This window comes from Staurois parvus, unplaced genomic scaffold (assembly GCF_062004578.1).
Source record: "Staurois parvus isolate SC_StPar_1 unplaced genomic scaffold, SC_StPar_1.0 ptg000025l, whole genome shotgun sequence".
NCBI classification, from domain to species: domain Eukaryota; kingdom Metazoa; phylum Chordata; class Amphibia; order Anura; family Ranidae; genus Staurois; species Staurois parvus.
The window spans coordinates 3,099,268-3,171,356 of NW_028317821.1; the positions used below are offsets into that span (position 1 = coordinate 3,099,268).

Genomic DNA, 72,089 nt, shown 5'->3' on the forward strand with positions numbered 1-72,089 from the left:
ATATATAACAGAGCGATTCATTTATATGAATAATGGGGAAAATTCCGCAATATACTATTTACGACACATAATATATCTTTCTTATTCAAAAGATATACACTTAAAAAGTATCCTTAATTTATCAGCAGTTTTACCCAGTGGAACCTATTTTCCACTATCCTTGATGGGTATATAGTAGCTGTTGAACTGTCTCATTCATTAACCTGTGTTAACTGCCAATAAAATGGCGCTGCTGCGCGTGCATATCCGCCAAGGCTACAGGGACATGAAATATTTATGGTCAGTGTTTTTACCTTTTATACACCTGTTTCTGTGGAAATAAAAGTCATCCCTTTATGACTCCTTGTGAGCGCCGTCATTTGCAGAGCCCATCTTAGAGGTGACCCAATGCGGTGATACACACTAAGGGACCCCAGAGAGTCTTACACAGACATGACCAGATGGTGTGACACCTGCCTAAGGACCCATTGGTGTATAGGAACCTGGTCAAACCTGGTAACAGATGACCTGATTATATCTGATGAGACAGGATTAATCTCAAATGTGTGTTTATAGCGCACTTCTGGTGAGTGTGCAATTTGCTTATTCAGTCACTTCATCTGTCACCCTTGGATCAGTTACCCATACACGCTGATTGTGATCTTGAAGGGATCCTCACGTCTATATTTTGGGACAATTTATCACCATTATTATCACCTTGCGGTGATATACTTTGCACTTTATATTTATTTATATATTTATTTAGGTACAGTTGTGACCAAAATTATTCAACCCCCAATGCTGTAAAGGGGTTTAGGGACTATAGTGTACATTTGGAATTGTATTCAGAATCAAATCCTACAAGGACGTTGTAACTACCCAAATGCAACTAAAATGACATCAATTGTTTATGTAATACAGTAGTAAATGGTTCTTATGTGGTTTCTTCATTGCCACAATTATTCAACCCCTTAAAGACTACCACTCTGAAGAACAGAGGTTCATACAGGTGCTTTCCATCAGGTATTGAAAACACCTGTGGATGTCACCGAGCAGCAATCAAGCATAATAAGCACCAATTAGGCAGCTTTAAAATGACTGTGATACTCAGCTCCTTCTAGACATTTACTGGTGTGGTTACAAACATGGTGAAGGCAAGAGAATGGTCCAGGAAGACAAGAGAAGAGGTGATTTCTCTTCACAGGAAGGGCAATGGCTATAAGAAGATTGCAAAGATGTTAAACATACCAAGAGACACCTTAGGAAGCATCATTCGCAAATTCAAGGCAAAGGGCACTGTTGAAACGCTACCTGGTCGTGGCAGAAAGAAGATGCTGACTTCGACTGCTGTGCGCTACCTGAAGCGTAGAGTGGAGAGAAGTCCCCGTGTGACTGCTGAGGAACTGAGAAAAGATTTGTCAGATGTGGGTACAGAAGTTTCAGCCCAGACAATAAGACGCACACTGCGTAATGAAGGCCTCCGTGCCAGAACTCCCAGGCGTACCCCCTTGCTGTCTCCAAAGAATAAGAAGAGTCGACTGCAGTATGCCAAAAGCCATGTGGACAAACCACAAAAGTTGTGGGATAGTGTTCTGTGGACTGATGAAACAAAATTAGAACTGTTTGGGCCCATGGATCAACGCTATGTTTGGAGGAGGAAGAACAAGGCCTATGATGAAAAGAACACCTTGCCTACTGTGAAGCATGGTGGAGGGTCAATCATGCTTTGGGGCTGTTTTGCTTCTGCAGGTACAGGGAAGCTTCAGCGTGTGCAAGGTACCATGAATTCTCTTCAGTACCAGGAGATATTGGATGGAAACGTGATGCAGTCCGTCACACACCTGAGGCTTGGGAGACGTTGGACCTTTCAACAGGACAATGATCCCAAGCATACCTCCAAGTCCACTAGAGCATGGTTGCAGAGGAAAGGCTGGAACATTTTGGAGTGGCCATCGCAGTCACCAGACTTAAATCCGATTGAGAACCTCTGGTGGGACTTAAAGAAAGCAGTTGCAGTGCGCAAGCCTAAGAATGTGACTGAACTGGAGGCCTTTGCCCATGAAGAATGGGCGAAGATACCCGTAGATCGCTGCAAGACACTTGTGTCAAGCTATGCTTCACGTTTAAAAGCTGTTATAACTGTAAAAGGATGCTGTACTAAGTACTAAGATTGAATGTCACTTGGGGGTTGAATAAAACTGATAATGCTGTGAGCACAGAAAAGACATTTGTGGTTATTTCATTATAACTGTTATGTTATATTTGTCTGACCTACAAGTGCCTCTTTAATGTAAATGTAAGCAAGATGACTGAATGATCAAAAGCAATGTCAAACTGGCCAAAACACTCAATTTCAGTGGGGGTTGAATAATTTTGGTCACAACTGTATTTATTTAGGTGGTTATTATAATATTGATGATCACTCTGAACTTTATTATGCATATTATCTTGTTTTAGCGATGCACCTTTTTTTCTGTTATTAACAATAGAGTATGTTTTTTTTCATTCAACTTTTTCATTAAAAAAGAAAAACTGACCCGATTCCCCCATCCACGCATTTGAGGTAGATGAGGGAATCTTCCCGACTGTGTCATTGTATTCTGACAGCAGGGAGAATACACAAATCAGCCCTGCAGTGCTGTTCGAATGCAGATTTTCCAACAGGGTGGTTGAACAGAAATCGATTGGTAGACCACAGTAGCCATACATGGATCAGAATTCATCCGGTCTCTACTGAATTGGCCGAATTTCCTTCCATATTTGGCCAACTTTAGAAAACAATGCACATGCAGAGAAGACTTCATTAGCATTCCTTCAAATGACAATGTATGAACACCATCCAATGCCCAAAGAATCCATCAAGCTTGGCGCAAATTACAATGAAACCCACAACAACAAGCAAACCTGGTTTAAATTTGTAAAGAATAACCACTTGAAACCTTGCAACCTCCAGACAAATTTTACTTCCTACTTCCTAAACTCAGTGATATTACACATCACCTCCCACCCATTTGTAGAACGTATTCATCAACCCAATGATAGATCCAGCATTCTGCAACCTAATACAGCTTACAAATAACGATTCCCAGGAAGTTTCCAAAGGCCACCTCACCAGGAAGAATCCTCTTGGATGCCAGAAGCAGACAGACCACCTTTTCAGAATCATGTTAAAGTATACAGATCCTTCCAGCTAGAACTGAACAATTGTATGTAGAGTTTCCCTAACCTGCAGCAAATTTCCCCCAAAAATGTAGTGATATACAAAGTTATTACAGTATATCAAAGCAATTCCCCAAGGCTCCATTCACACTTGTGTGACTTCAATGCGACTTTGGAGGGTTTATATTGAAGTCTAAGGCCGTCAAGTCGCAAAAACGTTGGACCAAAGTAGTGCAGGAACTACTTTCAAGTCGCTGCAACTTGAAGTTGCACAGATTTGAACGGTACTCATTGGGAGGTGTGACTTGTCATGGGACTTTGGACCCCAAAGTCGCATGACAAATTGCACAAGTGTGAATGGGCTCTAAGGCAGGGCTGGACAAATCTCAGGAGCCAAGTAGCGAACGTCTAAAGGTTACTCTAGGTGTCAATGCAGCTGGCTGGCTGAAAAAATATTAAATTTATCCACCCCTGTCCTAAGACCACTCAGTCTTGTTGGCAAACACCAAGAGAAATGCCATTTGAAGCAGACTGCAGCCTCTCTTAAAGTAGTTATAAATCTCTGACATGAAATGAAACTGATTTATGAATAAAGCATATCCCTCTTTTGTGTGTACTTGTCTCAGTCTCGAACACTAACATCCTTATTACACCAATCCGACTTGAGGTGTGACTTGCAAGATATCTGCGGCTTGCAAGACACAGATGTCTATGCAAGTGTCACCTAAAGTAGTGCATGCACTACTTTAGAAATCGGTGCGGCTCTGACCAAGTTGGAATCGCACCAGTATGACCAATGTAATTGCGGATAATAGGATGCGACTTGCCATGCGATTTGCATAGCTGCATAGCATGGCAAATCGCATGGTAAGTCGCACCCGGTGTGACCGGGGTTTAAGTGTAATTTTCTGTCTCATTCCTCTGATATCTGTACGAGTCTCTTCTGCCACGTTTTCCTGACAACAAGAGGTAAAAAGGTGACTGGGGAGGGAGTTACAGCACACAGCCTGTGATTGGCAGCCTCAGCTCTGTTTCTGTGTGCTGTATAATCAGGGGTGTCCTTTCCCTCCATTCATCTCTCCTTGCTGAGCTCTGCAGACTGTAATTTCAGATCCTCACCCTCTGCTTTCTGATAGTTCATACAAGCTGTATAAAGTCTGCATTTTGAATGGCTGTAGAAAAGAGGGGGCTGCAGATAAATACAGGTACAGTTTATGTAGGAGGATTTGTTTCATCTCTGTATCACCTGAGGATAGCCATTTCACTGGGTATATGTAATGGTTTACAGTCACTTTAAAGGATAAGTTCACCTTTACAAAATAATAAATACACATCTTTTTGCAGGGAAAAAAATGTGCATTAATTTATTATTTTTATTAGGAGTCAGTAAAGAATTGCAACCACAGATTGTGAGTGCAATCATGGCTCCTGCAGACTGTCAGTGTAGCTGTCTGCCGTGCCTCGTACAGGCAGGCAGTTGCTGAATGACAGGGTGAATCATTGAACTATGTAGAGAGCTCATCAGCGCCCTGTTGTTCATTGAGAACTACAAGCTGGCAGCCACAATGGCTGAAAGTAGTTGCTCTTCCATTCACAAAACTCTGAATGAATGATGTGGCTGGGTGGGTGGAGCTCATTTAGCAACATGTTACACCCTGGAGATGGGTATAATATGTAACATGTTATAAAAGGTGAACTAAGCCTTTAGGTTACTCATCAAGCTGCAGAGATCCTCCAAACTCCAGCTGCCCAAAGCCACTCCATATCAGATGACATCTGCTGCCAACTGCAGACAGACCACATCCTGAGCATCCTAGGACATAGACCCTACAAAGATATCCCCCAAAACATTATGTCCTACAACCTACAAATGAGGAGTGTTAAGCAGAATAGAGGGCATCCTACATAGGGTTCTTCTAGAGCAGAGTGCATGCTACGTAGGGTCCTCCTAAAGCAGAGTGCACCTTACAAAGGGTTCCTCTAAAACAGAGTACACCCTACAAAGGGTCCTCCTAGAATAGAATGCACCCTACAAATCATTCCCCTAGAACAGATTGCAACCTGCAAAGAATCTCCTAGAATAGAGTGTGCCCTACAAAGAGTTCCTCTAGAATAAAGTGGCAATAACTTACAGTCCTCCTAGAATATAGTGTTCACTTCAATCCAGCCTTTTTATTACTAAGATGCTTATTAAGAGCCCCCTCTTTGGAATATATGTGCCTTGACCTCCATGGTGTCTTTATGATAATTTACTTACTGTACATTGGTCGGAATGGTTCCCCATTGGGAAATTGGTCCTTCGATTTTAAGATTATGTGTACAAGACAATTGGCTATTTACTGAATGTACCTGAATTTCCCACCCAAGAGGCAGTGGCTTCACCTTGGTTTACTCATTTGCACCTCTATGGGCAACATACACATGCTATGAATTCCAGTCTACCCTACTGGGTGACTCTATTAAAGATTAGTAATGGGTTCCAGTGTACCAATTCTGTCACATGTGCTCCTGAAGAAGGATTCCCAAAAAGCGTTGAGTCCAAATGTGAGCTGTAATCAGAATTTCTGTATGTTGTGAACCCCTATTATGGAGAGCAATTTTAAAGTCCATGACTACATATTCTGTTCATAGTTGTACATGATTTGCTGGGATGCAGGGGCGGACTGACAACTCATGAGGCCCCCGGGCAATAGAGGATCATGGGGCTCCTGTGTCCTTGCCCAAACTAAAAAAAGCCTATGAAAAAGGTACCAGGGGCATCTCATGGGGCCCCCTACTGACCCCGGGCCCTCTGGCAATGCCGGAGTTTCCAAATGGTCAGTCCGCCGCTCTTGGGATGTGGACATATAGCACACACAGTCTGGTTTTCTATCCAGTTATAGACACGTACTGGTTTGACTAGTGGTCAGAGGCGCTAGATGGCTGCACTGGTATGATAACACTTTACTGGTGTGACTAGTGATCAGAGACACTGTCTGGCTGCACTGGCATGGTGAGACTGTACCTGGGATGGTTAGTGATCAGGGATACTGGTTGGTGACACTGTACTGTGTAAAAAAAAATTAATTGCTGGCAATCCCATTCAGAGAACACCGTTTCCTCTCACTACTACACCCTGTTCCAAATTATTAGGCAAATGATATTTTTCTCATTTACCTAAATAATTGATGTAAATAACAGTCAGCATAATTCTCATGTTATCAACTATTTAGAGTACAATTCACATTTTATTGAACAAACCTCCTAATGATAACAGTATTTTTTTTAAACATAATAAACTTCCAATGCACTGTTCCAAATTATTACGCACAGTAAGTTTCAAAACACTTTATAGGTTGTAAAGAACTGAAAATTGTCATTTGTTGTGTTTGCAGCATATTTACTGAAATCAAAAGATATTTCAATCAAACTTTTAACAACATTTTAACTTTTAAAACATTTTAATAGGTCACGTTACATTGTAACATAGGACCCCTTATTTGATAGCAGATTCACAAGTCTTGCATCCATTGAACTTGTGAGTTTTTGGACAGTTTCTGCTTGAATTTGTTTGCAAGATGTCAGAATAGCCTCCCAGAGATGCTGTTTGGATGTAAACTGCCTCCCACCCTCATAGATCTTTTGCTTGAGGATGCTCCAAAGGTTCCCAATAGGATTGAGGTCAGGGGAGGATGGAGGCCACACCATGACTTTCTCTTCTTTTATCCCCATAGCAGCCATTGATGCAGAGGTATTCTTTGCAGCATGAGATGGTGCATTGTCATGCATGAAGATGATTTTATTATGGAAAGAATAGTTCTTCCTTCTGTACCAGGGAAGAAAGTGGTCAGTCATAAACTCCACATACTTTGCAGAGGTCACCTTTACACCTTCGGTGACCCTAAAGGGGCCGACCAGCTCTGTTCCCATGATTCCGGCCCAAAACATGACTCCACTACCGCCTTGCTGACGTCGTAGCCTTGTTGGAACAGGGTGGTCATCCACCAACCATCCACTACTCCATCCATCTGGACCATCCAGGGTTGCACGGCACTCATCAGTGAACAGGACTGTTTGAAAATTAGTCCATATATTTTTATGCCCGATGCAGCCGTTTCTGCTTGTGAGCATTGGTTAGTGGTGGGCGAATAGAAGGTTTATGCACAGTTGCAAGACTCTGGAGGACTCTACACCTTGATGTCCGTGGGACTCCAGAGGCACCAGCAGCTTTAAATATCTGTTTGCTGCTATGTAATGGTATTTTAGCAGCTGCTCTCTTGATCCGATGCATGGATCTGGCAGAAATCTTCCTCAATGTGCCTTTATCTGCACGAACCCGTCTGTGCTCTGAATTAGCCACAAATCTCTTAACAGTGCGATGATCACGCTTAAGTTTTCGTGAAATATCTAATGTTTTCATACCTCATCCAAGGCATTGAACTATTTCACTCTTTTCGGCAGCAGAGAGATCCTTTTTCTTCCCCATATTGCTTGAAAATGGTGCTCTGCTTAATAATGTGGAACACCCTCCTTTAGTAGTTTTTCCTTAAATTGGGCTCACCTGCCAATCTAATTATCACAGGTGTCCGAGATTGTTTTCAGTGATCAAAAGAGCCCTGAGACACAATGCCATCCGTGAGTTAAACTTAAAAACAAAATATTTAATCTTTGTGACACTTAAATAGAATTTGCATAATAATTTGGAACAGGGTGTAATTGTCATAAGAGGAAACAGAATGCTGGCTATAACATGCAACTTTTGTTTACAGATGTGATCACTATGATTTGTCAGAGTGATCACATAATATAGAGTCAATTTAATTGGCCCTGTACCCCGCTCTGATTTGCTGTGTCCTGTTGACACAAGAATCACAGCACTCACTGCTGCATGCACTAGAGGGAGAACAAAAGCAGCACAAACGGGGGAACAAAATAAACCCCTAGGAGACAAGCAGTTAAAGAACTCCTTTCCTCATCTAATAATAGTGTACAATTACTTGTGAGCCAGTGGAAGGTGCTCACATATATACCTCTATATACAATATAATATAATAGATCGCCGGCTTCCTTGCTCACCCTCACTCAGTGTGCATCAAAAAACAAACAGTGAATTCATGTGATGCCGCGCTCTATCAATCATGCAACATCAGAAACATAAACTAATCTATAAAAACAGTTGTGCACCATATGTGTGTATATATATATCCCTTATATCAATCATTACAATGCATTAAATCTAGACACTATTACACAGTAGGTTCTTTAGTTAATAATCCTGGGGTGATCTTAAACTTTATAGGAGAAGTCCTATATGCAATGTATTGTCAATCTCCCAATAAATGCAATACACCATTGAGTTCAGTATACTCTCCTCTGTTGGTAGTTAAAGTATGATAGATGTGGTGTGCAATAGAAGCTGCACCGTAGGTCAGTGTAATAAACAGAATCCTTTCCTTCCTCAGCAGGCTGCTTGATCACATCCTCCTCGAATGGAATATATGTAAAAGAAAAGACGTTGCATAGTGTCTTATCTGGGGTGTAAGACTTTAATGTGCATTGGTAATACACTCACATGTAAAAAGACAAAGATGCGCTTTGTATATGTATATAAATCCGCAGACTGCGGTGAGGTCAGCCTCGTTGGTGTGCCTGCGCACACTGTCAATACTCGCCGTGTCTCAGTGTGGATGCGTGGTGATGTCACTGCCCCTCCTCTACGCCTTACGCCACAGGGACTCGTGGCTTCCTCTTTACATCCCCCAGAGGAAGCCACGAGTCCCTAAGCGTAACGCGTAGGTGAGGAGCAGTGATGTCACCACGCATCCACACTGAGACACGGCGAGTATTGACAGTGTGCGGTGTAGATGGAGAAGAGAAGGGGTCCAAGGACAGAACCTTGAGGGACCCCTACAGCAAGAGGGAGTGAAGAGGAGGCAGCGTTATAGATAACGCTGAAGGAGTGCTGCGATAGGTAGGAGAACCAGGAGAGAGCAGAGTCTCTGAGGCCAAGAGAGTGGAGTTTTTTGAGGAGGAGGGGATGGTCAACCGTATAAAAAGCTGCATAGAGGTCAAGTAGTAAGAGTATGGAGTAGTGGCCATTGGTTTTAGCAGTCAGTAGATCATTAGTGAGTTTTAGTAGGGCAGTTTCAGTGGAGTGGAGTGAGCGAAAGCCAGACTGTAAAGGGTCAAGGAGGTTGTTGTCGGTGAGGTGGGAGCTCAGGCAATTGTAGACTAAGCGTTCTAGGAGTTTAGAGGTAAATGGTAGCAGGGAGATGGGTCTTAAGTTGTTCAGGTTGGTGGGGTCCAGTGAGGGCTTTTTAAGTATGGGAGTGATGTGCACATGCTTTAGAGGGGAGGGGAAGGCACCAGTAGAGAGGGAAAGATTGAAGATGAGAGTGAGGGCGTATTGGATGGAAGAAGAGGGTGACCTTGTAGTTGTGAGGGGACAGGATCCAGGGGGCAGGTAGTGAGATGGGCTTCTGAGAAAACCTTAGTGACCTCTGCGGTAGTAGCAAGGTCAAAAGAGGAAAGTGTTGAGGGAGGTTTAGTATAAGGTATGCTAAGTGGGATGGATGTCTGTGCAGCGGCGATGCCCCTACGAATTGCGTCAATCTTGGGTGGAGGTGGAGAAAGTAGAGAGTTAAAAGTAGAGAAGAGACGACGAGGACTGGATGACAAGGTATTAATAAGAGTGACAAAGTAGGCTTGTTTGGCAGCATGAAGGGAGGAATTGTTTGTTAAGAAAGCAGATTTATATAGGGCGAATGTTTGTTGAGATTTGGTTTTACACCACAATGGCTCCAGCGCACGACTATGTCGTTTAAGATTTCTGGTGTCATCAGTCTGCCAAGGTTGTAATGGTCGGGGCCTGATGCTTCTTGTTGCTAGAGGAGCAAGTGAGTCTAATGTGGATGAAAGCAAACTGTTGTAAACAGCAGTGGCCAGGTCAGGGCAGGACAAGGGTAGAGATTCTGTCATAGAGTTGGTCAGTTGCAGAGTGGAAAGGAGCAGGGTTCAAGTTGTGAAGGTTTATGCAGGTAATTGTGCTTGGAGGGATAGGTGTTTGAAGACGAGGACACTGTGAAGGTGATGAGATTGTGATCGGACAGAGGAAAGGGGGTGTTTGTGAGGTTGTAGCGAGTGCAAAGATGGGAGAAAACAAGGTCTAATGTATTCCCATCAGAGTGAGTGGAGGACTATATACATTGTGCTAATGCAAAAGATGAGGTTAGGTTGAAGAATTGGGATGTAGCCGGGTTGTTGACATTAATAGGGATGTTAAAATCTCCGAGAATGATAGTGGGTAGTTCAGAAGAGAGAAAGTAGGGTAGCCAGGTGGAGAAATCATCAAGAAAGAGGGACACCGGTCCAGGAGGCCAAGATCACTGAAATCCTCGGAGAATTGGGAGAAAACAGCCGGATGCAGTGAGTTTCAAAAGAAGAAAAGGATAGAGAGGGAGGGTTAGGGAGGACTTGAAAGGTGCTCAGTGGTGATAGAAGCAAACCAACCCCACCACCTTTCCGACCACTGGGTTTGGGTGAGTGGGTCCAGAGAAGGCCTCCATAGGAAAGTGCTGCGGGAGAAGAAGAATCTGCTGCTTGAAGCCAGGTTTCTGTAATTGCTAATAGGTTAAGGGAGTGGAAGACAAAAAGGTCATGGTCAGAGGTGAGCTTATTACAGACAGAGCGGGCATTCCATAGCGCAGATGAAAAAAGGAGGGTGGTTTTTGGGAGCACAGGGACTGATATTAAATTGAGGGGATTGTGTCTATTCCTGGAAGAAAGAGGATGCCTGGTGTGGGGGTGAGATACTGGAGGACCAGGGTTTGGGGAGATATCCCCAGAGGTTAGAAGAAGGGTGAGGAAAGTAAGATGGGAGCAGGATGTAGAAAAGTGCACATACCTTCCAGTCCTGGTGTTTGGGTCAGCAGGAAAGTGAAGTAGCAGCAGGAGGTGATGACAGCAGTAGTAGGGAGATGGTAGCAGTGAGGGTGAGATGTACAAGTTTCGAGGTGGAGCAGAGGGGTAAAGAAGTGTGATTTTGTGAACACAGGATAGTAATATGAAAAGGAGGAGTGGAGGAGACATATTAAAAAGGTACACGGAGAGGGACTCAGACTTCTAAGAGATGTTTCCCAGGGTGTTTGCTTGCAGTCTGTCCAGCATGCTGTAGAGTTTTTTGCTGTTGTTGTATCTTCTTGCTGCTTGAGTTATCCTGCTTTAGTTAAACTGCTGTGTTCAACTGCTTCTTAGTCACAGATGGGGTGCTGTTTTTGATGGAGTGCTATGCCCCCCGATCATCACCTCAAAGGTTTAGTAACCTGAAACATTTAATTTTTGGTTTCAGGTTTAATATCACTTTAAACTTATTCATATTGTTGCTGATTCTGTACATTGCAGAAAGTACCATCTCTATGCTGATAACATACAAATCTATCTACTCCTCACATCACCCCTTCAGTTTCCTCTCGCATTACTAGCCTACTAAGTGACATAGCATGGATGTCACTCCACTTCCTCAAACTAAATCATTCCAAAACTGAGCTCATACCATTCCCTCCAGCCCGTGGCCCCTCCTGGTGTATTCCTAGACTCCCATCTGTCCTTTCAGCCCCAAATCCAATCACTGGCCAAATATTGTCGACTTCACCTCCGCAACATCTCCAAGATACACCTGTTCTTAACCAGGGAGTGAATAAGTTGCTTAGTTGTTTCAGAGGTTATCTCTCGCCTTGACTATTGTAACTCCCTCCTCATTGGCCTACCTAATCGCAGGCTATCCCCTCTTCAGTCAATCATGAATGCTGTTGCCAGACTCACCCACCTTACCAACCGTTCCATATCTGCCAACCCTCTTTGCCAATCCCTCTACTGGCTTCCTATTGCCCAACGAATAAAATTGAAAACATTAACAATAACATATAAAGCCATTTATAACTCTGCTCCCAATTACATCACCAATCTTGTCTCCAAATATCACCCAAACTATCCTCTCCTCCCACAACCTCCTGCTCTCTAGTCTCCTCCTCCCATGCTCGTCTCCAGGACTTCTCCAGATCTTCCCCCATCCTCTGGAACGCTCTACCTCAATCCATCCGACTATTGCCTACTCTGCCCACTTTTAGGCGATCTCTGAAAATCTCTTCAGGGAAGCCTATCCAGCCTTCAGCTAATAAAGGAATCTTTTATTTCTCCTATCAGTTCATCCCCCACAGTTATGTTTTGTACCACCAGCCCCTTCCTCTTAGATTGTAAGCACCAAGGAGCAGAGCCCTCCTAACCCTCTTGTATTGAACTTTATTGTTGCTGTATTTTCTCCCTTTATATTGTAAAGTGCTGAACAAACTGCTGGCGCTATATAAATCCTGTATAATAATAATAATGATGATTTATCTTGTAGAATGACTGCTTTCAACGCACCTGCCTCTCAGAGAAACACAACTATACATAGGCAAGCAAACCCTTGTCTGTGCTGATAGTAAAACCCAACTAAACTCCCGACTTAAAATAGGCCAAATAATTGCCAAGTGCATCAAAACAAACACTTGTGTCTGCCTGCACTGACTAATAGCATCCTATTATTTCCTAAGGCCATCTGTCATGATAGAAATCCATTCCAAGCTGAACTGTTACCGAGTGGCTTCCTCTGACAAGTGTTACTTATGTTTTCCATTATAATCTCAGACATTTTTCCCTCGTCACAAGGTTCAAAGCTTGGCCTGGTCCGGTCATGGAATTAGTACCTCTGTCAGGTTTCTATTGATCTCTATGTCCCCATCAGGGTTACTTCTCCCGACCTGCAGTCAACTGTTGGATTTCCCCTTGATTTCTGTCCCACTGACAGACATGAAATGAGACAGCATATCATCAATGGGTCAGCCAAGTCTGGCAGAAGTTCTAAGCTCTCCCCATTATGGTCAAAATTATTCTAAACACTATATTAAAAAAGGTTTTGGCTGGAATTCCACTTTAGGAAAAATGTCAGACTTTTACCATACATTCTGAGCTATGCATTAACATTGCTAGCTTTATTTGATGATTCATTGGTGATTATATCTGAAAAACATGTGCTGAAATATTGGGGAATTACACTAAAGACAACCCCAAAAATAAACATTTAAAGGGCCAGACCACTCAAAAGTGATATTTTAGTTAAAGGTGGAGCCAGGTGGGCTGAGTCATGTCTTCAATTCTCTAGCCATGAGATCTCTGTATTTCCTGACTTCCTTTTCCTTTCCAGATCTCACTGACCGATTACTGGAGAGGTAGGAGGAACGGTCAGGCAGTAGAATTCTCTAGTATCCACCAAAAACTGAAATTGCAGTTCTGACTGGTTCAGTCCCTTAGTATGACCTGGACAGATTTTAAAACATTTAATCAAATATTAAAAGAAATCAATGCCTTTCCGGGTCAGCTTTTAATAATGGTCTAGTGATACATTGACATTAGTTGTAGCTATCTGGATTATATTAACACCCCGGTCATGGGAAGGGATGGGAATGAGGAAGGAGTCCTTGCAAGCACATATTACAATTATACAGAAAGAAGGAAAAGATGGAACCCAATGTTCTAGTTATAGACCTATATCCCTATTAAACAGACACTAAACTATATGCAAAAGTATTGGCAAATAGGTTGAAAGCCCTAATCCCGAAATGGATTCATATTGATTAGGTGGGGATTGTCCCAGGGAGGGACAACAGATTAAGATTATTTCTTCTTATTCAAAGAAGAAAGCGAGAAAAAATTCCGGCCCTGCTATTGTCTGTGGATGTGGATTTGCCCTTCTGGGTAACGTTCTGCTTTAAGTAAACTAAACAAAGGGTCAGGGTCTCCTGCAGAACCCCCCGAACATTAGACGCCACCTTAGAAGTCCCTTTGAGTGTTCAACCTCTACATCACAGCCAGTCCCTCTTTACATCTGGGTGCCCATTAGAGTCCCCCTTATATCCAGGTCCCCATCAGAGTATCCCTTACATTGGAATCACCATTGCAGTTCCATTTTACATCAGTTTCCCCATCACAGTCCCTTCTCACATTAGTATCCCCATCAGAGCTCCCCTTTACATCTGGGTATCCATTATAGTCCCCCTTATATAAGGGTCTCAAGAGATCCCTCTTACATCAGTGTGATGATCAGTGCTCCCCTTTACCTCTGGGCCCTCACTATATTCCTCCTTATATGTAGATATCCTAAATGTTTTGTCTATTTGCCCGATATTGGCACTATAAACACCAGTGCATTTCCATTTTGAAAAGCACAGTAAGGACCAGCCAAGAGGGTTTACTTTGACACAGTTGGTCAGCTTAAAGTGCTACTAAACCCAGGAGCCTGCATTCACTATATCTCATCTCCCACAGTACACACAACATGGAAATTCAATTATTTTAGTGAATATAAACTGCTAAATACCTTTTCTCATCAGCACAAGAGTAGTCTTGTGTAATCACTGGCCGGGACCTGGTGATTGACAACCGAGGCCGCGAATGGTGGCGCGGGTAGGGCACACACCCCCTACCCGGAAAAGCGAAATCACGTATATATACACGTGATTTTGCACACCCGTGCTGCCCTGTAGCAGTACTTCTGCTATATGGCAGACGGGAAGTAGTTAAACCGCCGGCTGCTTGGGGCAATTTCAAAAATTTTTCACATATAGGTTAAAATCAGCATTTTTTGCCAGAAAAATGTACCCATTTTACCAGTGTTTGCTAGAACCGCAAACATTACCATACAGTGCTTTGAAAAAGTATTCATATCCCTTGAAATTTTCCACATTTTGTCATGTTACAACCAGAAACGTAATGTATTTTATTGGGATTTTATGTGATAGTCCAACAGAAAGTGACACATAATTGTGAATTGGAAGAAAAATGATAAATGGTTCTCTAAATTTTTTTTACAAATGAATATCTGAAAAGTGTGGCGTGCATTTGTATTCAGCCCCCGAGTAGGACCACCTTTCACTGCAAGTACAGCTTCAAGTCTTTTTGGGGGATGTCTCTACCAGCTTTGCACATCTAGAGAGTGACATTTATACCCATTGTTTGTAAAATAGCTCAAGCTCTGTCAGACTGAATGGAGAACGTCAGTGAAAAGCAATTTTGAAGTCTTTTCACAGATTCTCAATTGGTTTAGGTCTGGACTTTGACTGGGCCATTCTAACACATGAATATACTTTGATCTAAACCATTCCATTGTAGCTCTGGCTGTATGTTTGGCTCCATCCAACTTCCCATCAACTCTGACCAATTTCCCTATACCTGCTGAAGAAAAGCATCCCCACAACACGATGCTGCCACCACATTTCACAGTGGGGATGGTGTATTCAGGGTGATGTGCAATGTTAGTTTTCTGCCACACAAAGCTCAATTTTGGTCTTAGCAAATGTGGAAGGTGCTCTGGTCAGATGTGTCCTCCACAAAGCTTCTCACAAACTGCAAACAGAACTTCTTCTTATGGCTTTCTTTCACAATGGCTTTCTTCTTGTCACTCTTCTGTAAGGGTCAGATTTGTGGAATGCACAACTAATGGTTGACTTGTGGACAGATTCTCCCACCTGAGCTGTGGCTCTCTGCAGCTCCTCCAGACTTACTATGGGACTCTTTGGCTGCTTCTCTGATGAATACTCTCCTTGCCAGGCCTGTCAGTTTAGGTGGACGGCCATGTCTTGGTAGGTTAGTTATGCCATACTCTTTCCATTTTCGGATAGTGGATTGAACAGTGCTCTGTGAGATGTTCAAAGCTTGGGATATAATTTTATAACCACACCTGGCTTTAAACTTCTCCACAACTTTATCCCTGACCTGTCTGGTGTGTTCCTTGGCTTTCACTAATGTTCTCTAACCTGAGAACTTCATAGAACAGCTGTATTTATACTGAGATTAAATTACACACAGGTGGACTCTATTTACTAATTAGGTGACTTCTGAAGGTAATTGGTTACACTAGATATTAGTTAGGGATATCAGAGTAAAGGGGGCTGAACACAAATGCACGCCACACTTTTCAAATATTTATTTGTAAAACATTTTGAAAACCATTTATTATTTTCTTTCCACTACACAATTATGTACCACTTTGTGTTGGACTATCACATAAAATTCCAGTAAAATACATTTATGTTTTAACATGACAAAATGTGGAAAATTTCAAGGAGTATGAATACTTTTTTTCAAGGCACTGTATTTTCTTAAAGCAGAAGCCCAGGAGAATAAAAAGGAGGCTGTTAATTTTTTATGTCACATGATATTTGTACAGCCATTTATCAAACGCAAATTTTCAGGGAAAGAAAAAAAAACACAAATAAATTTTAATGTACAAACAATACCCAATTTTTTAGTAAAATATAAAAGATGATTTGCGTCAAGTAAATAGACACCAAACACGTCAACATTTAAAACTGCACACACTTGTGAAATGGTGACAAACTACAGTACCTACAATTGTCCATAGGTGACGCTTTCAATGCCTTTACAGTTTAGAGTTAAAGTGTTGCTAAACCCACAACAGTAAAATCAGTCTGCAGTAAAGCATACTTGTTATACTCACTGTGGAACCGAAGGGGTTAATCCTCTGCATCGTGTAAAAAAGGCCATTTGATCCTGTTTTATCTGCCCCTCCTCTTGTTTAAATGTCCACCCAATAAGACAGACTGAACCCATAGCCACATGCACAGTATAGTGTGTATTGCTAGAGAATTATTTTTTTTTTTTTTCTTCGGAGAGTGCATGTGATCAGCACAGGGCCAATCAGCACTGTCTAGTCAAAGGGTCAGGGGTTTTTCCTCCTAGAGCAGAAAGAAAACTCCTCCTACAAGCTTTAACCAGTGCTCTGCTGAAGTCACAAGACTGCTCTAACTGATGATGAGAAAAGGTATTTAGCAGTTTATATTTAGTAAAATAACTGTATTTCCATGTTCTGTGTACTGTGGGAGATCAGATATAGTGAATGCAGGGTCCAGGGTTTAGTAACACTTTATTCATGAATTAGGGCCCTAAAATTATTGCTCTCACATTCATGGCAATACTTCACATATGATCCAATTACTATTTATATATGCGCATGTTTGCATTTGCGTGTATATGCAGGGGGATGGGTTTGCATTTTATTTTTTTCCCCACACTTTTTGTGGGCAAGTAACAAGTACTCTTTGTGCAGATATCAGAGGTCTGTTATAACCCTGTTTCCCCTGCCCTCCAAGCACAGATCATGCTTGGATCCCCTGCTTTCCCAGCTGTAACAGCCAGGGAATGACAGCTCTGATACTGAAAGGGGCAAACTCATCTTTTCTGTGTTCATTAGTCACAAAGGAAATCAGGGAACGGATGTTAATCCATCTCCTCTGTAGGAAGTCGTCCCGAAAAGGAGAGCCTGGGAACCACAGCGGCTGGGCGTGGGGGGGATCCTATACAGCACTGTAAAAGTGGTCAGGAAACTGAAACTGGCTGAATCACTTTTACAAGACAGTCAAACACCAGCTCATAAAAAACGGTACCAGGATCATGGCTGCAGCTATGATCCAAACCACTTGCTGACAGAACACTTTTATACATATGTTGGTCAGCAAGTGGTTAAAAGGATCACTAAGTACTGGTTTATGCAAGTTATTTATCACTGATGGCTATTATTGATTATAGTGGCATATATCTCACCATGCTTTTTTTTTTGCAATTTACATGCAATTAAATAACTGCGGCAAAGATGTATAAGGAAGGATAAGGTCTACAAATAAACCTGTAAAAACAATGCGGATGTCACCAGTACCAGCTCTTTTTCCAGATATGACGACATCTAAATGGCATAGTTTACCTTTACCAAAAACTCCCTATTCAGGTAAGAGGCGGCTGTAGATAAAAACACACTTTGCAGCTTTGACCAAAGTTAAAGAATACCCTTGCTATATAAGCCCTTTATATAGCACATTAAGCCTGACTGAAAATCTCCCAAATTGCAGCTCCCTTTCCAGCTTTGTTGCTAAGACATGCCAACCTGTTAATGTTCACCCCCACCATCACAGGAGCGAGTTCTTTCTTGGATTCAAACCCCTTCACGTGCACTTTTTAATCCCTGATGCAGTAGCTATGACCTGGGTCTTTGAGAGCTCACTTCTGGGATGGTGAACAATAACAGATGGGCATGCGTTAGCAACATCCTCGCAAAAAGTCTTTCAGTGAGGTTTTACGACGTATATAAATGGTTTATACCTAAAGCAACGGCATTGTTTAACTTTCGTCAAAGCTGCACAGTTTTTATCTACAGGCACCCCTTACTGCATATGCAGTTTTTCGGTAAACGTGAACAATGTTTTTAAGGCTCACTTACCATACATGTACTGGTCCTGTTTCAAGTCTGCACTTAAACACTTGTACTTGAAGGAGTGTTTTAATAGTACATAGTAACAAGAGTATTCCAGGGTAAGAAAATGAAGTATTGTGAGAAAAAATTAAGTACACCCTGTGGATAGTGTCAACTTTTTCCATACTGTAGAGGCAAATATTAGATCTTCATTTACACAGTATTTACAGATAAGGGTGATATATGTGAACAAACGATACATAAAAATCTACATAATGCATTCATTTTCATGGTCTAAATGAACAAAAAACGCAGATGTCATAAAGAAGAAGTACACTCCTATATTTACTACCACTTCAAATCCATGAATTAGAATCCGCTGTTCCATATTAGAACCTCACCAGGGCAAATGCATGTGGAACTGGTCTTATTTAAAAGAGAAGTTTTTTTGGCTAAACTTATCTTGTAAGTCACAGGAGTGCACTTATTGTTGCTCTGCTAAGACCTAGAATCAGTTGATCAGCGCCAGTCCCCTTCTCCAGGTTGTGGATCCAGTGAGTGCTAGAGGTGTGGAGCAGACAGCTGTGATTGACAGTCACTGCTCTCCACTGTAAGCATACTGACAACTGAGGGATCAGCTGCTCTTGGTCTTAGAGCTGATGTAGTACAGTTGCAGCATCACAGAAATGCTGCAGCACTCAGGCAAATATGAAGCTTTGTTTGTTTTTTTTTTAGAAACCCCAAACCTTTCCTTTAACCCTCAAATATCTACAGTTTAGTGTTCCCTTTGCTATTGGCATATGTACTGTCTCCTCAAGATCAACAGAGCTTTCTAACACCCTCAGAAATAAAAATTGTGGATGCCTTCGAGTCTAGAAAGGAATGTAAAAAGATTTCCAAATAGTGTAAAATCAATAAATCTGCTGTAAGGTAAATTATAAGTGGAACAGATTTCAAATCAGAAACAGATTGCATCAATTTAATCCACATGAGCAGTGCAAGAAAGTTTTTGTTGTCCAAAAAGAACATTAGAGTGTGACAACTGTTTGTCTATTAACATATAGGCATAAAACAGGCCTTATGGATCAATTTAACAATATAGTTAGTACTCAGCGTTCAGACATCTAAAACAAATCAGCTGAACTGAAAATGCCCCTCAGCTGCTGGAAAAATACACCCCTAGTTGAACAATAGCATAACATTGGACCAGTGCTCCAAAGCACTGGTCCTATTTACATCCTATGGAACAACTTAATCAGACTTGTTTGATCTTAGGAACCGTAGACATGTTTTCTGAACACAGCAGTGAAACATGGTGGAGGAAATGTCTGGGGTTGCTTTGCTGCTTCAGGACCCAGACAGCTCACAGTCATTGATACTATACATTTGGCATCATATTACAGTGTTTGATGAGCATGTGAGTCCTTCTGTTCAAAGGTCCACTAAAACATGTCTTTCAACACAAGGATTTGTAGTAGAAAATCCACCAGGGAATGGCTCAGTTTAAAAGAAATAGAGGCTTATGGACTTCCCTAGTCAAAGCCCTAATTTGATTCCCAATGAAATTGTGTAGGTGGATTTTAAAACAAGCAGTTCACAGAGCATTACCCACAAACATCTTGCAATTGAAGGAATTTTACATGAAGCAATCGCACATCTCAATGACTCAACATCAAACCGGTAGGCAGTTAAACAAAATGCCCACAAGAAGTAAATTCTGCTAAGATGGACAAAACAAACTTGCCTTTTACAAAGTCATCACAACTTCCATCAATATTTTTGTTGAATAACTGATTGAAAAGGCAAATTATTCTTGCTTTTTTTTTATTCAAGTAAAATCGCCTTAATCTATAGGCACTGTTTGAATTAAGATCTAATATTTGCGTGTTACTTTTTTACATTAATGTACCTTTGCAGTTTGATGAAAAACACATTTTACATACAATAAGAGTAATTCCAAGGGAGTCGATTTTCTCGTAATGGAAGGTAGCAGGAATGACCAAAGAAAAACAAAACATACATATACAAAAACAAAGGTGCAGCTTAAACCTGTCAAACATACTGTGGTGTGAACTGTCCTTTTCTCTCTGAACCAAGACAGGAAAAGCAGGCAAGTTGCAATATTCTGGACAAAAAAAAATACTGGAAAACAATTTACCATAGCATTCTTGTAAATAAATATTGAATGTTGTAATTGTTTTTGTCAAAATATTTAGCCACTGACATGCAGAAAGCATTCTCCTCAATTTCAGTCTATAAGGGTAAATACAAAGCAGAGGAAACTGTTCCAGTCTTTTGACAACCAAAAGTTGTAGTCTTGTAACAAACCTTTAAAGTGTATCTAAACGCAAAAACAAAAATGTAATACATTGCAGCTCACCAGGTCTTTAAGTTTGGTGGCTGCATTACTTTTCCTCTTATTTTCTGGTAGGGATAGGACAATAACACACATCCTCCCCATCCGAAAAGGTGACAATGCTCACTTTCTGCATTTATGAAGGAGCAGAAGCGTTGTCATTTCGAGGCTGCTCTCCTGAATTGGACTACAAAACCCTTCCATTACATAGAGGGGTATTGCTTTGTACAGTGAAGGAAATAAGTATTTGATCCCCTGCTGATTTTGAATGTTTGCCCACTGACAAAGAAATGATCAGTCTAAAAATCGAATGGTAGGTGTATTGTAACACTGAGAGACAGAAAAGCAACAAAAAATTCAAAAGAAATGCATGTCTAACAAATGATGCACTGATTTGCATGTTCATGAGGGAAATAAGTATTTGATCCCCTAATATTCAGCAGGATTTCTGGCTACCAGGTGTCTTTTATACAGGTAACAAGCTGAGATTAGAAGCAGTCTCTTAAAGGGAGTGCTGCTAATCTCATTTTGTTACCTGTATAAAAGACACCTGTCCACAGGAGCAATCAAACGATCAGATTCCAAACTCTTCACCATGGCAAAGACCAAAGAGCTGTCCAAGGATGTCAGGGACAAAGATTGTAGACCTACACAAGGCTGGACTGGGCTACCAAACGATCGCCAAGCAGCTTGGTGAGATGGTGACAACAGTTTGTGCAATCATTCGCAAATGGAAGAAATACAAAACAACTGTCGGTCTCCCTAAGTTTGGTGCACCATGCAAGATCTCACCTCGTGGAGTGTCAATCATGAGAACAGTGAGGAATCATCCCAGAACTACAAGTGAGGATCTTGTCAATGATCTCCAGGCAGCTGGGACCACATTCACCAAGAAAACAATTGGTAACACACTACGCCGACAAGGATTGAAATCCTGCAGTGCCTGCAAGGTCCCTCTGCTCAAGAAAGCACATGTCCAGGCCCATCTGAAGTTTGCCACTGAACATCTGAATGATGTAGAGGACGACTGGTTGAAAAAGTGTTGTGGTCAGATGAGACCAAAATCGAGCTCTTTGGCATCAACTCAACTTGCATTGTTTGGAGGAGGAGGAATGCTGCCTATGACCCCAAGAACACCATCCCAACTGTCAAACATGGTGGTGGAAACATTCTGCTTTGGGGGTGTTTTTTTCTTCTAAGGGGAGAGGACAACTGCACCGCATCAAAGGGACGATGGATGGGGCAATGTACTGTCAAATCTTGGGTGAGAACCATCTTCCCTCAGCCAGGGCATTGAAAATGGGTCGTGGATGGGTGTTCCAGCATGACAATGACCCAAAACACACGGCAAAGGCAACAAAGGAGTGGCTCAAGAAGAAGCACATTTAAGTCCTGGAATGGCCTAGCCAGTCTACAGACCTTAATCCGATTGAAAATCTGTGGAGGGAGCTGAAAGTTCGAGTTGCCAAACGTCATCCACCAAACCTTAACGACTTGGAGAGGATCTGCCAAGAAGAGTGACCCAAAATCCCTCCTGAGATGTGTGCAAACCTGGTGGCCAACTACAGGAAACATCTGACCTCTGTGATTGCCAATAAAAGGATTTGCCACCAAGTACTAAGTCATGTTTTGTGAAGGGGATCAAATACTTATTTCCCTTATGAACATGCAAATCAGTGCATCATTTGTTAGACATGCATTTCTTTTGAATTTTTTGTTGCTATTCTGTCTCTCAGTGTTACAATACACCTACCATTCGATTTTTAGACTGGTCATTTATTTGCGAGTGGGCAAACATTCAAAATCAGCAAGGGATCAAATACTTATTTCCTTCACTGTAGATAACAAAAGATAACGGAGAAAGCTGATGGTTTGAGATCTAAGTTCAGTCCTCAAAAAATACAAGGCCATAAGATTACTAAAATTATGAACAGGTATTTTACTGTACTCGCAGAAGATAAGAAAACTAACTCAGTCACTACAACTAAGGACTCATGAGCTGCGACATATTACATTTTTGCCCTTCATTTTAGATATCCTCTGGAATTTATTTGTTGCACTTAAAAAAAAAAATTACTTGTTTTCTATCGGCTTTGAAATAGGATGATGGCTGTTGTTACTCAGTGTAGAAAATGTGTCACTCCATTCTATATTAGACATGTTAGGCCATGCCGAACAAATACCATCTTTCAGATAGTGATTCAATTAACAACAAGTGCACAACAGATTCCCCTTTAATGGACTGGAACATGCTCTTTACAGGAATGACTCATCATTGTAGTCCCTGGTGGTACTCACAAACATTTCACACAGAGAAAAACAAACTCTAAAATGTTTTTAATTTATATCTGGAATAAATTATTTTCTTGAATATAGTCCAGTTGGGACATACAGAATACTAGTGACAAGAAGGCATCTAAGCAGGTAGACCAGTCACTATATATTGCCTTTATTACACTAAAAGGGGTTGGGATTAACCAGGACCCCTTAATCCCAAAGCGAGATGCCACAATACACTCTTCCAGCTGGATCTGCCGAAAATCATTTCATCTCAGAGCAAGGACAGCTGCCAACTTCTCTCCTTTGGTCTTTTAGAAAGCAACAACAAAAAGAAAAAAAAAAAAAAGAAAAAAAAAGAAAACTGCTTTATACAAAGTGAGGAAGGTAATTTCCTCTTGTTCCTCAAACAGAAATGACAGAAGGTATGCTCCTGCAGAACCTGTTAGAGGCATGGATGTAAGTGTATACTCCACAGAGACAGTCCTCCTTAACTGAGGTGGAAAGGCATGCAAGGCTATGCACACCCCTATGCAGACAGACAATCTGATCACTTTGGAAATGCCAAATGGGACCCTGCAACAAACTCCCTGCATTGTTGTATTTGTCTTCATCCCCTTCCAATGGGGAAATCAGTCCACTGCTGCATGCTACCTTCCCCTCCTTCCTTAGGCGAGGCCTGGATCCAAAGTCAGTAGCAGCAGTTAAAAAAACAAAAATAAATGATGTCAAGAGAATTCATATCTCTCTTTCACTCCTACCTGCTTATTTTTTCCTTTTTCTTCTGCCCCAAATTTCCTTGGGGATAAAAATAAAACTCTGTTATTCGTCCGTTAGATCCTGTACAAAGAGAAGCTGTGAGCGGCCAAGTCCAGCCTCCTGAAGGGTTGGAGGCACAGGGGCTTCCTCACTGGGAAGGCACGGCAACACCCTACGAGGAAAATTTGCCACTATCTGGAAATGCTCCGGGGTCTCTTTCAGAGAGAAAAGGAAATCATGAATCACCTAAAAAAAAAATAAATAAAAAACACTACAAATTGGTCATATTGAAAACGAAATGTAAAATCATAAAACAAATACCTTTCTGTGCAGTACCACAGAGAGCTTAGCTCCACAAACTATCACCTGCAAACAAGGCTGCAACTCACCTCGTAAGGGATAACATATTGCTGGTTCACAAGTGGGGGACAAGTGTCCTGTATTTATATAGTGGTAAAGTGATATTAAACCTTCAGTTTTTTGGTTTTTTTTCCAATTAACTTAATATGTCCATACTTATTTGATCTGTGCAATGCTTTTGCACAGCGCAGCCCCAATTCTCTTCTCCTGGGGTCCCTCATCGGAGCTCCTGGCCTCTTCTCTTCGGCGGATGCCCCCAATGAAAGCCACTTTCCATGAGGACACCAGTGCGGGCATGCTCCTGAGCTGCTCTGTCTGCATTCATTAACACAGATTGGGGGGGCTCCTGCTGCCATCAATCTGCCCAAAGAGGAGGGAGAAAGCAGGCCGCTGCTCTTGTGCACACTGCTGGATCGCAGTGTGCTCATGTAAGAAAGGAACGGGCTGTGGGGGAGCTGCACCATAGACAGTATTTCATCTTAATGCAGTAAGGTGAAAAACCTTAAATACACACCTCTCAATTTACCTCCCAGCATGTCTTTGGTTTGTGAGAGGATTCAGAGGGATACACCACACAAGCAAAGAGAAAACATGCAAAGCTCCATGGAGATAGTGTCCTGGTTGGGTTTTGAGAACCCCATTGCTACAAGACACATGTGCTAACCACTATACTACTTTGCTGCCCTAGTGATAGATGTGGCAAATGAGTGCATCACTAGAAATGGTGGACTTACTGATAGGGGCTGTGTGAAGAGGAACCTCCGCTCCACTCTAGTATCATTTGGCATCTTAAAACCGATTTTCACGCTGTCAGGATGGTCCGGCTGTGGCTCTGCAGGAAGACACTCTGACCTGCGTTCCTTTTCTTCTTGCAGGGTCTGCGGAACATGTCAGAAATTAAAGAAAAACTTCAGATAAATATTTTAGTAATTGATACTGAACACCTTCATGACCGCATAACATATATACGGCATCCATGAAGTTGACTTTAAAGCCTAGGAGCTGCATATATGGGCTCTAGTGTTTGCCGATGACAGCCCCGAGTCTCGTACTAACAATTGGGACCCAGGGGAACCGAGTCCTGATCACATAATGGCTGTGATAGCCTCTCATGCACACAAATGTGGTATCTACACAACTGACAGGAGTAGGAGAATTTATTTTGCTTATTTTTTTATGTTGGTGGGTAGTGGTAATGGCACAAAAATAGAAGACTAAAATTGACATTTTTTAAAATTATTTAGGGCCAGTTTTCTTTTCATAATAAACACAATATCAAGAGATATCCATTAACATTTACTACCAAATGAAAATGCAATCTTTACTAAAAAAAATAAGGTATACATTCACCTGGATACACCAAGTAGATACAATTATATGTACAGTTATACTCACAAATGTGAAAGTTGCAAAATTGGGTCTGGGTATTAAGGTTTGTTTTGACCTAAGCCATGAAGGGGTTAATTCAATATATTAACCACTTGAGCTCCAGAGGATTTACCCCCCTTAATGACCAGGCCTCTTTTTGCTACTCGGCGCTGCACGAATTCAACTGATAATTGCGCGGTCATGCAATGCTGCACCCAAACGAAATTTTTTTTCACACAAACAGAGCTTTCTTTCGGTGGTATTTGATAATCTTGCGCTTTTTATTTTTCACGCTATAAACAAAAAAAGGCCAAAAAGTTTGAAGAAAAACAATATTTTTTACTCTCAGCTATAAAAAATATACAGTAAACTCAAAGTTGGTTATAAATTTAGGCCAAAATGTATTCTGCTACATGTTTTTGGTGAAAAAAATCCCAATGAGTGTATATTGATTGCTTTGTGTGGAAGTTATAGCGTCTACAAACTATGGTATAGATACTGCAATTTACGCCATTTTTCTGCTATACAGCGCTGCGCTAGTTTAACGGACAATTGCGCGGTCATGCAATATGGTACATAAATGAAATTTACATCTTTTTTTCCCCACAAATTGAGCTTTCTTTTGGTGGTATTTGATTGCCTGTGCGGTTTTTATTTTTTGCGCTATAAAAAAAAGGCTGACAATTTTGAGGGAAAAAAACAATATTTTGGACTTTTTGCTATAAAACATGTCCAGTAAAAAAAAATTTAAAAATCAAATTTAGTCATAAATTTCTGCCAAAATGCATTCTGCGACATGTCTTTGCTAAAAAAAAAAAAAAAAAAACAATACGTGTAAATTAATTGGTTTACGTGAAAGTTATAGCGTTTACAAACGGCGGGAAACATACTGGGATTTTTTTTTTTTTTTTTTATACTAATAATGGCGGCGATCAGCGACTTATGGCGGCAACCTATGGCGGGACTGCGGCGGACATTCTGACATTGGGGGGTACTGACTTGGGGTCACTGACATCCCCAAAAACACTAATACAGTGATCAGTGCAAAAAAATAAAAAACTGACACTGTACTAATGACACTGGGGAGGAAGGGGTTAACTTTATTTTGCAGGGAAGGGTTATCTGTGTGAGGGGGAGTGTTTACTAGGGGGCGGGGGTGTGTGCTGCATGGGACACCGCTGATCGAGAGAGAGAAACTCTTCTTCTTTCTCGATCAGCTCGTCCTCGAGCTGTCAGGGAAGTGACAGAAAGCACAGCTACTGCAGCTGTGCTGTATGTCACTGTTTGCCGCCGATCGCCGGGAAAAAGCCGGTAAGGACCGGCTGTGATCCGGCGACTGACATCCGCGGCGGTGATCGGCGGGACAGATAGGGTGGCGGCGCGCACCCAGTTTACAAAACACACGTTTTAAAATGTGGTTTTGTCTGCCCGTGTCGCCCTGCCGCCGTATTTCTACAGTAGTTAATTAAAAAAAAAAAAAAAAGCATGCATGTTAAAAATACAGCTAGTATAAATACTGGATTATTTTTTTACATCTGCTTCCTGTACTACCCTGTACTGTAGCCTCACAAGAACTCTAAGACGAGACAGTCGGTACTCCGTTACATTGCACACTGTGAATTTGCTTACAGTAGGATTAAACACAAGGCTTACCTACACTACTGTTTAATCACAGGCTAGGAAGAGAGGTGACTAAGGAGTGACTATTTGAGAATTGACTGCTGAAGTTCTGTTTCATCTGCTGTGTAAGTTCCAATACTATGATTTAACAAGAAGGTTGTTAAATCAAAGTTTGTAAAAAAAAAAACCTGTTAGTGGTATTATAACAAAGTGGAAGCAACTGGGAACAACAGCAACTCAGCCACAAAGTGGTAAGCCACTTAAAATGACAAGAGCGGGGTCAGCGCATGGTGACGTGCAACAGCGCGCAGGAGTTGCCAACTGTCTGCAGAGTCAATGGCTAAAGACCTCCAAATTTTGTGTGGCCTTCAGATTAGCACAACAGTGCGTAGAGAGCTTCATGGAATGGGTTTCATTGCCGAGCAGCTGCATCCAAGTCTTATATCACCAACTACAATGCAAAGCGTTGGATTCAGTGGTGTAAAGCACACCGCCACTGGACTCGGAGCAGTGGAGACGTTTTCTCTGGATTGACCAATCACGCTTCTCTGTCTGGCAATCCAATGGACATGTCTGGGTTTGGCGGTTGCCAGGAAAACAGTACTTGTCTGACTGCACTGTGCCAAGTGTAAAGTTTGGTGGAGGGGAATTATATTGTGGGGTTGTTTTTCAGGGGTTGGGCTTAGCCACTTAGTTCCGTTGAAGGCATACCAAGACATTTTGGACAATTTCATGCTCCCAACTTTGTGGGAACAGTTTGGGGATGGCCCCGTCCTGTTTCAACATGAACAGTGCACAAAGACATGGATGAGCGAGTTTGGGATGGAGGAAAGTGACTGGCCTGCAAAGAGTCCTGACCTCAACCCGATAGAACACCTTTGGGATGAACTAGAGCAGAGGCTGGGAGCCAGGCCTTCTCGTTCAACATCAATGCCTAACCTCACAAATGCCCTTCTAGAAGAATGGTCAAACATTCCCATATACACACTCCTAAACCTTGTGGATGGCCTTCCCAGAAGAGCTGAAGCTGGTATAGCTGAAAAGGGTGGGCCAACGTGTGTATGTGTAATATATATCTACATACATACATCTTTGCTCATAGTTCTGCCTACCGTATATACACTCGAGTATAAGCCGACCCGAATATAAGCCGAGGTACCTAATTTTACCACAAAAAACTGGGAAAAACTATTGACTCGAGTATAAGCCGAGGGTGGGAATCATTGGTATCAGTGGGAGGAATAGTGCCCCATCGTTGGTGTCAGTGGGAGGAATAATGCCCCATCATTAGTATCAGTTGGAGGAATAGTGCCCCATCGTTGGTGTCAGTGGGAGGAATAGTGCCCCATCATTGGTATCACTGGGAGGAATAGTGCCCCATCGTTGGTGTCAGTGGGAGGAATAATGCCCCATCATTAGTATCAGTGGGAGGAATAGTGCCCCATCATTGGTGTCAGTGGGAGGAATAGTGCCCCATTATTGGTGTCAGTGGGAGGAATAGTGCCCCATCATTGGTGTCAGTGGGAGGAATAGTGCCCCATCGTTGGTGTCAGTGACACCAATGATGCGGCACTATTCCTCCCACTGACACCAATGACACTTGCTGACCCCTGTTGCAGTATGGTGCTGCTGCAGCCAGCATATGTGGTTGCAGCAGCACCTCTGCACTGCACACTTACCTGTCAGCTGTCCTTCTTCACTCCGGCCTCTCCCTCACTCGATTTTCGCGGGTCCGCTCGGCTCTGCCTCCTCGCCCGTGATTGGCCGCCTGTGTACCTTTCCTGAGCTACAGTTCTGGCGGCCAATCACCAGTGAGGAGGCGGAGCCGAGCGGCAGGAGTGAGGGAGTGGCCGGAGTGACGGAAGGAGCAGCGCTTCCTGGATGGATCATCGTGGGACTGGGACCGGAGCCAGGTAAGAGACAGCAGCCCTCTGCCCACCCCTGTACGCGCCCCCCTTGACGGAGCCTCGCGCCCCCCCTGCAGACGTTGACTCGAGTATAAGCCGAGGGGGCCGTTTTTCAGCACAAAAAATATGCTGAAAAACTCGGCTTATACTCGAGTATATACGGTATATTGAAAGGCACTCATTTAAAAAAAACTACAGCTTGTGCCTGTTCCAATTATTTCATGTACTAGAAGTGTAATTTAAAAGAATACAAATTTACCAGACCATGATATAAAACTGTATGTCGACAGAAAAGAGGTGTAAAGCAAACTTATGCCGTACAGGTACACACAAATCTTTCCAAATCTATACCAGAATCCCAACTTTTATCATATTGTGAGCCAACTTAAGGGTAGGGGACACAGAGCAGAATTAGGGCAGGGTTTCTCAACCAGGGTTCCATGGAACCCTAGGGTTCCTCCAGAGGTTGCTAGGGGTTCCTTGAGCAATGAACATTTTCTGCCTCTCAGATAAGTTCCCAATGGCCTCATAGGTCTTTTTAGCCATCTGTAAGGGGGTAATTCTTCCCAATGACCACGAGTGTGAGGAGCATTCTTCCCACTGACCATCTCACAATGTATCATAAGATGTAGATAGAGAAATTTATAACAGGGGTTCCCCGACACCAGAAAGTTATTTCAAGTGTTCCTCAGTGTTGAAAGGGTTGATAAAGGCTGAACTAGGGTAACCACGCTGGAAATTACTGGTCTCTGTTCTTTATAATGAGATTGCATACTAAAGTTTAACTTGAAATAAAATGTGGTTCTCAGGTATAAAGAATAAAAATAAGTTAGCTGTACTTTGTTAGTGTCAGTTTGTGAACATTACCCTTTTCTTCCTCTCCTCTGCCAGCTGCCTGAGCTGTGCCTCTTCTTCCTCTCTTCTCTTTTGCTCCTGCTTCTCCCTCTTCTTACGTTCCTTCTCCTGATCAGCTCTCAGGGAAGCTAGGTATGCTTCATCCTGTTGCTGCCTCAGGACCTGAGTCTGGTTTCTCTCCTCCCTGAAAATGAAAACAATTATAAAGTGGTCCTTTTTATCCAAGGGTGTATTCATAAAGTTGTGATTTTTATCATCCTTTTTAACAGATGGAAAATGCAGGACAGCTGCAGGCCACTGCAAGTCAAAAAGCAGACTAAACATGGAGATAAAACTCCTGGAACCACACCTTAACTCTTGTATATTTGATAGTGTAACTTCACATGAACATTAGTCATGTGTTTATGCCACACTAACAAAGTTTTAGTAGGCAAATATAGTGCATGGCACACATATAAGGCTGCACCAAATTCAAAGTACTTTAAAGCCATATAGCTAATACAGTACTGTCCAATCACTTTTTTTTTTTTTATACATCATGCAATATCAACCATGATTGCATGGCTTTACTGCTGTCTGTGCTCTGTTGCAATGATTTTCTCCATCTTCCTGGGGTGCCTGTAAAAACGGGAAGTGAGGGGAAATCTCCCAAATGAGGATACAAATAGAAACAAAGAACTAATAGGTACATTTTTCATTTGGTGATGTAGGTAAATTGTACAGTGGTCATGAATGGACACATTACTTGTCAATGCCAGGTAATAAAATATATCTTTTTGCCCTTTTATCAACAGGTTTAAATTGAAGCAACCACGTGGGGTTGATTTACTAAAGGCAAATATACTGTGCACTGCAAGTGCAGTTGCTCCAGAGCTTAGTAAGTGAGGTAAAGCTTCACTTGCAAAGAATATCCAACCACATGCAAGAAAAAAAAACAAATCACAACATTTCTGCTTATACATGATTGGATGATAGAAATCAGTAGAGCTTCCCCTCAAATCTAGAGCAACAGCACTTACAGTGCACAAATTGTCTACCATTAGTAGATCAATCCCATTGTGTTCATTCTTTGTAAGAGAACTTTCTCAAAGTTTACCAGCAAATACGATGCAATTTTACAAATAAATTATCCTAACCTTTCCAGTCTCTCAGACACTAAGTAGGTTTGGTTGGCATCCATAATGAAAGTCAGTTGGTTAATTAGGTCCTGGGGTTGAATTAAACCTTCCAGCCTTCCCACCACCGTCATTCGGCGGTCCTTCAGCGTTATCATGGCTAAGAATGGGTAAGTGTTCTCACGAAGAGCCTGGGAAACTAAAAAACAAAAAATATTAATTACTAAAATATACACATTTTACACAATGCAAACTTTTAGCACAGCTACACATTCACCTCTGAATCCCTCTGGCTTGTTAGTAGAGCATGCCCAAAACAGCATTCTGCTGTTGATGAACTGAGAAACCTCTGATGTGCATAGGGTGTTCCTACAGCAGAAGAAAAAAAAAATATATACTTTATCACAAAGCCTTCAGGCTGAGGCAGTTCATCAGGTCAGATCCATGTGATTTACCCAACTTGCAGTAGGGCACATTAGGTAGTACAAGTTAAATGATTAAGGTCTTAGTTCAAGCCGCATTAATAATTCAGTACACCAGTCTTGAGATCTTTATTTGTTTAACCACTTCCAGATCGCCCTATAGCAGAAGTACTGCTACAGGGTGGCAGGGATGCGTAAAATCACGTATAAATACACACAATTTGCATTTCCAGGTAGGGGGCCTGCACGCGTGCTCCCTACCTGCGCCGCTATTGGCTCCTCAGCATGTCAATCACCAGCTCCCAGCCGGGACTTGATGATAGTTGGCAAAACTGACAGGGCAGAGGTCTGCGTGTAAGCACAAATCTCTCCCTTGTCAGCACGAGCATGCTGCTTTGTATTGCTCTGCACAGCAGAGCAATACAAAGCAGCATGTGTGCATAGTAAAACACAACACAATGTTAACCCTTTGATTGCCCCAGATGTTAAACCTTTCCTGCCCAGTGTCATTAGTACAGTGACAGTGCTTTTTATTAGCACTGATTACTATTAGTTTCATTGGGGATGTCATTGGCAGTTCCCACCCAGTGTCAGAATGCCCACCGCGGTTGCTAATCGCCGCCAGTATATATACACACACACTGCCATTTGTAGAAGCTATTCACGTAAACCAATTAACACATATTGGGTTTTTTTCCCTATCAAAGACATATAGCAAAATACATTTTGGCCTATATGTATGAAGAAATTTTATTTTTTACATTTTTTTATTGGATGTGTTTTGTAGCAAAATGTCAAAAATATTTTTTTTCCAAAATTGTTGGTATTTTTTTGTTTATAGCGCAAAGAATAAAAAAAAACGCAGAGGTGATCTAATACCACCAAAAGAAAATTCTATTTGTGAGAAAAAAAAATTACATAAATTTAAGTACAGCATTGCATGACCGCGCTATTGTCAATTAAAGTAACGCAGCGTTGTATCGCAAAAAATGGCCTGGTCAGGAAGGGGAGTAAATCCTCTGGAGGGCAAGTGGTTACATTTCCACTAAATGCAAACAACACATAGAAGCATGTGAACACCGACAACCAGCACTGTGTGCAGTGATACTTTCTTAGTTATTCCACTATGGATAAATCATACGAGTTGTGATGCCAGTTACAGAACTAAAGGGTGGATCTCGGCAATGTGTCAATGCAGAAAGCACTACTTCCAAAAGAAAAAAAGGTATAGTAAGATGCAATCTCAGCAGTCATCTGTCTCATACAATGGAAGTTGACTGCCTGTAGAACAGTAAATAAACCTCCCATCAGTAACACGCTTCTTCACTTTATAGTATTCTCATGTAATGTTACAGCATTCTTTTTTGATATGCACCTCTCAGTTAACATCGCCATCTCTAGTAACATGACTATTTCTTGCCAACACTATCTTATACAGCAGTCTCTTAACATGCATCACACTCTGGTAGAAAATAGTCCAGTGCATGTGCAACAGTCTTGTAACGTGTTACCAGACAAAGATGCACAAAGCAGTTTTGTCTTCACATGGCAATGATTAAAGTGGGTCTGTTGAAAAAGGCTGGGTAGCAAGTATAAGCAGAAGCATGTTTCAAAACAAAAATTCTCAGGATATAGGACACGTCAACAGGTTAGATAAGCAGAAAACATACTCAAGTCTACAAGCAAAAAATAAATATAACAGAGAACAAAGCTCACCTGCAAAACTCATCAGAATCCTGATGATCCTCCCCATGCAGATACACCAGCAAAAACCGCAGCTCCTGTTTGGCATCATTAAGAGCCTGCCATAACAGACAACACCGTTAACGGTGAATTATCAGCAATATCAGAATAGGCTATAATCAGGAATAAGACAGACTTTTTTTTTATATTACATGTAAAGACATAACTGTGCTGGTCAGTTATCATAGGAAATAATGGGTTAGCAAAGTGCTAATAGAATAATGTACATTCTAAACAGGAAGGTGGAGGTATGTAGTGCGAAATAAATATGTAATATGCATATTGCCTTATTCCCTACAAATGATAAAACTTTATATAGCCATTCTGTAAAATAGGAAGAAAAAGTTTTCACACTACTGTCATAAGTGTCGGCTATAGTATATTTTTCTGGTTTTCATTAGACAGGGATTTAAAGCTTAAAAGGAATAACAGTTAAAGTGGAAATGCAGTCAAAAAAGTTAAATCCTGATACATGAGCTATGTAAAACAATCAAAATAAGTGCCTATACTGTTTTAAATCCAGCAAGGCACTGCCACACACTGCTAAAATCAGAGCCACTAGAGGCCAATCAGCTGACAGTTTTAAAATGAACTGTTGCTGAAGAGAGAAGAAAGCAACAGGGATAACAATGACTGTGTGGAGGGAACACAAATTAGGGAGAGAGTGAGAAGAGAAAAGCAGGAGATGTGACAGGGCAAACTCTGCTGCCAAGGAGACACAAAATAATTAAACTTACAAGTATAGGGTCTTATCTCCCTGATATTCTCTCAATTCTCTCTGTGCAGCCTGTGACTTTTTTTTTTTAACAGTTGGTAGCCTGTGAACTTTAGCACTGTTAAGCTTCTGCAGCCTTCCTCTTGAACTGAGCCAAGACATACAATCAAAGCTGGAAATGCACACATTTTAATTGAAGAATGTGATATAGACTGTAGTTTTTGAGATAAAGGCAAGGAGAGTTTCTAATAAGGAAATGACTGCCCTGGGCTTCAATAAAATGGCAGCATCCAGAAGGAAAATAGAAACAGGAGCAATGCTGGAGGCAATTTACAGAACACGCTAATTATTAATGTGGAATGTATGTTCTTTTTGAACATCAAACTGTTATTCGTAAATGTTCCACTTTAAGCTTTCTTCTCTTTCAGTTTCTAGACGGGTTTACTTTGTGGCTATAAGGACAAGTCTCAGGAAAAACACATTTGGTATATTAGCCTCATAGCACACATGAAGTTTTACAATATTTGAATGCACCAGAGCACCCTGAAACCAGGGACACCATTATACAAATGACTTAATTTCTAAAGTCAGAGCTATGGCCACCCTATCCCACTCAGTCAGTGAGACTGACCATCACAGTTATGGACCAATAGAGAAGCTCTCACTTTACAATCTTTATATTTACTACAATTTGCTTTAAATAGAAACTACATTTAAATCCAGCCTTCCCAGAATGGTAAGTGTTACCTGACTATAGGTCCCCTGGTAAAACACGGGGTGTGTTCTGCCATACTTCTCTTCAAACATCTGTATAAAGGAGACTATGTCCCCAACAGGGTCAGTAACTCGGCTACGAGGGTCTGGTCGAATAAAACGAAGAGCAAACCTAAAATTGAAAAAAATATACATTTTTGTACAGGTTCCCCCTGTAAAATGGCTTATAGAAAAATATAAGCAACTTACCTAAATATATCAAGTAGTGTGTAATATGTGATGCGGAATGGAAGCATGATCAGGTAGTAACCCCAGCCCAGAAGCCCCTAAAACAAAACAACCATATTATATAGCTCACATTTATCCTAGCATCTGAAACTTCAGTTTTCACTATTGCCAAGAAAAGCAGTTAGATTCTTACACTTACTATATCAGTGAAGATAGGAAAATAAAAATTCTACATGTGATTAGTTCCTCTACACATTCTTGTTTCAGTTTGGCGACTATTTTCTCTACTCACCCTGGGCTGTGGCCGGGACACGACATAACTGTATACTCTATGGTCGGCTGTATTCACTTGCAGGGGCCGGTTTGGTGCTGTGTTAAAAACACTAGGAACACCCTCCTGTTCATTCAGTCTGTCCTGGACAGCTGCCTAAAAATTAGATAAACCAAATTTAACATCATTATATCCATTCCTCTTCTTCTTAACCTAGTTTATGTGCATATACCTCTATATTCCAGTTGTGCTGTTGCAAGGTTTGGCGACATTGGTCCATTGACTCTATTCCGGTCAAGTCCTGGAAAAAAAAAGGAGGGGAAAAATGTTTTCAGATTAAATATTACAAGCATTACAGCAAAACTTTGAAATTATACCAAGACCCAAAAATCCTAGATGCCAGTTTACTGTGGCAAATATTAGAATCTGTGTCAACAAATGCAAGATTCTATGATGTGTTTTTCGGGCACTTTCTAGCCACAAAATCTGTTCCTGATCTTCTTTCTCCTCTGCTTTAAAACTAAGGAAAAGTCTCTGTACCACCACCATTTTAAAAAGACAGGTCTAGAAGGATTCTTCCTCTGCTGGTCAGGGTCCAACAGGCAAGCTAGCAATACACAGCTCCAATTTCAGCTCATTTCTACAGAAGCATCCGAAATGGAAACCACAGGTGGGTCTGCCAGAACCAACAGCTCAACAATCTGCCCAATAAGGAGTGAGACAGTGGCGAGAGCTGCTGCTATCATGCACAACGCTGGATCAGATCACACTCAGGTAAGAACAAGGGGAGGCTGGGGGGATCCTGCAGCAGAGAAGGTTTTTTATCTCCATGCATAGAATACATAAAGGTAAATAAACCTTGAGCCTGTCCTGGACAGAATACCATGCGGCACTGCTCCGGCATTTGTTCTTCACTTACCTTACCCTGCGCTCCCACGATGTGTCCCCTGCAGCATCCCCGGCCATCTCCTCCAGCCGATGCCGGCATCCGGCTTCTGTGTCCTGTCCCTGTGACGTCGGGACGTACGGGCGCCGCCACCGCCGGGAAATTTAAAAAAATGTCTTTTTTTTTTTTTTTTTACATTTTACATAGTAAAACATTGCTGTCTCAACCAATTTCACATACATTTTGTCCCAAGTGCTTTGTCCTGTGCCCTGCCTGCATTTTGTCTGTTCTTTCTGCCTGGAAACTGAGAAACGTCCATGGCGTCCAAAAAGTGTCCCTTTAGGTCAAAAGCGGTTTAGATCAGCTAGAGAACAGCGATAGTAAATCAGAACCACTTGCAGAATTGAGTGATAATGATTCGTGGGGGAAATTAGTCATCAGACACTGAAAACGATTTTGCGACTGAGCTCAGCAATGTGCGAACTTGGTGCTCTATTTCAAATTTCAGTGTTTTTGGTTTGATTATATTATTGAATTAAATGTATTATTATATTGTTATTTTTTATGAGTATTTATTAAATTATAATTTATGATTTCGTGTTTCAAATTTTATCCTACCCGGGATGTTTACTAGACTCTTGTTCGGACAGATTTCAGCGAGTTATTCCTAAAAATTACAGCCTACAAAAAAAAAAAACTACACATTTCCATGCAAAATAATGGTACCGCTTTCAGCACCAAAAATCGGAAAGAATCATACCGCCAAGGAGGTTAAAGGGGGGGGGGGGGGGTGATTATTCTCTATACCCACTGTATGTGTCAGTCTTCATTTCAGGCTGCAAAGCAAAAGGTGACTATTTTAAAGGGGATGATTATTTTCTTCACCCAGTGTGTGTTTCTAATATTTTATATATATATATATATATATATATATATATATATATATATATATATATATATATATATATATATACATACACACACATATACATATATATACACACATATACATATATATATATATATATACACACATATACACACATATATATATACATATATACACACACACACACAAAGTATTGAACACGTCCCCATTTTTCTCAGTAAATATATTTTGTAGGGGTGCTACTGACATGAAATTTTCGCCACATGTCCGTAACAACCTATGCAATCCAAAACATACAAGGAAACCAAAACAAATAAGTTCAGAAATTAAAGTTATGTGTAATAAAATGAAATGACACAGGGAGAAAAAGTGTTGTACACGCTTACTGAAATTTAATACTTCAAACAAAATCCTTTGTTGTTTATGACAGCTTCTAGATGCCTCCTGTATGGAGAAACTAGTCGCGTACATTGCTCAGGTGTGATTTTGGCCCATTCTTCCACAGTCTTCAAATCATGAAGGTTCTGTGGGCGTCTTCAATGAACTCTGATCTTGAATTCATTTCACAGATTTTCTATTGGATTTAAGTCAGGCGATTGGCTGGGCCATTCTAGCACATTTATTTTCCTTTCTTTCTTTGAAACCAATTGAGATTTTCCTTGGCTTTGTGTTTGGAATCTTTGTCTTGCTGAAATGCCCACCCTCGTTTCATTTTCATCATCCTGGTAGATGGCAGCAGATTTTTATCAAGGATGTCTTGGTACATTTTTCCATTCATTGTTCCTTCTATTATATGAAGTTTGCCAGTACCGTATGCTGAAAAACAGCCCCACACCATGATGTTCCCACCTCCAAACTTCACTGTTGGTATGGTGGTTTTGGGGTGATGTGCAGTGCCATTTGACCTCCAAACATGTTGTGTATTATGGCATCCAAAGAGTTTAATTTTGGCCTCATCTGACCAGACTATATTCTCTCAGTATTTCACAGGCTTGTCTAAATGTTGTGCAGCAAATTTTAAACAAGTTTCAATATGCTTTTGCTTTAGCAATGGAGTCTTGCGTGGGGAGCATGAAAACAGGCCATGGTGGTTGATTGCATTACTCATTGTTTTCTGTGAAACAATTGTACCTGCTAATGCCAGTTCTTTCTGAAGCTCTCCACAAGTGGTCCTTGGACAACTCTTCTGATAATTATTTTCACTCCTCGGTCAGAAATCTTGTGAGGAGCACCTGGTGTTGGCAGGTTTATGGTGAAATTATGTTCTTTCCACTTCCAGATTATGGCCCCAACAGTGCTCACTGGAACATTCAAAAGTTTAGAAATCCTTCTGTAACCAATGCCATCAGTATATTTTTCAACAATAAGGTTGAAAAGGTCTTGAGAGAGCTCTTTACTTTTTACCCATCATGAGATGTTTCTTGTGTGACACCTTGGTAACGAGACGCCTTTTTATAGGCCATCAGTTGGGACTGAACCAGATGATATTAATTTGCACTGCCAAGAGGTAGGATTGTTTTCTAATTACTGATAGATTTCAGCTGGTGTGTTGGCTTTTCATGCCTTTTTGCACCTCCTTTTCTTCATGTGTTCAATACTTTTTTTCCTGTGTCATTCCATATTACACATAACTTAATTTCTGAACATATTTGGTTTGGTTTACTTGTATTTATGTATTACATGGGTTGTTGTCGACATGTGGTGAAAATGTCAATAGCTCCTTTAGAAATATATCTACTGAGAAAAATAATGACATGTTCAATACTTATTTTAACATGTGTGTATATTTTATATATATATATTTTTTAATTTTAAACCCTTGTTAGACAGCAAAATGTCTTCTCTAGCCCATATGTATTTCTTTGTATGTTGCTACCATAAACCCCAATATCTGTTTTGGGGGGTAAGGGGGTCTGTGCAAGGAAAATAAAATCTGCATGTCATAATTGTCCTTACAAATCTTTGGCGCATACTTGTTTGCTGACTTTTACACAAGCTGGCTATCTGGGATCTTGGGAATTGTTTAGCCCTGGCTTAACAAAATGTGTTTCTAGAAATACAATTTAAGGCACATAAAATACTCAGTGTGCAAAACAATCTAATGTGGGAAAGTTTCAATGTTTGTTTTATTCACCAGAATGTTGTGTCAATTTACTATTAAACACTAATAAAAAAAGGCAACAACTCTAATCACGATTCCCAAATATAAAAATACTATACTGTATAATGGTTCAGAAAAAAAAAAATAATGCCTTTATTGTGTGAAGGTGACAGGTGCCTTCAAACAGGCCTAGCAGCTGTCATATGGACTGCTCAACCTCAAAGCTGATCAGCTTCTAGTTTCCAAATCACTATTCAACAGCTTCATCAGTCAGTATCCAATTCCCATTCTCTACCTTTAATATACACTTTATTGGGGGTTTTTGTTACCAAAGACATGTAGCAGAATAAAATTTGTCCCAAATTTAGGAGGAAATTTGATTTTTGTTTTTATTGGACATGTTTTATAAAAGAATTTTTATTTTCAAAATTGTCTGTATTTTTTACATTATATAATAAAAATGTAAAAAAAAAAAAACCCAGTGGTGGTCAAATACCATGAAAAGAAAGCTCTATTTTTGTGAAGAAAAAATTATATAAAATGTAATTTGTGTATAGTGCTGCAAGACCAAACAACTGACAGTTAAATTAGCACAGTGCTGAATAGCAAAAATGTCCAGGTCATGAAGGGGGAAAAATCTTCCAGCGGTGAAGTGGGTAAAGTGCTACATAATGCATCACATCGGACTATGCATGCAGCATTTGCAGCAGTGCACCACAGCTCACAACAACTACAAGCAGGCGCACTGGGGTTTGAATGAACACAATGGCACTGCAGGGCACCAATGTATGTACCATAAATTACAGTAATATGTGTTTGAGTTCACAGTGAATTTAATAAATAAGGTGAAGTTACAATTACTAAAGCAATCATGGACAAGCAAAACCTGATTTTTTTTTTTGTTTTCTGTAGCACAATAAGGAGTCTTAAGTAAACACAAGTTCCCCTTATTTACCAACATTGCCTTTGCTATGCAAACAGCCTTTAGTACATAAATCAACCCCACTGTCTCCACCTGGTCTCATTCAACTCAAACAGAGGCTCTACTGCCCACTGATAACTGAATGAGAGAGGCCTGGGGCATAGTGCATGTGGGGGGCAGCTCCTAATCACAATCTGTAGAAAAGGCAAGGCTATGAACTACATAGCTAAACAAGCATTAAAATGGTTGTAAATGTTTTATTTAAAGTACTTATATAGCGCAGTCAATTTATGCAGCGCTTTACATACACAGTATCTCAGAAGTGAGTACACCCCTCACATTTTTGTAAATATTTTATTCTATCTTTTCATGTGACAACGCTGAAGAAACGACACTTTGCTACAATGTAAAGTAGTGAGTGTACAACTTGTATAACAGTGTAAATTTGCTGTCCCCTCAAAATAACTCAACACACAGCCATTAATGTCTAAACCACTGGCAACAAAAGTGAGTAGACCCCTAAGTGAAAATGTCCAAATTGGGCCCAAAGTGTCAATATTTTGTGTGGCCACCATTATTTTCCAGCACTGCCTTAACCCTCTTGGGCATGGAGTTCACCAGAGCTTCATAGCTTACCACTGGAGTCCTCTTCCACTCATCCATGACATCACGGAGCTGGTGTATGTTAGAGACCTTGCTCTCCTCCACCTTCCGTTTGAGGATGCCCCACAGATACTCAATAGGGTTTAGGTCTGGAGACATGCTTGGCCAGTCCATCACCTTTACCCTCAGCTTCTTTAGCAAAGCAGTGGTAATCTTGGAGGCTCACAATGATATTTAAAGGATAAGTTCCCATTTTGGACAAAAATAATAAATGCACATTTTTTGCAGGTAAAAAAAAAAAATGCGCGTTTATTATTTTTGTCCAAAACAGCCTGTAAAGCATAGCACCAGCAATCAGTAGATCGCTGATGCCATGCAGGTCTCCTGCAGACCTGTCAGAATATCTGCTTGCCCTGCGGGTTGTACAAGCAAGCAGATATACTGACAGGAAGCTTCCATTAACTGCCACAGTGCTCCACAGCGCCGTGGTAGTACATTGAAAGCTACAAGCCGACAGCCGCTAAGGATGTTGGGACTTGTAGGCACTCATTCACAATAACACATAACATAGCCTGCGGCTATGGGAACATGTTACATGTTCCACCCGAAAAATGTGGTGAACTTATCCTGTAAAGAATAAAAACACACTACTTGTCTGGCTGACTCTACCTTAAATACATTTTAAGTAACAAAGAAGGAACAACCATGCACCCTGTGAAGTCAGAGTAAACTCAGTGCTCCTGATCTGCAGATTTGTTCCAGGTACAACAAGGTAAATAGCCTTGATCAGCAAAGACAGCTTACTTGCTTCTATTTGCACAGGTTTCCTAAAACACAGAGCAGGCACAGACAATACATGATTCTGGGTTTCCAGGCATAGCAGATTAGCCAATCTGCACCTGTCCCAGCCTTAGAAACCGAAATGAAATTAGTAAGGGGTAATATTTTGGGAGCTCAACTGTTCTCACACTATAAACTAACCTGCGTTGAGACTGAAATTCTCCTGATGTAAACAGCTAAATAAACAGTTGTAATGCATACTCAGGAACTATTTTACACCCAAAAGAATTTATTTTCTCTACTCACTCCTCACATTCACACATCCCTGTCTGGTAGCACAAACCATTTGGTGTTATCACTTTTCCCCTAATGCAGTTCAACAGTACAACCTGCCTATGGCTGGACCATGAAGGAGCAGGGGGGGCAGAGGAACTCTCTCTTCCTGTTAGCCTGTTTTATGTCAAGATGTGTGCAGGCAGCAGAACCCAGCTAGCTGCCAGTAGTCCCTCTAACTTTGATTCTGATGTACACTTGCTGGTGACAGTACACCAGAAGGAGATACAGGCAGCGCTAACCTTTCTGTGAAAATGCTAGTTCCCTGGCTGTGTCACGGACCCTTAGGTTTCAATTATTAGGAGTCACTGATCTGGAACAAGCATGCAACAAATTAACTCAGTGCTTCTGCATACTTTTTTCAATGTCAGCATGTTGAAAAGGGCCAGCATGTCATGCAGGCATGAAGTCAGAAGGCTGTATATTTAGCATCAGTCCGGCAAAGAGCCTATATATTTTCCCTGTGACAGGAGTCAACTTAGGCTGGCCATACATTATACAATTTTCTTTAGATTTTTCCTTTAGATTTACCAAAAACCATATAATATGAGGTCAAACCCAAACAACACTTTCAGTTGTATCCAATTAGGCAGGCCCTTGCACTACACAGTTGAAGGTAAATCTAAAGAAAATTGAGCAGACATTGAACAAAATATAGCATAGTGCATGGCCAGCTTTAGTAAATTGGGACATTCACTTCCTGCTACATGTAAGAGCAATCAAACAGCTAATTAGCCCCTAGGATTGCTTTTACAAAAAAAAAGCCAACCATTGGCTCTAAAAAACAATACCAGGATTATTCCTGTGGCTGCAGAAATCATCCAAGTGTAACAACTTAAAATCCAGCAACATATGGGTACAACGCAGGTCGTCAAATGGTTAGTGTATTTTGTCATTTGAAACAGTTAATAAACTAGTGGAAAAAAAAAGGTTACTAAAATGGGCCATAAAAACTTTTGCAGTTTAAACACTAGTCACATGCTTCTGTTACCCCCCGCTCACATCAAACCCCACACTGAAATCCTTCGACTTACAGTGAAGCCACACGATTTCAAAGTCGGATGACGTGCCGATTTCAGGTGCGATTTGCAAGACATCTGATACAGATGTCTATGAAAATCACACCAAAAGTAGTACATGTACTACTTTAGAAATGAGTGTGACTCTGACCAAATCAGGACCAGACCAATATGACCGCTCGGATTGCGGACAATAGGGTGCGATTTGGCATCCAATTTGCAAGTCGCATGGCACGCAAATCACATGAAAATTTTCATCCAGTGTAACTGGGGTCTTAATGTCTTCGAATATTTAAAGTTGCTATTTTGACCTATAAAAAATACACCAAAAACTGGAAAGGAGACAATTATTTTATCTAAAAAGTATCCATTTTATTATTGGTTTTTTTTTTTTTTTACATTTCGTTCTGAATTGTGTTTGTAAACAAATCCATTCATAGCAGTCACCATTGTCCTCATTACACTTACCAACATTCACATGAATGCCTTTGTTTACCTTCACACCCATTCATAAAATTATAAAAAAAATTGGGCTGAAGGTAAACCAAACCTATAAATTCCAGCAATCTGCTGTGTGTGTCAAGGAAGAGAAAGGAGTGGTCTGACAGGGACACAGATGGCCAGGAATGATCAGACGGGGGAGGGGGGGTAAACAGGAGCAATAGAGCAGAGCACTTAGACTGAGGGGAGAAGACCAGGAGAGGAGGAGTCTGACAGGGGGAACAGGGTCGGGGGATGGGGGGGTTGGCAGGGGGTGAAGTGGCCTAAGAGAACAGCAGCTGATAAGTGCTTGTGGTGTGATAAGCAAACCTGACTGTTTCCATGGCTTGCTTACACAGTAGTAAGTGCCAGTCTGTTAGCACTGCAATGTTCCCCAACTAACAAGCTCAGTTCTTACTTAACCAGGCTATAGACAATGCGAACGCCAAACAAAAACTTTGAATTGTTCGGTTTTCGCATCATTAGTCTGCGAACTGCGAAATTAAATTTTCATTCCGCAATTGAAAGTGCCTGATCCAACATGATGGAGTTTTATTAGACAAAATAATTGATGGCACAATCGTATGAGCGAATTCAGTTTTTGGCTTGACAAAACTTTCAGATTTTTGACTCATCTATGGTTTGCCTTATGTAGGACTGCTGGCAGCTGCTCCATTATAAATATAAACATCCATGTTTGCCAGATCTGCAGTGAGGTATGGAGCACAGAAGGCCACAGGCTGAGCACTGGAGGGCCACAAGTTGGCCACCAAGGATCTAGCCATTTCTTCCCCACTTGGAAATCGCATGACACATTGGGGTTTATTTACTAAAGCTGGAGAGTCCAAAATCAGACTCCCTTCTGCATAGAAACCAATCAGCTTCCAAGTTTCATTGCCAAAGCTTCATTGAACAAGCTGAGGTTAGAAGCTGATTGGTTTCTATGCAGAAGGGAGTCTGATTTTGGACTCTCCAGCTTTAGTAAATAAACCCCATTGTGCCTATGGAACCGTTCAAATTGGTGAGATTCTGACTTTGCGGTGCTGGATCGATTTTGAAAAAAAGATTCATGCACTATTTTTGCGATTTTGTGTGCGACTCGCAGACACCTGTGCATGAAGTTGCACAGATGTCAGGCAAGCTGCACATGAAATCACACAACTGCAAATGAAGTGGTGCGATTTCAAAGTCGCATTCAGTGTGAACCAGGGCTTAGATCTACCATCAACTACAACAAGGGCCTGCCTGATTGGATACAGAGTGAGTGAGGTGTGTCCTCCTACGATATAGTTTTGGTAAATGTAAAGGAAATTGTACAATCAGAATGTAAAGTGTATGGCCAGCTTAACTATCCTGACTGACAGACCCCTTTCATGTTATGGCTTTCAGTCCTTTGAACCATGGAAGCTCAGTATCACATACGGAAAGGGGGAGGGGGGTGCTTAAGGCAGTCTGACTAGCAACACCCACCACTCTAGAAAAACGATGCAGCAAGGAATGTTGATATGTGTAGAACTCCTCCCACAAGCCATCCAAATGTTTGTATGGAGGACTGAGGTAGAGCTGTGGTTTTTTTCAGGAATCTATATACAGCACCCTGCTGGCCTCTTCTATCAACCATGATCTGCCTGCATTGCATAGAGAAGCACAGAGACCCAGTGATCACTGGGTCTAAAATACGATGTGTATTAAAAAAAAAAAAAGACCATGTTGATCAAACTGGGGAAAAAGCCAGTTAAGGCAAAATAAACTTAAGCCACAAAACATAAGATCGTTCACGGCTGAATGAGCAAAATAGTTTACAGAAGATGTAACACAGATACAAACACATACCATGTTCAGCACAGTGCTGACTTCCTGCCTAGTGATCCCATGGAAGAAAGCTCTGCCATGGGTGCCCTGGTTTGTGTGTTGGGGAGTGAGGTCTGGATCTGTGTCCCTGTGATCGCCCATTGCAGGTTTAGTGGTCTCTGTATCCACCAGGAGTACCATTCACAAGACGAATAGAAATCAATGGGGGAGGGGGTCTAATCCAAATAAGTGACTATTGAGTGGTGTACAAAGCTGAAGGAATTCCAAGTATCTGCTGAGATGGGTACAATGGATGGAACACGGGAGCCATGATGGAGTGCCTGGCTGGACACATGTCCTCGTAGTGCAAGGACACACACAGAACACACACTGCTACCATGGAGGAGGCCAGCCTGGTCACCTGGGACAGTAACGGCTAAGGCCCTGTGTGACTCCTCTTCTAGTGCCCCCCTAGTGAGATTCCAGGCTGAGCCCCATGGCCCGGCCTCTCCTCCCTCCTCAGAAACCACAGGGCCCCCTCCGGACCTCCCCTCGGCCCTCTCACCTGGAACTGCAGCAGTTTTTCGGTCTGCTCCTGGCTCAGCTCCCGCTCCTCCGGCGCCGCCATCTTCCCTCTCCGCCTTCTGACCCGTCACTCCCAGACACCGGAAATGACGGCTCAGATTCGTGAGCTCGGAGCTGACGGATTTCCGGCAGCCATCTTAATTGGTTGCCTAGCAACTGGGGGAGTGTGTGCGAGTCCATGTTGCTTGTATGGTGGGTCCGTCGTACAATGCGCTGGCGGGCGCAGCACACTTGGGGGCGCTATTCTTTATCCCCTGTAAGCCCGCGTAGTGCTGAGGGATATAGTGAAAGGAAGGAGCTGATAGGCTGCTGGAGGGCGCTGGGGTGGAGTCATGCCTGCCAGCTGCTGCTCATGTCTATCTCTGAACTTCTTTGTTTACATTTCTGCGCATTTCACTTGGAGGCATAACGTCCTTCTGTTGGAGCAAATATTTGACGTCCTTTTGCAAGCTTGCTTTTATGCCAGTGCCTTCCTTTTAGCATAGGTTTGGGCAGGGCTTTTTTTTCTTGGAGAATAGGTGCAGGAACTCCCCCTTTCTGAGACTCACCTTGTCTCCACCCCCCCTACCCATTTCTGAGCACCGTCCCTTGGTTACGCCCCCTAGCCACCTCCTAAAAAGAATACAGATGCAGGTATCATTTTGTGGTGATAAGAAAAGCAGTAAAATAGATCCCCTACAGCAACAATAGATCCCAAACAACAACAGGCATACCCCCAAGGGCAACAACAGATCTCCCCACAGCAAGCATCAGCAGCGAGCAACAATAAACCCTTTTCAACAGTAGATCCACCACAGGAACAATTGATCCTCCCAGCAAAATAGGACCCACACCAGCAACAATAGAATACAGAAGCAAATATAACTTTCTGCTGCTAATTAAATTGTACGGGATTTGTAAATGATAAAAAGGAAAGCAGTAAAATTGATCCCTATGCAGTTAGATAGATAACCTACAACAACAATAGATCCCCAGCAGCAACAGATCTCCCCAGAGAGCAACAGCAGATCTCCCCACAGCCAACATCAATGGACTCTTCAGCAGCGAGCAACAATAGACCCCAACTCAACAGTAGATCCCTCCTAGGAACAATTGACACCCCCAGCAAAATAAGACCCACCTCAGCAACAATAGAACACAGAAGTGAATATCATTTTGTGGTGCTAATTAAATTGTATGGGTTTGTAAATGATAACAAGAAAAGTAGTAGATTTGTTCCCCATGCAGCAAAATAGATCCCCCGCAACAATGGACCACCCGCAACAAAATACCCCCAGCAGCAACAGACCCCCCTACAGCAACAACAGATCTCCCTACAGCTAGCATCAATGGACCCTTCAGCAGGGAGCAACAAAAGTCTCCCCCCCCTCAACAGTAGATCCCTCCCAGGATTAATTGACCCCCCCAGCAAAATCCATACAATAAAATACATCTCCTACAGCAACAATAGATTCCCAGCAACAACAGTCACCCCCCCCCCCCCCCCCGACAGCAACAACAGATCTCTCCCAACACAGCATTTATGGACCCTTCAGTGAGCAACAATATACCTCCCCTCAACAGTAAATCCCTCCCAGGAACAATTGACCCTCCCCCAGCAAAATAAGACTCACCCCAGCAACAATTGACCTCCCCAGCAGCAATAGACACCCCCGCAGAAATAGATGCCCTGCAGCCAACATCAGTAGACCCTGCAGCACACTCCAGCACCCCTTGCCATTAAATACATTCAGTGCTGGAGGTGCCGTAACTGCGTTCCCTCATGCTCTCGCTGAAAAAAAGCCCTGGGCTTGGGGCATTATTTTAATGCCTCTGAACACTGTTCCAAATATACAAATAGTGCCACCCCACAGCAAGGAGCCGCATGTGAAAACTATGGGGGAGTTTTACTAACACTGGAGCACACAGAACCTGGCACAGCTGTGCCTCATAACCAATCAGCTATGTAGGCCGGCCATACATTAGACAATTTTCTCTACAATTTCCTTTAGATTTACCTTCAACTATGTTGTGCAAGGGCCTACTTGTTTGGATACAATTGAAAGTGTTGTTTAGGTTTGACCTCATATAATATGTGTTTTGGTAAATCTAAAGGAAAATTGTAAAATAAAAGTGTATAATGTATAGCCAGCTTAAGTGCAGCTTGGCTATGCCAATAAAACCTGGAAGCTGATTGGGTTCTATGCACAGCTGCACCAGATTCTGTGTTTATTATTATAGGTACTTATATAGCACCATTAACGCAGCGCTTTACATATACACTGCTCAAAAAAATTAAAGGAATAATTTTTAATCAGAGTATAGCATCAAGTCAGTTAAACTCCTGGTGTAGTAGCAATTTTGGCAAACCAGAGAACTCTGGACACGGACTTGAGGAAAACAAATGATTTATTAAAAACAGCACTGTTTTGACTCAACAGATGGCTTATGTTCTCGTCTGCTAAATGAGTTAAAGAAAACTTCTTACAAGCGTATATACCAATGATTACGTCACAAGGCATACATTTCTTCTCTTTCACTTTCTATACTTTCAGCGCTTCCTAAACTCTACAGAATAACCTTGGACATCAGCTGCAGATAAGAATCCCAGATACGAACCGGTACACATTATTCACAGGAAATAAGGGAGGGGGGAAGATGAGCCAAAAACCTTACAAGCAGAAACTGTTAGAAATGTTACAGTTTAAAGGGGAACTCTGCCATATCTGGGTGCTACCACATTCCCCCCTTTGATGCTATCATAGCGAAAGTTTGAGTGAGATAAAGCATCACCAATTGACCACTGACCACCCAAATCATAAGGGGCTAAGGACAGTCCTGTTGGTTCTGGACAGCTAGGGGTTGATATTTCCACATGGCTATTACATGGGTTGCAGCCTTCCTAGTTTCCCTGAGCAAAGATACTTTTAATTTGCCATGTACTCCCTTTCCCATTCTAACCCCCCCCCCCCCCCACAACCTTTCCTGGGGGAATAGTTTAGGTTAATAGCAGAGAATACATCAAGGATCAGGCTCGCTGCAGCATTGGGATTAGCTATTAGGGTTTATCAGCTTGCCTGTGGAGCAGTAGCTCTGTATGGTCAACCAGGTTTTAGTGGGTCCATAGGTGGGGTCATAACAGGTTACCTGGTTCCCTACAGTGCACATTGAATAAGTTGTTTCATTATGTACGCATGTGTCAGTTACTGTGCTTTAACATTGATAATGGATAATGAGAATGCCGTAGTAACATTCTAGTAGTATAGGATTCTATTCTAGTAGTCTAGATACACTGGTCACATGATCTGCCCTCCGCCCCCTATTGTTCTAGTCAGGGTTACTATTATGGCTATCAGCAATTTTATTAAAACATTTTTTATCAGGCATCATATCGGTGTATATTCCTATCTTCTGCTGTGCGTTGACTAGTCAGCTTCCGGGTGTGACTGGAGCAGAGCTGGAGTTCTTCCTTCTGGTCAGATGTATCCTTTTCTTCTGCCTTGCGTAGACTCAACAGCATCTAGGTATGTGTTGAGAGCAGGGCTGGAGTTCTTCCTTCTGATTTTTCTGGTCAGCTTTAGCTTTAACGGGTCTTGAGGGTCTGCTTTACTCACCCTGAATCTGTGGGATCAGCAGCTCACTTTGCTCTGGAGTGGTGTATCCAAGGGGTCGCCTTGGCCACTTTAATGGCTGTGGGAGTAAATAGCAGAACAGTGTAAGGACCTCTCCATCTGGGCCCTAAAGGGGTTACGCTCCACTCCTTTACCCACACTGCATCTTCCAGTCCAAAGGGATGGATGGGGTGGACAGGCTTATGGGGAGTTTCTCTTGAACCCATTTCCCTATATCCTGCATATTCTCCCCCAATTTCTTTAACAGTTCACAGTTCACCACCCTTTCTATTTGGTGTAAGTCTTCCTTGATACCTCTAATGATGGGTGGGGGCCTACCATATAGTACTTCAAAAGGGGACAAATTTGTCCTCTTTGTTGGAGTACTCCGGATTCTCAGCAAGGCTATGGGCAGCATCATAGTCCACTTCCTTTGGGTTTCCTGACAGAGTTTGGGCAGTTGTAACTTTAGGGGGCAGTTCATTCTTTTCACTTTTCCAGAAATTTGAGGCCTGTATGCGGTGTGTAGTCTCCAAGTGGTCTTGAGTGTGGTTGCTAACTCCTGAAGGCAGGACCATTGTCTGAGCCTATGGAGGAGGGAATTCCATATCTGGGTATAATTTCCTGTATTAGGCATTTGACCACTTCTCTGGTAGTTTCAGTTCGTGTAGGCCAGACTTTCACCCAGCCCTAATAGGTGCAGACAGCCACCAGCAAATATTTATATCCTACTGAAGGGGGCATAACAGTGAAATCGACCATTAATTCTTCCATTGGTAAGGCCCCTACTGCTTGTACATCCGGGAGTTGGTACAGGCCCTTGTCTTGGGTTGTTTCTGGCGCATTCCACACATCTACTGGCTGCTGCTTGTGCTAGCGTGTGTAGTCTGGGAATGTAAAAATGTTTCTCTAGGGCCTTTTCAATGGCTGTTTTGCCTATGTGTGTGTTCCCTTGTAGAATTATGTCACTAATTCAGTTGCTACAGCAGCTGGAATGACAATTATTCCATCTTGCAGTTGATACCACCGGTCTTCCCTGTACTCTCCAGGTTCAGTCTCCATCCATTCTTCTTCTGCCTTTGTATAGATTGGGTCCCATTCAGAAAGTGGTACTGGGAACAGAGGGGCCATAATCTGTTGTGGGGACCGCTGAAGTGCTGCCTCTCTGGCTGCTTGATCTGCTTTTCAGTTGCCTTTGGCCACCTGGGAGTCTCCCTTTTGATGACCCCTACAGTGTATTACTGCAACTTCAGAGGGGGCCCATACTGCTTCCAAAGTTCTAGTATTTCTGTCCCATACTTGATGCTCTTTACCCCCGGATGTGATGAGTCCTCTTTCCTTATACAGGGCTCCATGAGCATGAAGAGTCAGGAAAACATACTTAGAGTCCACATAAACATTCAGAGGCCTGTGGCTAGTTGTAATGCTTGGGTCAGGGCAACTAATTCCACTTTCTGTGCAGAGGTCCCCTGTGGTAGGGCTGTTGACTCAATCACCGTTTCCTGTGTGACTACTGAATAACCGGCATAGCGGATTCCATCCTTTAGAAACTGCTGCCATCAGTGTAATATTCAACATCTGACTTTCCCAAGGGACTGTCTCTCAAGTCTGGCCGACTTGCGAAGACTTCATCCATTACCTGGAGGCAGTCACGTATTAGGGGTTCTTTTGAAGTGGGGAGCAGGGTGGCGGGGTTCAGAGTGTTAACAGTCTCTGAATGGATTTGAGGATTTTCACACAGCATGGCTTGTTATTTGACCATCCAGCTGTTAGTGAACTAGTGATTTCCCTTATAATCCATCAATGCCTGAATGTGGTGTGTTGCTGCGATAGCCCGCAGGCAAGGTGGCCAACGTTGAGCTACAGTGTCTTGTTGTTTGGAAAGGTATGCCACCTGGCGTTGCTACGACTCCAGGTATAGTGTCAACACTCCCACTGCTATCCCCTGTTTCTCACTGACATACAGATAGTAGGTTTTTTACAGCCCGGTAAGTCAAAAGCAGGGGCTTGCATTAAGGAAGTCTTAATGTCCTGGCAGGGGCGGACTGACAACTTATGGGGAACCCGGGCAATAGGGGATCATGGGGCCCCTGTGTCCTTGCCCAAACTAAAAAAAGCCTATGAAAAAGGTACCAGGGGCATCTCATGGGGCCCCCTACTGACCCCGGGCCCTCGTGCAGTGCCCAAGTTTCCAAATGGTCAGTCCGCCCCTGTGTCCTGGAATGTTTGGTCTTGTTTTTTTTCCCATAGGAACTGTTCTTTCTCTCTCCCCTTTGTAAATTTATAGAGGGGCTTGGCTTCTGTGGCAAAGCTTGGTATTTAGATCCGGCAGAATCTGGCTGCTCCCAGGAATTCACGCACTTGATGCCTGGTTGTTGGTGTAGGGATTTGGCAAACTGCCTCTCTCCCAACTGTCTCTGGCCTTTTGATACTCTGAATCCCAGGTATTTTACAGTCTTTTGGCACAACTGAGCCTTTTTCCTGGATACCTTATAGCCTGCCTTCCACAGTAGCTGTAGCAGTGACCATGGGCTCCCAGGGGCCTAGTGGGATGGAGCCCGGTTGGGCTCAGTACTGATCCTCATCTGGATACACAGAGCTTACTATCCAAACAAAGACTGCATATTTGTCTTCCTGCCTGTTCCTTTTTATATCATCCATATGAACTTGTCCCTCTCACGGCTCCCTTCTCATGGGGTCCAGTCCTCATCTCCCAGGTCCTGGGGGACACTCTCACTTCCAATGTCCTTCCTGTTTGCAATATGCACACTGATCCTTTCCCAGCCTCGGTACATAATCTCTCTTTTTTTTCCCACTTTCTTGGCCTCCTTCTGTCTAAACATTCCTAGTCCTTTTGGATCTCTCCGTCAGAGCTTCTACTAACATATCCACCTCCTTTTCCATTCTCCGATTCTTCACTCTTCTTTTTTTTTCAATCCCGATTGACAAACACCTTTGTAGCTATTTCTAACAACTATGAAATGTTCATAACAAGGAATCCTTCTTACTCTTGCAATTTTTCCTCTTAATATCTCTTGTAGACTGACTAACAAAAGCAGTGTTAAATAACATCTGATTGTCAGTTGCTTCAGGGTCAAACGAGGTATATCGCCTAAAAACTTCACATAGTCTCTCATAAAACTGTCCTGGACTTTCATTGGGCTGTTGAAGAAGTTCTGTGTCTTACTGAGATTTGTGGGCTTCTTGCAAGCTGTTTTCATCCCCTCTATAACAGCTTTCTCATAAAATTCACGTTTTTCCATATCCTCCTCTGTATTTGAACCCCACTGGGGATCGGTTTTTGGAAAATGTTCCTCCACCCAGGTCTGGGCATCAGCTCTGTCTTTTCCCAACTCTCCGGGCATACTTAAAAGCTGCGTGGGTTATCCTGTGTCCTTCCTCTGTGTTAAAAAGAGTCAGTAGAAATTGCTGGCAGTCAGACAAGGTAGGGTTATGCGTCTGGATTATCACGCGGAGAAAGTCTGTCCCAGCCTGTGGTTTCTCACTATAAAAAGGGGTATAGGTCTTCCAGTTCATTAAATCAGTTGTGGTGAAGGGAGTGTAGACTAGAGTCCGGTGTCCCCCTATCAATTGCTCCCTTAGGGGCATTTGCATGGGTAAATTGAAGTATAGGGCAAGAGTCCAATTTCTGGCACTGGAGTCCTTCGGGGTGGAAGTGAACACCTGATCTGTGTGCCCATTAGTTGTTGCTGTGCCTCCAGTTCTCATCTTACTGCTATTTCTGAGAGTGTCCTGACTAGAGGTGTCAGAGTCTGTTCCTCATTCACCCATGGTATGTCACTGTACATACGGAGGAGGCAGATCTGTCTCCTCAGGTTGAGAAAAGATACACTTGTTACTTTTTAGGCTGTAGTGTTATCTTTGTAATCTATACATTTCATAGTCCATATCAGCTATACTTCTCCTATCCTTTGTACATCTCCTGCACAACTCATATATTATCTATACATTCCATCAATGTAATATACAGGTAATGTATCCTGAGGGATCCGTGTGCACAATATATGTCTGTATTATATATACTGTCCTACAAACATCTACTTAGTGTTCTATACACCTAATATTTCTTGCAATCGGTTAATGGTCTCTAAATCAAGCGTACCCTGGGGCGGCCAACATTTTCTATAACGGGGCCAGCCTTTCTCACCAAGTGTTTCTAACCTTTTAGAACTTAATTTCAGTTGGCAGGTTTTGCAAAACCCACTGCTGAAATTACTGATCATGCACTCTAAGGCACTCCAAGGGGGTGTGGACTGACTGATTACCACCCATATTGTTTCCTTAGAGACACCAAGACAGACACAGAGGGATAGGGGATTGGATTGAGAACCTGGTAAGGGGTCCAGAGTCCTCGACACAATAGGGTTAATAGACAAACGCTTCCCCTTTTCGGGGACTTGGTACAGAACGATATCAGCCGTAGTACCAAGAACTGCACCAACACAAGGTCAACTCTGGCTTTGCTGCTGAGCAACATCTCATTCACTCACATACACACCAGACTTTCCAACCCAAAATTACTGACTACCTAGAGGTATGGCCCAAGGATGCACAATCATCCAATTCAAGAGCACCCCGGGAGGTGATCGGGCTCCCCTTCTCTCAAACTGTTGAGAGGTCCTGACTGACTGTTATAACCCAAAAGGCAAAGAGCTCACCTGTTCCCGATGTGTGAAGCTTCACGATTTAGTAGTCGGTTCTCCAGTCTGGGTTCTTTGGACTCCAGCAGGTCGGTCCTTGGAGCAGGAGACTAAGATGTAGTGCCGTTTCCTAGACAAATGTCCAGTGGTGCCTGAAACAACACAGAGATCCCAGGGGCCAGCTCCGGACCGATCCCTGCAGGTTAGGGTGGAAAGCCACCTGTCTCTGTAGTTACACCTGGTTTCCCGGCCAATGCATCAAAAATGTAGTAGCAATTTTGGCAAACCAGAGAACTCCAGACACAGACTTGAAGAAAAACAAATGATTTATTAAAAACAGCGCTGTTTTGACTCAACAGATGGCTAATGCTCTCATCTGTCAAGTGAGTTATAGAAAACTTCTTACAAGCGTATATATACCAATGATTATGTCACAAGGCATACATTTCTTCTTTCACTTTCTATACCTTCAACAGGCTTCCTAAACTCTACAGAATAACCTTGGACAGCAGCTGTAGATAAGAATCCCAGCTATGAACCGGTACACATTATTCACAGGAAATAAGGGAGGGGGGAAGATGAGCCAAAAAACTTGCAAGCAGATACTGTTAGAAATGTTACAGTTTAAAGGGGAACTCTGCCATATCTGGGTGCTACCACACTGGGATATTGATCTGGTCAGTAAACCACTTCCCGCCTGCAATGTACTGCGGACGGGCGGTAGCTGCAGGCAAAGCGACGCACCTGTACGTAGACAATTAATAATACTCGTGAGCCAAAATGGCACGTATATGTATCTGTAGATATATATAATGTTTTATATATAGCACCTGTACGTAGCTTTGCCCTTCCGGGTCTAGAGCGCGCATGCAACTACCCTCCCGATAACCCCCGCTGTCATTCGTTGTAGGAGGTGTATGTCAGCAGGTCTCGGCCAGTGATTTTGGCCGGGACTCTACCAATCTACTCCGAATGGAGACGTAGAGCTGTGCCTGTATTTGTAAATACAGGCAGCAGGATCTAGCTGGTTCTTCCCTCCCTGGAACCATTTTGTTCCAGAGAGAGAAGAAAGACATCACACGTGAGTAAAAGCAGCACACTGCACCCACACACGTCACATAGAGACATTTTAACCCTTGATTGCCACATTTAACCCTTTGATTGCCCCCTGCTACCCTACCAGTGCCATTAGTACAGTGTCAGTGTATAGTATTTTAAACTGATCACTGTATTAGTGCCACTAATGATGTCAGATAACGTCAGGGTCAGTTAGCGTTCCTCCCAGCTAGGGTCAGCTAGCATTAGATTGCCTGCACACTATAGGTCGCTGATAACCGTCATTACTAGGATAGTGTTTGTACGGATCATTATATTGATCATGAACAAAACTATACCAGTGCCCCCTTAGTATTCGTGTCCCCAAAAACGCAGTGTTAGCAGGATCATCCCCGTTTGCTGCCAGCACTAGCATTTAGCCCCAACACTCCCCCACCCATAACAAGAAGTGCAGTGTCAGTATAATTTCTGATCACTGTCATCTGTAATACATTGCACACAGAACCGTAGTGTTCACAGAATCAGGCCTGATCTCTGTTAACACTTGCCGGTAAATTTTTTTGTAGCGGTTCAAGCAGTCCCTGACAGCCAGGTGCTATTTTGCCCATGAGTCGCACTAGGTACCTGTAAATTTAGAGTCCAAAATATCCAACGAAAGGTATACTAGTGAAGAGGACTACAGGATTCTGAGCATGTTAGGTGAGAGCGAAGGGGAAGGCTCCCTGACACAGTCAGCCTTAGAATACGAACCTGTAGACAGCAGTGGCACTCTGACAGGTAGCTCGGACGATGGAGAAAGGTCCCTGTTAAGATCAGGTGTACCTGACCCCATGAAGCTGAAGTGCTAGGACTGCATGACTTATCTCATATGCAGTAGAGTGCCAGTACTAGTGCCGCACTACCTTTTGGTGAACTGGGGAGCACCAGTGGCCTAGTATATCCTGGTCTCTTTTTTTACCAGCACTGCAGTGTCACTTGGTGACGTGGCGAGTCCCATAAGTGCAGTACAAGCTGGTGCGGTGGCGAGCACAAGTAGTGTCCCGCAGCCACCAAGAATTCGCACACAAGCCCGTAGAGCCCCTAGTGTCCTTCCGGATGTGCTTGCAAATCCTGATTGACAGCCCACACGTATATGTGGACAATTTGTATACAAGTATGCCACTATTTAGACATTTGTACAATCTTGGAATTGGCTCATGTGGCACCTTGCGACCTAATCACCAAAGCTTCCCCCAATGGCTTGTAAATACCCGACTTAGAAAGTGGGAGAAAGCCTGCTTGAGGAATGATGAATTGCTTGCAGTGAAGTGGAAGGACAAACGGGATGTTTTCGTCCTGCCTTCTATTCATGCAGACACGACAGTCCAAATTAACACGGTATCTGGTGTTGTTGAGAAGCCCCTCTGTGTTTACGATTATAACTTTAACATGGGAGGGGTGGACCTCAACAACCAAATGATGAATCCGTACCTAGTTTACTGGAAAGCTCGACACTGGTACAAAAAGGTGTCTATTTATTTCAATTGGCGATATCTAACACTTTTGTAATTTAAAAAGCAACTGGATGAAGTGGATCCTTTCTAAAATTCCAGGAAAAGATCATCACGGCCCTTTTGTATCCAGAAGGTGCTGTGGTCCAATCCTCAAATCCAGATGTAGTTAGCCAGCTGCATGAGAGGCATTTTCCGGATGTCCTTCCTGGTACCCCAACGCAAAAGTCAACCCAAGGAAGATGTCGTGTCTGTAGCAGACAAGGAATAAGACGCGACACCCGATTTTTTTGTCCCTCCTGTCCTGGCCAACCTGGTCTCTGCCTCAAGGACTGCTTCCATTGCTACCATACACTAGTGGAGTAGTAGTATAGGGTACAGTACGGCACAGTTCAGGGCACATATTTACACATGGTCTTGAAAGTTGTTAAGTAGTCAGGAAACTTGCTATCGCATTTTGAGAGACCCTACAATCTCTTTTAAAAAGTAAAAAAAAAAAAAAAGTAAAAAAACTCCAAAAAATAAAAAGTTCAAGTCCAAAAAAAAAAAATTTAAAAAACCAAAAATAGTTATAGTTTTTGTTGTTGTCGTTATTACTGTTCTACTGTTACGATTTTACTGTTTTATTGTTCACCATTGCCGTTTTCTTTGCAGGAATGTCATTCAGCTGCAGCACTGACCTGTTTATTCTGATAGCAACAGGAACTTGCTCTCAGAATATACATAAGTCAGTGTGGACAGCGCTGTTGGATGAGATTTTTCATCCGCAGTTAAAAAAAAGAGCCTATATGCCAAAGCATGGGGGCCTGCGGTGGCTAGTGGGTGGATGGCCCAAATGCTTTGGCATACATATTTTATAATATTTTTTGGCACATTGCATGTGTGCACATCACTAGAAGTGGGTGGATGCAGGGAGGTATATTTTAATGGTGGGCATACCACACAATTTCTGGCAGATATTTCTTCTCTTTTTTTCATTCATCCCACAGGCTGCATAAAAAAAAAAAGAACACAGCTTATGGCCCCTATGCTTCAACATATATATTTTATAATATATTTTGGCACATATTTCAATAAAAAAGTTGTTTTATTGAGTTAGTGTTTTATTGTTAACCATTGCTGTTTTATTTGCAGGAATGTCATTCAGCTGCAGCACAGACTTGTTTATTCTGACAGCAACAGGGTCTTGCTCTCAGAATATACGTGTGCAGTGCTGTTGGATGAGATTTTTCATCCGCAGTTAAAAAAAGAGCATATATGCCGAAGCATGGGGGCCTGGAGTGGCCAGTGGGTGGATGGCCCCTATGCTTCGGCATATATATTTTATAATATTTTTTGGCACATTTCATGTGTGCCCACCATTAGAAGTGGGTAGATGCAGGGCGGTATATTCTAATGGTGGGCATACTACACACTTTCTCTGGCCACAGGCTACATAAAAAAAAAAAAAAAAAGAACAAAGCATATACACCCAACAAGGAGCAGGGACGTACTGGTATATCACTGGACTTTGAGTGGTTATACCAGGATGATGCCTGCAACTGCAAACTGTGGGGAACCTGAGAATGCAGCCGGCGTTTCTGACAGCTGACCATAGAGCTGATTGGAGACCAGAATGGTGCCAATCATCTCTATAGTCTAAGAAATCGGAAGCCACGAGCATTTCATCACTTCAGTTTATAAACAGCGCCATTTGTAAATTGGGAAAGCATCTGATCACACCGATCTTGGTGAGATTAGATAATGTAAGGGCAGAGGAGATATCTAGAGTCTGATAGACCCCAGACTTCTTAAAAAAGAATATTTGACAATGCCCAATGAAAGTATAGGGGATATTTGCATTCCCTCTGATAGCATTTAAAAAAAAAATGAAAGGGACAGTGTAAAAATAATAGAAAAAATCAAATTAACTTGAAAAAAGAAAAAACCCTCGCCCCCACCCTGCACCTGTGTACACAAGAGTTGACCCTGTGCCAGTATGTAAACAGAGGTTGCCCCATGCATGTGAGGTATCGCCGTGAACATCAGATCAAGGGCAATAACACTAGCACTAGACCTTCTCTGTAAATCTAAAATGGTATCTTGTAAAGGCTTTTAAAGCATTGCCTATGGATATTAAAAATGTATGCAGTTTGATGCCATTGCACAGGGCATGCGCAGCTTTAAAGCATGTCATGTTTGGTATCTATTTCCTTGGCATACCATCATCTTTTATATTTTAGCAAATAATTGGCCAATATATTGTGTTTTGGTGCATTAAAAGTAAAAAAAGTATTTTTTCCAAATAATTTGCATTTGAAAAATCGCTGGGCGAGTACTATATCATATACTCGGTAGAAGTAGCAGAATGTATTTTGGGGTGTAGTTCCACATATACCCATGGCTTGTGTGAGCAATATATCATTTAAGTGACAACTTTGTGTAAAAACAAAAATGTTTTTATCATTTTCAAAAAACTTGTGGAAAAAAAATTAATTTTCCATGGACTAAATATGCCTCTCAGCATATAGGCTAGGGTGTCTACTTTCCGAAAAGGGGTCATTTGGGGGTGTTTGTACTGTCCTGGTATTTTAGCACCTCAAGAAATGTGATAGGCAGTCAGAAAGTAAAAGCTGTGTAAATTCCATTATCTATACCATAGTTTGTAGATGCTATAACCTTCACACAAAGTAATCAATATACACTTATTGGGATTTTTTTTTATCAAAAACATGTAGCAGAATATATTGTGGCCTAAATTTGTGACTAACTTTGAGTTTACTATATATTTTTTATAGCGGAAAGTAAAAAATATCGGGGTTTTTTCAAAATTTTCAGTCTTTTTTTGTTTATAGCATCAAAAATAAAAAGCGCGCAGGTGATCAAATACCACCAAAAGAAAGCTCTATTTGTGTGAAAAAAAGGACATAAATTTCATTTATGTACAGTATTGCATGACCGCGCAATTGTTAAACTAGTGCAGCACTGTATAGCAAAAAATGGCGTAAATTGCAGTATCTACACCATAGTTTGTAGATGCTATAACTTTCACACAAAGCTATCAATATACACTTATTGGGAGTTTTTTTTACCAAAAACATGTAGCAGAATACATTTACGCCTAAATTTATGACTAACTTTGAGTTCACTATATAATTTTTATATATACGAAAGTTTAAAAAAAGTTTTTTTTCTTAATGTTCTGTCTATTTTTGTTTATAGCGCAAAAAATAAAAAGCGCACAGATGATCAAATACCACTGAAAGAAAGCTCTATATGTGTAGAAAAAAAGGACATAAATTTAGTTTGGGTACAGCATTACATGACCGCGCAATTACCAGTCTAAACAGTACAGTGCTGTACAGCAAAAAGAGACCTGGTCAGAAAGGGGGGTAAATCCTCAAGAGGGCAAGTGCTTAAGTAGCAGAGGGGATTGTTAATCAGTTTAAGCTGCTTTGGTGTTAATGAAATTAACAACAGGTGCACTAGATGGACAACAATGAGATGACCCCCAAAACAGGAATAGTTTTACAGGTGGAGGCCACTGACAGTTTTTTCCCTACTCATCTTTTCTTACTGTTTTTCACTAGTTTTGCATTTGGCTAGGGTCAGTATCACTACTGGTAGCATGAGGCGACACCTGGACCCTACAGAGGTTGCACAGGCAGCCCAACTGCTCCAGGATGGCACATCAATACTTGCCATTGCCAGAAGGTTTGCCGTGTCTCCCAGCACAGTCTCAAGAACATGGAGGAGATTCCTGGAGACAGGCAGTTACTCTTGCAGAGCTGGACAGGGCCATAGAAGGTCCTTAACCCATCAGCAGGACCGGTATCTGCTCCTTTGTGCAAGGAGGAACAGAATGAGCACTGCCAAAGCCCTACAAAATGACTTCCAGCAGGCCACTGGTGTGAATGTCTCTGACCAAACAATCAGAAACAGACTTCGTGAGTGTGGCCTAACGGACCAACGTCCTCTAGTGGGCCCTGTGCTCACTGCCTGTAACCATAGAGCTTGACTAGCATTTTCCATTGAACACCAGAATTGGCAGGTCCGCCACTGGTACCCTGTGCTTTTCACAGATGAGAGCAGGTTCACCCTGAGCACGTGACAGACGTAAAAGGGTCTGGAGAAGCCGTGGAGAACGTTATGCTGCCTGTAACATTGTTCAGCATGACTGATTTGGTGGTTGGTCAGTGACGGTCTGAGGAGGCATATCCATGGAGGGACGCGCAGACCTCTACAGGCTAGATAATGGCACCCTGACTGCCATTAGGTATCGGGATGAAATCCTTGAACCCATTGTCAGACCCTACGCTGGTGCAGTGGGTCCTGGTTTCCTCCTGGTGCACGACAATGCCCGGCCTCATGTGGTGAGAGTATGCAGGCAATTCCTGGAGGATGAAGGAATTGATACCATTAAATGGCCACCACACTCGCCTGACCTAAATCTAATAGAACACCTCTGGGATATCCTGTTTCGGTCCATCTGACGCTGCCAGGTTGCATCTCAGACTGTCCAGGCGCTCAGTGATGCCCTGGTCCAGATCTGGAAGGAAATACCCCAGGACACCATCTGTTATCTCATTAGGAGTATGCCCCAACATTGTCAAACAATACAAGCATGTGGGGGCCATACAAACTACTGAGTACCATTTTGAGTTGCTGCAATGAAATTTCAGAAAAATGGACTAGCCTGCTGCATCACTTTTTCACTTAGATTTTTCGAGTGTCTTTGAATTCAGTCCTCTGTAGGTTGATAACTTTCATTTCCATCAAACAATGGGGCATCCTTACATTCCTAACGCATTACCCAGTCCATATCAGTATAGATATCCAGCATGATATTTTTCCTTATTGAGATCTGATGTGTTTTCAAAGTGTTTCTTTAATTCTTTTGAGCAGTGTATATTCTGCATTCACATCAGTCCCTAACCCACAAGGAGCTTACAATCTAAAGTCCCTAACTCACATTCATACATACAAATACTAGGGCCAATTTAGACAGGAGCCAATTAACCTACCAGCATGTCTTTGCAGTGTGGGAGGAAACCGGAGTACCCCGAGGAAACCCATGCAGGCACAGGGAGAACATGCAAACTCCAGGTAGGTGGTATCGTGGTTGGAATTTGAACCAACGTTCCTAGTGCTGCCAGGCAGAAGTGCTAACCACTTAGCCACTGCGAGCTCCAATGTTAATAAACCTCCCCCTGCTCAAAGTGGAACTTAGGCCTTTTTTACACCATACATGCATGAAAACTGACACGCAGATTTCACTTGCAGAGACACCTTTGATCAGTTTTCATCCTAGATTGTAAACTCCAAGGAGCAGGGCCCTCAAATCCCTCTTGTATTGAACTGTATTGTTACTGTATTGTCTCCCGTTATATTGTAAAGTGCTGAGCAAACTGTTGGCGCTATATAAATCCTGTATAATAATAATGTGCACTGCAATCATTTTTATACACGTTGCAGATTCCTGCGTAGAAAAAAATCGTCACGTGATACGTTGCGACGTGAAGAGGGCACATAGAGAACAATTAATTTTGTTGTGCCCTAGCAGAACACCGGCAGAAAAACTGACATCTCTGCACCATGGTGTGAACGAGCCCTTAAAAAAACAGAAGAAAAACGTGTGATTATGTATTCCTGTGGAACTCTTCACACTAATCTACTGCGGGTCCAGTGCATTTTTTTAAAATTCTGCTTGCTGCATTTTTGGTGCGATAAAAAAATGCATAAAAAATGCACCCCCCCCCCATTGAAATCAATGGAACATGCATCGAAAATCAATCAGCGTTGCCTTTTTGGTGTGGTTTTGATTCACATGCATCACAAACTTTTTTGCTGCGTTTTTGTTAGGGATCAGTGTGAAAGTAGCCTTAGTGTCTGACACATGTTTTTTTCCATGCAGAAAAAGGTGCAGCAAACACACAAAAAATGCATGGCAAGCAGCTTGAAGCTTGAACCTTAAAAAGGTACATCAGCGTTTGTAGCAGTTCAAAAGCCCATTGAAATGAGATGATCAATCCAAACCACTGCACATGGAACCACAGTTGCTTCACAGTTCACTTGAATGGATTTTATTTGGCAGGCAGCACTGCTTGCTGAACACAACAGGGACGGGGGGGGGGGGGGGTCCCACTGTTGCTGCAGCTGCAAAGCATTGTCACTGTGGCATGTGTACAGCCCTGAGCAGATGCATGTCCTTCTTTAAGTGGGTGGTCAAGGGACAGTAAAGGCGAAGGCTAAGTTCACACTTATTCAGTTTGTGTTTGACCCCTTTCTGCATTGAGTTTTGCGTTTCATTTTGCATTTTTGCTACTGCGTTTTTTATGCGTTATGGGTTGTTTGTTGTTGTTAGGCAGATTTAAAAAGCAAAACGCAGCAAAAACGCACTACATGCTTTTCTGCAGCGTTTTCATTGAAGCCTATAGAACCAAAAACACAACTTTTTGCATTCAAACAAGCCCCTGACCCTTTCCAAAAAATGCTCTAGGTGAAAACACGGAGATGTGAACATATCCCATAGGAAATCATGTTAAATGGACTGTAGTGCGTTTCTGCAAAACGCTGTGGAAAACACTTAGGTGTGAACTTAGGGTAATACACACTACAGTAGTCACTATGTTGCAATGCAGCAGCTGGTGTGTAATGTGGTCCAGCAGTATCCTTGGAGTGCCAAGATGGTCACTGTTCACTTTTTTTTAACGTTCAATTGGCCACCTATGGTGCAAGACGGTGGATTGCCTCATACTGCACTGCGCTGAAAAAAGTAAAGCCTTTCATATTTTTTTTTCAGCGCAAACCACCAGTAGTGTGAACCAGGCAGATAGGGAGAACATGCATTTTGGGACTGCACTGGAATAGCTGCCCAACGCAGTCCCACCACACCTAGTGTGAATGGACCTTAAAACTGCAGCTCAACTGCCTCCTTTTACTGCTCCCTGGCTTCCCATGTTATTGAGGCCTAAAAGTTATACTGTCACTTTCTGACTACCTAAAGCTGCTGTCTGGTATAAAGTGCAGGCATAAAAGGCTTCATTTACAGGGGCTCATTATATACTGTTGACCGATTAAAAACCCAATACAACCTTCCCAATTCTAATTTTTTTTAGATTTCTACACCTCCACCATGTGTTTATCTCTCAGCTTGGGGAGATCCAATCCATCTGTTAGCGGATGATCTGGAATTCCTCCTATGGGACCCATCCCTACAGAAGCAACAGTCAACTATTTATAAGGCAATGTTCCCTACAATCCATGTAGTAGTCCAACCATTACAATTGAAATGGCAGGCGCAGATTGCTGAATTTGATGGGGAGGATTGGGAAGATGTTTGGGAATACCCCGTTACACAATTAGTGGCCACCAGAGACAAATTGATCCAGTTGAAAATTTTGCATATGGCTTATTTAACGCCTGCTAGGCTACATTGAATATTTCTGGAAGTGACATCCAATTGCTGGCACTGTGGTGCGGTCTCAGCAAACTTCTTCCATATATTTTGGTACTGTCCCCACATCTCCACTTTCTGGATGGAGATACTAGAGTTTATGCACTCCATAACTACAATAACCATTCGGTGGATGTGAGTCTCATAGGCCTGGTCAATCCTTTGGAACACACCACAGCTGTTTGGATACTCCTTGGTCTACTTCTCTTCTATGCCAGAAAGACCATTGTTTTGAAGTGGAAGGCGGCTCAGTCCCCTTCCTTGGAAAACACTGTTCAACTCTGTGGTGCCATTCTACAAGTTGACAAATATTTCCAGGGGATGCCCTACAAAGTTTAACAAAATTTGGGATGTGTGGTTAGAATCCTCCTCTACAGTTGCAGCTGATTCAGGATGAACTAAGATGCCCCCTATAATGCTGCTCTTCTAATGTTTACTGTCTTCATGACCTTACTTATGACCCCCCCCCCCCCCCCAGGCTTCCTGACTACTCCCAGAGAGCAATGCCTAGACTTGAATACCCTCCCCCATATGTTCTGTTTATTCTTATGTAACTGCCAAGACCTTTATTCATTTGTAGGTAATACCTAACTAAGGTTAGTGGTTAGCTGGAGTGAGTGAGCTATTGTTAGGTTCTTTTGTTATATTTGTTTGTTATACCAAGTGAGTCTGGGAATGCCCAGAGGCTCTGTTGTGTACTACCTTTTTATTGCAAAATTTGAATAAAAAGAATTTTAAAAAAAGACTTAATTTAGGCATGCAGTTGGAGAGACAAAAAATTTGCAGTTGAGCCATGTTTTTGCCGCCTGCCAACTGCCCCCTCCCTTAACCACATGATCCCCAGAAGGTTTTACCTGCTTCATGACCAGGACATTTTTTGCTATTCCGCACTGTGCTACTTTAAATGGCAATTGCATGGTCATGCAACACTGTGCCCAAATTAAATTTATATTTTTTTCATATAAATAGAATTTTGTTTTGATGGCATTTGATCACCACTGCATTTTTATTTTTTGCTATGTAAACAAAAATATTTTCTTAGTTTCTGTTATAAAATTTTGCAAACAAATACTCTTTCTTCATTCTTAGATTGTAAGCTCTAACGAGCGGGGCCCTCTGAATCCTCCTGTATTCATTGGTATTGTAATTGTACTGTCTGCCCTCATGTTGTAAAGCGTTGCCTCAACTGTTGGCGCTATATAAATCCTGTATAATAATAAAAATAATACATTTAGGCCAAAATGTATTCTGTCACATTTCTCTGGTAAAAAAATAACCCAAATAAGTTTATATTATTTAGTCTGTGTGAAAGTTATAGAGTCCACAAACTATGGTGTATATACCGTAATTGAAAATTGATCAGTCCTAATGTACAGTTGTGTCCAAAATTATTCAACCCCCAATGCTGTAAAGGGGTTTAGGGACTATAGTGTACATTTGGAATTGTATTCAGAATCAAATCCTACAAGGACGTTGTAACTACCCAAATGCAACTAAAATGACATCAATTGTTTATGTAATACAGTAGTAAATGGTTCTTATGTGGTTTCTTCATTGCCACAATTATTCAACCCCTTAAAGACTACCACTCTGAAGAACAGAGGTTCATACAGGTGCTTTCCATCAGGTATTGAAAACACCTGTGGATGTCACCGAGCAGCAATCAAGCATAATAAGCACCAATTAGGCAGCTTTAAAATGACTGTGATACTCAGCTCCTTCTAGACATTTACTGGTGTGGTTACAAACATGGTGAAGGCAAGAGAATGGTCCAGGAAGACAAGAGAAGAGGTGATTTCTCTTCACAGGAAGGGCAATGGCTATAAGAAGATTGCAAAGATGTTAAACATACCAAGAGACACCTTAGGAAGCATCATTCGCAAATTCAAGGCAAAGGGCACTGTTGAAACGCTACCTGGTCGTGGCAGAAAGAAGATGCTGACTTCGACTGCTGTGCGCTACCTGAAGCGTAGAGTGGAGAGAAGTCCCCGTGTGACTGCTGAGGAACTGAGAAAAGATTTGTCAGATGTGGGTACAGAAGTTTCAGCCCAGACAATAAGACGCACACTGCGTAATGAAGGCCTCCGTGCCAGAACTCCCAGGCGTACCCCCTTGCTGTCTCCAAAGAATAAGAAGAGTCGACTGCAGTATGCCAAAAGCCATGTGGACAAACCACAAAAGTTGTGGGATAGTGTTCTGTGGACTGATGAAACAAAATTAGAACTGTTTGGGCCCATGGATCAACGCTATGTTTGGAGGAGGAAGAACAAGGCCTATGATGAAAAGAACACCTTGCCTACTGTGAAGCATGGTGGAGGGTCAATCATGCTTTGGGGCTGTTTTGCTTCTGCAGGTACAGGGAAGCTTCAGCGTGTGCAAGGTACCATGAATTCTCTTCAGTACCAGGAGATATTGGATGGAAACGTGATGCAGTCCGTCACACACCTGAGGCTTGGGAGACGTTGGACCTTTCAACAGGACAATGATCCCAAGCATACCTCCAAGTCCACTAGAGCATGGTTGCAGAGGAAAGGCTGGAACATTTTGGAGTGGCCATCGCAGTCACCAGACTTAAATCCGATTGAGAACCTCTGGTGGGACTTAAAGAAAGCAGTTGCAGTGCGCAAGCCTAAGAATGTGACTGAACTGGAGGCCTTTGCCCATGAAGAATGGGCGAAGATACCCGTAGATCGCTGCAAGACACTTGTGTCAAGCTATGCTTCACGTTTAAAAGCTGTTATAACTGTAAAAGGATGCTGTACTAAGTACTAAGATTGAATGTCACTTGGGGGTTGAATAAAACTGATAATGCTGTGAGCACAGAAAAGACATTTGTGGTTATTTCATTATAACTGTTATGTTATATTTGTCTGACCTACAAGTGCCTCTTTAATGTAAATGTAAGCAAGATGACTGAATGATCAAAAGCAATGTCAAACTGGCCAAAACACTCAATTTCAGTGGGGGTTGAATAATTTTGGACACAACTGTATTGATGGCCGATCTAATTTCTTGAGGCCGGAAAATGCCAGAACAGTACGAATACCCCCAAATGACCCCTTTTTGGAAAGCAGACAGTCAAAAGTATCTAATAAGAGTCACGGCAAGCTTTTTTTTTTTTTTTTTTTGAGGCATTGTTGAGTTGTAATTTTGTCACAATTTTTTGAAAAATTAAAAATTGTTTTTTTACATCAGATTTTGTTTTACATACTGTCACCAATGCAGTACAACGTCATCATATAACTGGTGTGGTGGTGATCAGTGTCTGTTGACAGTATGTAATGTTTTATTAAATTTTTTAAAACTATTTTTTTCTTTTTTAGAACTTTTTTTCACTATTTTTGTTACATGCTGTCATTATGAGAGATTTTTTTTTTACACTGGTATTGCCTATAACAGCAATAATCACTGTTATAAGCAATAGTTTTAACTATCATGAATGGTTTTAATTAATGACAGCTTGCTTACTATTGTGATGCTGTGATTGCCTGCAGCTAATCACATGGTACAGGGTGCCAGGCACCATGTGATAGCTGTGGGCCAAATCACAGCATGACAATAGTAAGCAAGCTGTCATGATTGGAAGCCATGTAATCATCTGATCACTATGATTGGTCATGCTCCAGTGCGCATGTGCTGAGCAGCGTCACTTAGGGCTCATTCACACTTGACTTTATTTCTAACGCCTGTCAAACGCCCCTATAGCATTTGACAGGCGTTAGGCGTTTGTGAAGCATTTTTAACGCTCCTCAAATGCTCCCAAAATGCCCTATGCGCGATTTTGAGGCGGTTGATAGGCGTTTTCCAAGCATTAAAAGAGCACCACAAACGCCTAGAATGAAGTTAAATGGTATTAACGCTCCGCAAACGCCTTGCAACCGCACCGCAAACACCTGCCAGGCATTTGTGGAGCAGCACCAAAGACTTAAATGGGAGGCTTCAACTCCTCCTGACCCGACCCGAGGTGTCAGTTTTGCTGCAATGCTAACGCTTCTGTTTGAACAGCACTGTGTGCTGCCATGTGCAGAATTTTCATAGGCGTTTGTGATGCGTTAAAAAGGCTTCCCAAACGCCTGTCTGACACCTGCTGACAAAGCTAGTGTGAACGTAGCCTTAGTCTTGAGCTGCTGCCAACTCGCAGTAAATGTACTGTGGGCAGGAGGCAATTGGTTAAGCTACAATAGCCAGTGGACAGGGGTGTTTGCATTCATTGGTTGGCTCTGAGGAAGAGGTTGTGTCCTCGAAACGCGTTAGCCAGTTGGTCATCCAGGGTTCCATCGTATGAACTCAGATGTTGTTTGGATCATACACCTTGTTCAGTTTGACATGCCTGTGTTATTATGTCCATTGTGAGTATGATACCTATTTTTGTTTCTTTAATAAATTATTTTAAATGATAATGCACTAGGTCGGTGCGCCCTTTTTCTGTTTCTCCATTTGTATCCAGTGTATTCGGACCACCCTGGTCTGTTGAGGGTAGCAAGCAGTTTATATTCCAGAAAATTCCAGAACATTCCTATTGGGTCTACTGAGTCCTTTCCTAGCGCAGGAGAAAAGTGTTTGTTGTGTTGGAAAACATGTCCGCCACCCTTGTCTCCCACACATTGATACTGGCTAATGAAGCAGCTCAGGAGGTCAGTTATTGGTGATCTGTGTACTTCTTTCAGTATAAGTTTCATTTAGCCTAGGTTTGCACTAGCACAGCTGCATAGTCATGCTTTTTTTTTTTTTTTTTTGGCATGCTTTTTTCCTGACGCCAACATGGCAGCACACATGTGATATCGCTCCGCCCCTATATTCACCCACAGGACCCATGTATATCTATAAAAGTCTGACTGAGAGCAACCTCCCCCATTCTCCATTTTGTCCTCAAGATCTTTACCTGCAAGATTGTGATGTTGTGAGAAGTCCCTACCTGCCATCTTGGTTCAGCCTCTCCCAGGCGCAGTCCTGCTTCTTAGGTTGCTAAATGCACCAACAAGATGGGGATCCCCTTCTGGTGGTCTTTTGGGGCTGAGGAGTTCTCTATCCAGAGACATCAGAACCTCATGTGCTGCATCTGAGCTGGTGTTTGTTAGCTGCAGTCTATGCTGCATGTGTTTCTCTGCACACCTGAGCTGTGCTGGAGTTAGTGCTGCCTTTTTCTTTTCTCCCACAAGTTAGTGTGATCCCTTTTTGTCTTCCTCCCTGGCCTCTGCCTTCTTCATTAGATTTTGTCATTTTTTTCCTTTGTGAGAGTGATTTAAGAGGTTTTCTTTTGTCAACAGTTTTTCCTTTCACCTGTGACCAGCGTGTGTACACAATCTGGTCTGGGATTTGTGGTTGTTTCTGGTCTCATGGCTGGCTATGGCATCCACACATACACTGTGCAGAGGGCCTCTTGTGGCGACCATCTTTGTTAAGGTATGTCCTGGCTCATGCATGTGCAAGGTGGGTTTGCTCTGGAAACATCTTCTGTTTTCCCTTGCTTATGCTGCAGGTGAATGAGGAAAGGGGAGGGGGATATGATTCAGGCACATGCCTATGATCTGTTTGCTTCTTTCGGAGTCTTTCTGCACAGTGCGGATATTCTTGCTCCAACATGAGCCTTCTGCCACATAACCAAGACCTCCATGTTCTCAGGTAGGGACCATCAGTGTGGTAAGTAAGAAGAGAAAAAAAGTGTCTTTCCAGGAGCGCTGCCTTCATCTTCTGGTACAACCTAGCCCACTCTTGCTTAAGGTCAAGCTAAAATAGTGTTGCCATGGCATGACGAGTCCAGTGGCTCTTCCAGTCCTGCAGGTCTCACGCAGGATGCACATAAAGTTCCCTGAGCTCTAAGAGTGACAAAGGGTAAAAAGTGCTGAGCCTGCGGCGTAGACCTAATACCAGACTACCATGTCTGAGGATATTACTGCTGAAACCTCCTTAACCACTTCCCGACCGGCCGTTGCATATAAACGGCCGGACGGTGGCAGTGCAGGGTCATGTGGCCGTTTATGAACGCGATCCGGTGCCCACTGTGTCATCCGGACACAGTGAAACACCGATCGTCGGACGGGACCTCTGTACGAGGTCCCGATCATGTGATCACTGATTGGCCAATCAGTGATCACATGCAAAGTAGTAAGCAAGATGTCACTTGTGACATCATTGCTTACTACGTGTGAAATCTGTGAATGATCACAGAGCTCACATGGTACAAGGCTATTCACAACAGCCTTGTACCATGTGACAAGCTGTGACCAATCACAGCTCACTCAGTACTTCTCAATGAGTGCAGGAATGCACACAGACAGAAAGAGAAATGATTGCTTTTACATCCTATATGGGTGTAAAAGCGATCAGTGTAAAAAAAAAAAAAAAATCTTCATCACCCCCCACAAGTAGTACAGTGTCACCATGGTGACACTGTACTGCTAAAGTGACAGTATGTAAAAAAATAAAAATAAATGAAAAATAATAATATAAAAAAAAAATAAAAATGTAAAAAAAAGTTTAAAAATTATCATTTTTGGTTATAAACTAATTTTTTTTTTTTTTTTTACTAAAAAGGTAACGGAATAAATTTTGGCAAAGATTTATGATGAAATATTATTTATTTGCAAAATTTTATAAAAAAAACACTTTTGTTCAAAATTTTTGGACTTTTTCATTTACATAGCAAAAAAATAAAAATCCCAGCGGTGAATAAATACCACCAAAATAAAGCTTTATCTGTCTCAAAAAAATGGTAAAAAATTTATTTGGGTACAGTGTTGTATGGCTGCGCAATTGTCATTCAAAGTGTGATAGCGCTGAAAGCTGAAAATTGCCCTGGTCAGGAAGGGGGTAAAAGTGTCCGGTCTGGAAGTAGTTAAGGAAAAAGGAGGCTGGGAGCCAGTACGTCATGGTCCTTCATGGAAAAATAGTTAAAGTGATACTAAATCCCGGACTCTGCATTCACTATATCTGGTCTCCCACAGTACACACAACATGGAAATGCAATTATTTTAGAAAATCTAAACTGCTAAACACCTTTTCTCATCAGTATTTAGAGCAGTCTTGTAACTTCTATCAGTGTCCAGCTGAGCGCTGGTTAAAGCTTGTAGGAGGAGTTTTCTTTCTGCTGTAGGAGGATGTGAAACCTCTGACCCTCTGTCTGGACAGTGCTGATTGGCCCTGTGCTGATCACATGCACCCTCCCTAGAAAAAAAAAAAAAAAAAAACCTCTAGCAATACACATCAAACTGAGCAGGTGACCACAGGTTCAGTTGGTATCAGGTGGTCATTTCCACAAGAGGAGGGACAGAGAAGAAAGGATCAAACAACATTTTTACACAATGCCGAGGATTAACCCCTTAGGTTCCACAGTGAGTATAACAAGCATGCTTTACTGCATATACAGACTGATTTAACTGTTGTGGGTTTAGTAACACTGTAATGATCCTCTGAGTTCTCCAACCACTTATGCTAGCAGACTCTGGGCACAACGTGAAGGACGCAGCCCTGCACAGGAGTACAGGGCACCACAGTTAACCCTCCTTACCAAGGAGGTCTCAAGCCCATCATAGCCATCTTTATTCCTGGCTCTGGAGGCCCATTTATCCAAGCCATTCACATTTGCCTTGCACCTGGCTTCACCAGAGGTAGAAGATCAATCATCCTTGAAAAGGCTAAGCAGGGTTCAAGTGTTTCTTGGGTCCAGTCATTCATTTCGGTAGTGGGCCCAGAACGGGATGACTGCCTTTTGAAGTCAGAACATACTTCTCCCCGATGAATGGAAAGATGGAGAGGTTGTTTCAAGAGGAGTGGCAATAGTGGTATGAAATCTTTCAGTAGTAAACAGCTGCAAAATGATAACCTACCCAGAAGGAAAACGCCACTTCTCTGTTGAATATAATGGCACTGCCACATGCTAACGCACTTAACATGCATTGTAGTGATACACATTACAGCACTGCACTTTACTGCAAAGATATGGACAATACTAAACTAACTGTTAAATGCCTTATGAAAAGCGACTATTTGTGATCACTTTTCAGAGGAGCTGTTATATTATCTGCACATGCAAAGAAGCCCTAATGGTTATGTTTGACAGGCAGCTCTGTATACCAGTCAGCATCCCTAAGCTAAGCACTATTTCAAGAGCTGTCAATGGTTAGTCTGGCCTTCCTCTTCATAGGAGGTCAAGGCTCAGGTGAGTTCTCTCGGCTAATTTGGCCCACTTTACATTTCAAGACATTTAATTCCTTTCAACCCCCACAGGAGTTTTGTTGAGAGGAACCCCCCCCCCCCGACTAGTGTGGCTGATTCGGCACACAGATAAAGCCAATTTTTGGGATCCATGGATGCCTGCTATGGTACAACTCAGTTACTTTTGGT

At 42.2% G+C, this 72,089-nt stretch overlaps 1 protein-coding gene across 1 annotated transcript; it reads right to left on the reverse strand.

Moving 5' to 3' along the window:
* Nucleotides 1-23,093: 23,093 nt before the first annotated feature.
* Nucleotides 23,094-45,600, reverse strand: FAF2 (Fas associated factor family member 2). Its single transcript, XM_089693749.1, has 11 exons — nt 45,495-45,600; nt 35,358-35,426; nt 35,147-35,281; nt 34,876-34,952; nt 34,660-34,798; nt 33,171-33,256; nt 31,310-31,401; nt 31,054-31,231; nt 29,930-30,101; nt 24,902-25,045; nt 23,094-24,053 (listed from the first exon to the last, which is right to left on the reverse strand). The coding sequence occupies exons 1-11, from the start codon at nt 45,555-45,557 to the stop codon at nt 23,871-23,873; spliced, it is 1,338 nt and encodes a 445-aa protein (XP_089549875.1). The 5' UTR covers nt 45,558-45,600; the 3' UTR covers nt 23,094-23,870.
* Nucleotides 45,601-72,089: the final 26,489 nt, after the last annotated feature.

What these genes read in the sequence shown, in the direction of transcription:
- FAF2 (XM_089693749.1), bottom strand. Translation starts at nt 45,557, where the DNA reads ATGGCGGCGCCGGAGGAGCGGGAGCTGAGCCAGGAGCAGACCGAAAAA. An exon ending in AAAAACTGCTGCAGTTCCAG is followed by an intron (nt 35,427 to 45,494) that starts GTGAGAGGGCCG and finishes TTTTTTTTCCAG; the next exon opens with GACTTGACCGGAATAGAGTC. An exon ending in TCTTCACACAGCCCCTATCA is followed by an intron (nt 24,054 to 24,901) that starts GTAAGTCCACCA and finishes TTTTTTTTTTAG; the next exon opens with GTGATTCATGATTTCCTTTT.